Below are 72,089 nucleotides of genomic sequence, written 5' to 3'. Positions count from 1 at the left end.
CGATCGTGATGATCTAAGACACTCGCACTCGATCTAACCTTGTAACGGGAACCGACGATTTGTTTTTCATTGTATAATCCATTATCAATCCAAAAGCATTTGCTATATACTTAGAATCAATGTGAATGAATTGACCAGAAGATAGGATTGGATCCCTATGGTTGTGGTTTGTTCTCGATTTGAATACAAACGGCATTGGAATAGAAAATTGAACGAGTTACTGATAAACAATCAGTTCGAGTTGACAAGTTTATCAAATTTCCAATCTAATAGGGTAGGTAGATATCTAAATTTCATATCTACCATAGCTTGAAGGGACGGTATGCATTCTTCACGAATTTTTATGACTCAAAGTATTGAGATACCTATAGTAGAGATCTTGTCTACGACCAGGTTCATTAAAGCAGAATTACCTATAGTCATATTGAAATAAGGAATTTAGGATTTGGATTTGGAGGAGGGTTTTGAGGTCGTTTGATCGACTAGAAGATGACCTAGGGTGTTTGTGAGACATGACTTAGGAAATCGGAATAGAACGGATAACCTGCAATTTGAAATCACATGTATGCAAATATCATTCCAAAACTCAAATGAGTCCTCAATATTTCAAGGTTCTCTAAAACAATCCTAATGGGAAAAGTTTTGAAAAATATTAAATAATGTTTGAGAATCATAATACGTATAGTTTTTCATGAAAACAACATAATTGAATCAAAACATCAATTAAAACCATGTTTTTTTATTTCGAAATTTTGAAAAAAAATTGTATTTTTGATGAAATTAGTTGTAGTATCTAGTTTAGAAATAACATATGATCAATGCCGATAATTATTTCAACCTAGAACTAATCTAAACTAGTCCTAAGTTCAAAATTTGATAAAATATAGATTTTTGGAAAAATACTTAAAAATTTTGGATTGAGTGGAATTTGGTGTTGTTTGCACAAATTAATGATTGAGGCAGGATTGGGAGATGAGATGCAAACGAATTCCGGCTAAAATCGATGTTTTGAAGTAATATAGGGATTTATGGAGATAGAGGAGAGCACGATGACAAAGAGAGATAATAGAGGGTTTGAGAGAATGAGGTTTATTTGGGGTGTTTATTAACAGACCCCGTGGAGGGTATCGTACCATCAGGGGTATCGATACCCATTCAAAGATGGTTATCCATACCTATTGCAGGGGTATCGATACTATTCAAGGGGGTATCGATACCAGTCTTAGGGTATCGATACTCTATGCACAAAATGACAAAAATATGTATTTAAACACTGAAAATGCTAAATAAACTACTCCGTGGTATTGGCAACTATAACAAAAATTAATCATTTAATCAATCAATTTAATCTTTAAACTTCATTTGAACATATAATCAATCATAAACTCCCCCTAACTAAAAGCAAAGAATGCAATAAAAAATTATTATTATAAGCATTTTCATTTATCTTAAAAGTGCTAAAATGATTTAAACACTAAGTGAAGATAGGTCAGTTAAACCTAATTCTCTCCTACGTGTCCAAATCTTCTTTGTCTAAAGGTTTTGTAAATATCTGCTAATTGGTGCAAAGTATCAACAAATTCTAGAACTACATCTTCCTTAGCGACATGGTCTCTAATGAAGTGATGTCTAATTCAATATGCTTAGTTCTAGAGTGTTGGATGGGATTTTTAGTGAGACAAATAGCACTATTATTGTCACACTTGATAGGAATGGTACCTACTTCAATTCCATAATCAAAAGTTGTTGTTTCATCCGTAAAACATGTGCAACAACTACCGGCTGAAATGTATTCCGCTTCAGTGGTAGATAATGCAACACAATTTTGTTTCTTTGAAAACCAAGAAATCAACATATTTCCAAGGAATTGGCAAGTACCGGAGGTGATTTTCCTATCTAATTTGTATCCTACATAATCCACATCAGAGAAGGCATGCAAGCTAAAGATAGAGTCTCTAGGATACCAAAGTCCTAAACTAGGAGTGTCCTTAAGGTATCTAAAGATTCTCTTAACAGCTAGTAATGTGATTCCTTAGGGCATGATTGAAATCAAGCACATAAGCAAACACTAAAATAATGTTCGATCTACTTGCGGTTAGATAAAGCAATGAGATATGTACTTTGCTAGATTGATGAGATGCCATCTTTTCTTTGCTTGATTTGGAGTCACAAGAAAATGAGAGCTCCCCCATCAGCTCATCTCGAATTCACTTTGCATTAGCTTAGAAATTCTTGGCAAAGAACATCATTAGTAGAACCAAATATTATTTCATCACATAAATTTGAACTACTAATAAATCTTTACCTTTATGCTTTAAAAACAATGTAGTGCCAACATTCCCTTTTGAAAAAACCTTTTTCAATTAAAAAGTTTGACAATCTTTCATACCAAGCTCTAGGAGCTTGTTTTAAACCATAAAGTGCTTTTGTCAATTTAAGAACATGACCTGGAAATTTTGAATCTTCAAAACCAGGAGGTTGTTCAACATACACTTCTTCTTTTATAAAACCATTTAAAAATGCACTTTTAACATCCATTTGATATAATTTAAATTCATTGAAACATGCAAATGCTAATAACATTCTAATTGCTTCCATCCTAGCTACGGGAGCGTATGTTTCATCATAATCTATGCCCTCTTCTTGAGTATACCCTTGAGCAACAAGTCTAGCCTTGTTTCTCACTATTACCACTCTCATCAAGCTTATTCCTAAATACTCATCTAGTACCTATAATACATTTATTACTAGGCCTTTCAACTAATGTCCATACTTTACTTATCTCAAATTAATTTAACTCTTCTTGCATAGCCATAATCCAATGTTCATCATTTAATGCTTCTTTAATATTCTTAGGATCTATGCATGAGATAAATGCAACATAATTACAAATATTTCTAAGAGAAGATCGAGTTGTTACCCCTTTGGATGGATCACCTATTATTTCACCATCCTTGACATAGTTGTATTCCCTTGGGTAAAAGACTTCATTTTCTTCAATGGTTGGATTCTCGAGAGGATCTTGAGTTTCCTCATCTTTCGTTTATTCCTTTAATGATGGTTCTCCAATGTCATGTCCAACGTCATTTATATTTATAATGCCTACATCATCATTCACACAAGAATCCTTCATCGGAAGGGGATTATCATAGAAAACAACATGTATAGACTCTTCCACAACTAAAGTTCTTTTATTAAATACTCGATAAGATTTATTTAAGGAATAACCTAGAAAAAATTCCTTCATCACTTTTAGCATCAAATTTGCCAAGATTGTCCTTACCGTTGTTTAAAACAAAATATTTACATCCAAAAGGATGAAAATAGCTAATGTTTGGCTTTTTATTTTTAAAAGTTCATATGAAGTTTTCTTCAAAATAGGCCTAATCATTACTCGATTAATAACATAACAAGCGTATTTGGCTTCCGCCCAAAAATATTTTGGCAAATTATTTTCACAGAGCATGGTTCTAGCCATTTCTTCTAAAGTTCGATTTTTCCTCTCAACAACTCCATGATCACTCCTAACACTAGTTATAGAGTAACCTTTTTCGTTTTGGATTACTTTTGAAAACGTGATAAATTTTTCTAATGCTTCATCTTTAGTACTTAAGAATAGAACCCCAAGTAATCTAGAATAGTCATCTACCAATAAAATGCATATTGTTTTCCACCCAAGCTAGTAGTTCTAGATGGCCCAAAAAGATCTAAATGGATCAATTGTAATACTCTACTAGTGGATACGTCGTTAATGTATTTAAAAGAAACTCGCTTTTGTTTTCCTTTAGCACAAGCATCACAGATTTTATCATTATCAAATTTTAGTTTAGGAAACCCTCGAACTAAATCTCCTTGAATTAACCGTTGCAAAACACTCATACTAGCATGTCCTAGCCTCCTATGCCATAACCAACTATCATGCTCATCTTTAGCAACTAGGCATAAATTAGTCATATCTATGGAATCTAAAGGCACCATGTAAATGTTTCCTATTCTATGACCAACAAGCATAATCCGATTAGATGCAATGTCAATGACTTTACAACCATTAATATCAACATGACATTGAATCTTTTATCGTACAATTGACTAATACTCAATAGATTAGCTTTAATCCATTCACATATAAAACATTCTTAATTTGTATAGAAGAGGTATTACCTATAGTTCCTATACCTTCAATGTGACCTTTAGAGTTATCACCAAAAGTCACCTCTTCTCCATTTTTGGCGTTGAGCTCTATGAACTGGCTTTTGTCTCCGGTCATGTGTCTTGAGCATCCACTATCAAGGTACTATGAGTTTGAGTTTGTTTCTCGTGCCTTGTAGCAATGCTCATTTTCCTACAAACATAGATTAATTTTTTATTTTTGGTACCCAAATTCTTTTGGGTCCATACTCATTAGTTTCCAAAATCCTAGTCCCCTTAGCTATCTATTTGTGTAGGATATCCTTATCTTTAGTAGTAATGAGTTCTTTAGGAACCCATATACTTCTAACGATTTTTCCATTAGAGGTTCTTCAGGGACCTCTATGATTGTAGTTTCTAAAACTTTTTCTAACAAGTTGGTTTTTGAATTTTCTCTCTTTTCTAAACGTTTTGATCCAACTTTATCAAAAGAAGGTTTAAGATCATTAATTTCCTTTTGATGATCACAATTGACTCTTGAAAGTAAATTTTGCAAATCAATAATTTTCTTTTCAAACTCTTCTAGTTTGATTTGTAAATCTTTGATTTTACTTTCAAGATCATTGTTGGTCTTGGATATGAGATTATTTTCATTTTTCAATTTTGAAATATCTTTTTTTTGTTTTAAAAACAATTTCTCATAATCCGAAGCCAACCCATTATATTCCTCTAATAACTCATCATAAGATAAATCATCTAAATCGAATGAGTTAGAGGTTACCTTAGAATCTTCCCCCAATACCATCAAGCACAAGTTTGCTACTTCTTGTTCCTCTTCATCAGATACTTCTTCATCGCTCCATGTAGCCACGTGAGCCTTGTGCTTATTCTTTGATTGACCATTTCCCTTCAATTGTGGGCAATCATATTTGACATGCCCCGGTTTTTTTGCATTCATAGAAAATGATCGGGTCCTTTTCTTTTGGTTCATTCTTGAAGCCTTCATTTCGTTTGAATTTTCTTCCTCGGTTTAGCCTCATCATTTTTCTAAACCATTTGGCAAATAATGCTATCTCCTCGTTATCGTCATTTTCATCCGAATCACTCTCATCTTTTGTTGATTTGAGAGCAACTCCCACGTTCTTCTTCTTCTCCGTCTCTTTCTTTGGCTCGTTTCTTTTCTCAAGATCTTCCTCGTCTTTAAGTATCATTTCTTGCGTGAGGAGAGAGCCAAAAAGTCATCAAGGGTCAAGGATTTTAAGTTCTTAACCTCGATGATCGCTGTCTTCTTTGATTGCCAAGCTTTTGGAAGAGAGTAAACTAACTTCCTTACAGGCTTGTCATTTGGAATGATTTCTCCATATGATTTGAGACTATTGACAATCGTAGAGAATTTATCGTCATAGCTTTGACATCTTCATCCAGTTTCATCCTGAAATTTTCATAGCTATGAGTTAGAAGACTAATTTAGATTCTTTTACCTCGTTTGTGCCTTCATGAGTGACTTGTAATTTGTCCCATATCTCCTTGGTGATTGTACAAGATGAAACTATCCCGTATTCATCCGGTTCAAGTGCACAAAAGATAATATGGATAGCTTTGGAGTTGAGCTGGAACATTCTTGTCTCTCATTCACTCCATAATCTTGGGTGAGTGGAGGGTTTGATGTATCCATCTTCTATAATATTCCAAGCTCCCATGTCACTTGCTTGAATGAAATACATCATCCTAATCTTCAAAAAAGCATAATTAGCTCCATTTAAGAATGAGGTTTGTTGACAGGCAATAAATCAAGACCGAAGTCGAAGTTTAAAGTAGAGCAATTGATGACTTGATATCGATGTACTCTTCCGAATCGAATCAAGAGTTGATTAAGCATTCATATGAGTGAGGCTGATACCATAGATGAGTTAAACAATCGATGGAATCGGCCAAGAGGGGGGGTGAATTAGCAATTAAATTTTGGTGGAAGCTTTTGTAGAAAATTGAAAGTAATTTGCAACGACTATAGTGGTTCAACTTTCTCAATCAAAGTCTACGTCCACTACCTTAGCTATCCACACTAAGGATTTTCCAACAAATTCACTAATTTGTTCTTTCTTTTAAGGACAAAGAGTAACCTTACAACTCCCTCAAGAATTATACCCCAATTCTTGAGCACACTCTCCCAAAGAGAAATACACAAATTTGCAAACTTATAAGAAAACCTCACAAGGTAAGATGTTTGCACAATTCTAGAACAAGAAAAGAACACTAAAAAATGATTACAAATGAGCACAATGTGAGTTCTTGAAAGCAAAATGAATATTGAAAGGAAAATTGGCTTGAATTGCACAAACTTAGTATTTGATGCTTTCTCTCTTGTTTCTCAATGATTTGTTATTGATCAATGGCTTCAGAACTTGTTTAAATACTCCTTCAATTGATTCTGAACATTGGGATAATAAGTGGAGTCAATGGAGCCGTTTAAGTTTGAAAACAATTAATAAAACAGCTTGGAAGGTGAGGGGTATCGGTACCCCTTCGTAGGGTATCGGTATCTGCATTGTAAAATTCAAATATTTCGACCATTATATGCCTTAGGGTATCAGTACCACCTGAGGGGTATCGATACCATTGCATGGGGGTATCGATACCTGGGGGGTATCGATACCTATGGGGGTAGGTACCATTCAAGTATTCTGTTATTTCTCGGAACCAAAATGTTCACAGGGGTATGGTACCCTTATTGGTATCGATGCCATACTAAATAATTTTTATTTTTGGCTCGATATGGCTCGAAATACTTTGTAAAATTGTTTCAAAAAATATTTTAAGATTGAAACATAATTTTACACTTGAGTAAGGATTGAAATAGACTTTTGAAAATTAAGTAATAATTTTCATATTCGAATAATTTAATCTAATATATAATTCAATATAAAATCTTAAAATTAATTAACACTTAATTTGTTATATCGAAATATCAAAATGTTTTCAACAAATATATTGGAGTTCTGGCTATACCATAATCATCCTTGTTAAATTTCTCAACGATCTTGTCCACATAGTGTGACTGAGTCAGTATTAGGCCTTCAGATGAGCTTTTAATTAGGTGCCCAAAATCGTGTCAGTCAATACCATATCTTTCATGTCAAATCTTGAATTTAACATATCTTTGGTAGATTTAAACATTTCATTGTTACTTCAACAATGAGTATGTCATCAACATATAAACATAGAATCACATATCCTAAGTCTGTGTTTTTGACATATACACACTTGTCACACTCACTTATCTTGAAGTTGTTTGTCATCATGACATTATCGAACTTCTCATTACATTGTTTTGGTGCTTGTTTAAGTCTATAAAAAGACTTTACCAATCGACATGATTTTCTTTCTTATTTTTGACATATATACACTTGTCACACTCATTATCTTGAAGTCATTTGTCATCATGACATTATCGAACTTCTCATGACATTGTTTTGGTGCTTGTTTAATTTTATACAAAGACTTCACCAATCGACATATTTTTCTTTCTTGTTCTGAAACTACATGACCATCAGGTTGTTCTATGTATATTTCTTCATCAATATCTCTATTTAGAAAAACAGTTTTAACATCCATTTGATGTACTTCTAGCTTTCACAAAGAAACAATTGTAAGTATCATTCTTATGGATGTTATTCTTGATACAAGAAAGTATGTATCAAAATAATCAAGGCATTGTTTTTGTCGGCAACCTTTTTATTACCAATCTAGCCTTATACTTATCAATTGTTCCATTCACTTTCATTTTTCGTTTGAAAATCTATTTTGAACTTAGTGTTTTTATTCCTGAAGGAAGATTCACTAATTCTCATGTGTGATTTTGCACGATGGAATCGATCTCACTTTTAATATATTCCTTCCATAAGGTACATTCTGAAGATCGTATAATATCGCTATATGTTTTAGGTTTAGCCTCTAACATATAAATTAGGAAATCTGATCCAACGAATCTTTCCACTCTTGCTTGTTTGCTCCTTCTTGGCTCTAATCATATGGACTATCTTCATTATTAGTCTCTAAGATTCATTTTATTGAACTATGATCAACCACCCTAGACTTGTAAGGGAAGACATCTTCAAAGAATGATGCATTCTTTAATTTCATTATTGTGTTCTTATAAATCTCAGGATTATTTGATTCATACACAAGAAACCGATATGCATTTCTATGTTTGTCACTTAAAATTTATACATAACCCTATTATTTGTTGTACAAGGCAACAGGATATCAACAAATATACATAACCCTGTAAAACCACAAACAATCTCTATACAACAAATATCTATACCACCCCCAAGCTTTACACAAATTAAAATTAACCAATCCATCTCTATTAAAAAAATCCCCCACAATCTACTTTGCACTGCATCCCTAATATAATGAATCAAATCCTGCTCAGTAGGATGTATATGTTGAAAATTTCTCCAGTTCCTCTCTCCACACAACATAGACATAAGCATTCCAATCCCGCCTCAAAATAGTAGTAAGAGACTTAACTTTCAGTCTAAAGGATGCCATCCACAAACTTGCCTTCTTAAGTCGCACATCCCCAAAACAACACTTCAAACCTCCATGGAAAAGCTACAATCGAAAAAAATATGATCTCGAGATTCAACCTCTCAATAACAAAACACAATTGCATTCTCCACCTGTAAACCAAATCTAAGTAGCCTATCCCTAGTAGGGAGACGATTCAAAACATTTATCCAGGCCACTATCGGATAACTAGGAATATGAAATGGGTGCAAAACTAACCTTTTCCAATGAACCTTCCCTCCTCTTAGTCTAGCCTCCTCCCAAACATCCCTCAAAGTGATCCGAGGCCTCATAATCCAGACAACATTCATAGCATCCCTCAACTTAAATAATCTTTTCCACAAATAGATATGGGATGGTTTGCCCTACAGTTGTAAGAACCCCATCCCTCGTAAAACATTAGCCTAGCACTAAGCCACCCAAATGGACCCTTGACTCAACAAGATATCTCGTATGAGCATAGTCAAGCAGACATTATTCCAAGTCCTCAAATCCTTAATCCCCAAGCCCTCTTCCGACTTATGGTGACAAATAATCCCCCACCCAACACGAGCTCCCTTTGTCGGAGTGTCCCTATTCCTCTAGAAAAACCTTGAACACAACTGCTTAATACGAAGCAAGACAACTTTAGGAATAACTAGCTGCTTGCACTAATAATTTTTTATATTAAAGATCATCGTCTGAACAAGTTGGGCCTTCCCGGTATAAGACAAATTCTTAGCAGCCCACATATGAAACCGAGCCTCCACCTTATCCAAAAAAAGGCTTGCAATCATCAGCCGTGAACTTTGAGCAATTTTTAAAAAGGGCCGGACATTGAACCGGTGAAGGTACTGGTTCAATCGGGTTCAACCGCGGTTGAACCGGATTTTATATAAAATAATATTTTTTTTAATTTACATAATATTCAAAGCAATATTAATATATATGTAACAGTTTTTTAAGTTTACAATATTAAAAGGTATAAAAATATCACAAGTCATAACATATATAAATTAAAAACCATAAAATCAAGTGAAACAAAATGATTCAAATCAAGTGAAACAAAATGATTCAAATCAATTACAACATAATATTAAGGTAAAACATATTAAATAATAAATATAATTATATAACTATAATCAAAAAAATAAAATTGGGGCTTAAAAAAATCATAACAAATGATGTCATTTGGTTTAATTTTTTTTTAAAAAAAACAATCTCACATGACTAAGAAATATAGAAGAACATCCCAAAAGTTTAAAGAGTAAAAATATGAGGACAAAACAATCTCACTTGGCTAAGAAACATAGAAGAGCATCTCAACTTACTTATATAAATAATAGAGATAATTTGGCATTCAAAATCATGGAGCCTTCTGGTGAGCACAGAGCGAATTATTCTTTCGCTTCAATTGAGCTCAAATTTTAGGCTTCAATCGAACTTCTAAATTTTTTTTGAGTTCGAGCCTTTTCAAGTTCAAGTTTTAATATTATATTTCGAGTTCGAGTTGAACTTGATAAATTTTAGCTCGTGAGTTTTTTAGTCGAGTTGAGCTTACTTTTAAAGTTTTCGAGTTCGAGTCGAGCTCAACAATACTCGAATTTGACTTGGCTCGTTGAACAAACGACGTTGTTTGGTTTAATTTTTTTAAATAAAAAAAGTGAACCGGCGGTTCAAACCGGTTTTGCCAGTTTTTAGCCGGTTTTACCGATTTTCAGCCGGTTCATTGCCAGATCGGTTTTGTGAGGTAATCGGACCAAACAGGCCACCGGTTCACGGTTCAACCGGTTGAACCGACCGGTCCAGTCCGGTTTTGATAACCATGCTTTTGAGTGACAAGAGGGACCCATAGATACTGCACAGAGAGTCTCCCAATGCTAAACCCTGTGTCCTCCAAAATAGACTGCACCTCATAATCATGCATCCCAACCGAGTATAATTCACTCTTGGAAGGATTAAACTTAAGCCCTAAGAATTCATAGAACTACTTCAAAACCACCAAACACCCATAAACGAACCATACCTCCCCTTAGTAAAAATTAACATATTGTCTGCAAAACATAAATGAGTGAGCTGGATCCTATGACACTTAAGGTGGTACTAAAATACCCAACAGCAGCAGCAGCTGCATCCAACATACGAGAGAACATATTCATTATCAAAAAAAACAAGTGGGGGAAAGAAGATCCCCCTGCCTAAGCCTTTTTGCACCCTCAAAATTTCCAAATAACTCTCCATTTAACACCACTGAATACTTAGGTTGAGTAACACAATTCCGAATCCACCCAATAGCAACACTAGGAACCTTAAGAGTTTCCATAATCTCAAACAGGGAATCTCAGTGACAGAATCAAACGCTTTCCTAATATCCACATTCAACACACACTTAGGGAAGAAGCAGCTCGACTATAACCCCTTACCAACTCTTGAGCCACCAAACTATTATCTACAATATTTCGACCTTTAACAAATGCACTTTGACTCGGGGAGATAACCTCTGCTAGAAATCCATACAACCTCTCTGCAACTACCTTCGTAATACATTTATAGACAACACAGTAATAGGAAATGGGCTTGAAGTCTGCCATTAAGCTGGTATTAAGAACTTTAGGTACTAACACTACCGCAGTGCTATTGAAAGCATGATGAAGATAACAGTATAAAAACGTAGCTAACATCATTCAACACATCCTCCCCGACCATAGCCCAAGCCCTCTTGAAGAAACATGAAGTATACACATCCGACCCATGGGCCTTATCCCTATTAATCCCCCACATTGCTAGCCTTATCTCTTACCCTGTCACTTGACAACTCATAGCCACCTTCACCTCCTCAGAAAAAGAACCCCTAAGAATATCCTGCAATAACACCCTAGAACACCCCAACACTTCAGCATCAGGACACCCTAGCAAACTCTTATAAAAGTCCATAGCCTCCTCAGTAATATCATCTAGATCGTTCAAGATCTGACCATCCCTAGCTCCAATATTTTGAATAGCTTGCGGCTGATGGTGAACCGTAACATAGTATGAAAATTTTGGTATTTTGGTCCCCCTCTTGGATCCAAGTGAACCTCCATTTTTGCTTGTTAAATCCCTCCTCAACTGCCTGTAACTCTCCAACTCTCCTAAATAACCTCAACTCAAATTCTGCAATTGAACCCTCTCCAATTCCCCCAACTTCTCTTTCATCCTACGAGAAATGACACCATAATTAGTGAGATTAAACTGTCTCAGATGCTGCTTAAGCTTCAAAAATAACACCCCGTAGGATTTAACCCACCAACACTCTGATTCCAAGACTACTCCACCACATTCAAGAAACCCGAGTGGAAAGTCCAGAAGTTAAAGAAACGAAAAGGTTTCGGAACAGACTGCACCTTCTTATACAACTGAACCACCATCGAACAATGATCCGACACCCTAGGAGCTAACATTTCCACCAATGAGTTGGGAAAAACCATAAACCAAGAAGCACTCACAATTACCCTATCCAACTTCCTTCTAAGAGGTCTTCCAGATTGGTGATTAAACCAAGTGAAGAGGGGCCCCAAAAAAGGAGAATCCACAATCCCAACCGCATCAACACAGGTCTTAAACTCAGCCATATCTCTAGAGAAAAGCCCTCATGTAGAAGATTCCTCAAACCCTAAGAGAAATATTAAAATCCCTCATAAGGATCTAGGCTCTTCCCCCACCAAAGGCTGCAATGACACCAAGTGATCCCACAAGCATCTCCTATCAATTCCCACATTACTAGCATACACTACCGAAAGAACAAACTCCTCATTCCCTACTCAAACCAGCCCAATAATACATTGATATATGGAAACAAGCATGACAAAAGAAACAACCCCCTTCTAGAGCACCCAGATCCATCCATTAATTGCCTTATCATAGTTATGAGCCCCTTGCCATTGCACAAACTACTTTCCCCAAATACCACCCCTACGAGCTTCCTTAACCCTAGTTTCCAACAAGCAAACTTCTTGTTAATTTTTCCTCAACACATTTCATATTTATGTTTATAATTGATGTGAAGCGAAGGGATGTGTTCCAAATTAATTAATCTACGCAAGGTATTATAATTAACATGTCCAAATTTTAAAGATATTGCATTTAGTTTTCACATATATTTAGATACAAACCCTCTACCCACAAACATTACCCCTTATACAGAATCAACTTTTGGGATTCAAACATCATCCTAAAACCGTGAAAACTTAAGAGTATCCCATGTACAATATCCTTTCATATGTCAGGAACATACAATACATTATGCAGCTTGAGTTCTTTACCAAAAGCCATATTCAAGACCACAATATCCTTCTCTTTGATCTTGAAAGTCGCAGCATTGCCCAGGTAGAGCTTCTCCCTATTGTCGCAAGATATTAACTCCAAAAAGAATCTTTGTCGCAACAAATATGACGTTTGGCTCCAGTATCGAGCCACCATTCTCTTAGGTTAAAGTCAACCAAGTTGACTTCAGAGATCACATCACATAGATCCAAGTCCTCCACATTTTTGACAATTTCTTCCACAACGTTTACCTCGTGAGCTTTGACTTTCTTTGGTTGTCTGTATTTAGTAGACTTGTACCCTATTTTTTCACAGTTGTAGTATTTTCCATGGATCTTTTGCTTCTTGGAAATTCCACTTTTAGGTCCCATCTTTGACCTATTCTTGGGATTTTTCCCTTTTTGAAGTCCTTGACTTCAATCACGTTTGTCTTAATCTCATTGAATGATTCTTTGTTGATCTTTTCCTCCACTTGCTTTACAACTAGTTTAGAATCAACCATATGATACATCAAGAATTTGACAACTAAGAACTTCTTAGCCCCAACATCTTCGGATTGATATTTATGGTCCAATGCCTCCCACACTTTCTTTGTCGTTTGATACGTAGGATACACTAGATACAATGAATCATTTAAACAATTCAGGATATAATTTCAACATATGAAGTCTGAGTGCTTTCAAGCTTCAACCATATTAAAGGTAGTGATATTATCCACCTTTCATTCTCCTTCTTTAAAGATAAGAGGATATTCCTTTAGGAACTTAGCATAGTTTACAGTGGTTAGATAGAACCACATCTTTTACTACCATATCTTGAAATTTTCCCCACAAAATTTCGATGGCGAAACGTTGTGGTTAACTGTCACTGTTGATTGATTTGCATTCATATTTTGAACTGGAACCATCATTCTAGTGTCCAAGTTGGGCAACCCATTGGAATATGTTACTTCCATTCTTATGTAAAAGAAACATAAAAAAATTAGTAAACAATGTTACTACACCGATAATTTCTATTAAAACAGATATGTCCACTCTAAGCAAACCCGTTAAAACGACAGGATAATTCTTGAAAACGAATTAATTTGCTTTAATTTTCACAAGTTTTCCGACTAGTCTAGGATTTGTTTTCAGAAAGGTAGAAGAAGATATATCTTAAGATTGTTACATAATTTGAGACAAATAAAAATAAAAAAATCGAATTTTTATTAATAAAGGATAATGAATAGTTTAGAGTAAAGAACCCGAATAATAAAACAATATCGAACTTGAAACTGGTTGAGTTTTATAACTACGTAGTTTTTTTAAGACTTATTTTTTGCCACTCATTGGTGCTCGAGATGTCTTGGTCGTTTGTCTCCCAAGATACAACAATGATATGATCAGTATCACAATTTGTGAGATCACAAATCAAATCTTGTTAGAGATTATCACTAAAAATAAGAGAGGAATAATTTTTTTTTCTGATTTGTGTTTAACCTAGTAGGTTAGCACGATATTTATAGCGTTTCACATAGGAGACGAATTGGAAATAATATATTTTTGTTATTAATTAGTATCCGAATAAAATAAAAATAATCAATTAATACCTCTGAAATATATTTTGACTGTTAATTAGTATCCGAATAAAATAAAAAATAATCAATTAACACTGTATTATATCAAATTACAAGTCATTTCATATTTAATATTTAAATTAAAAGGAAGTTACATAATATTCTTTTTAATTCAGAATACTAAAAAAATCACTTAAGGAAAATATTTAATTTGTAGTGGGTAAAAATATTCACAAGCCCTATGAGGGCTCGCTTTGTCTAAATATTCATGTCATACACGTCAAGCAAGTGCACCCCTAACCCCAATGGGTTTGGTAGGCTCAGATTTGCACCCCATGTGCTTACTAGTGAGGCATAATTTCAACTCAAGTCATTTAATAATTAGTAAGTTGGTTTGTGTATATAAACAATTTTTTTGCTTGATATCCCACCAATGTGGGATATTGGTGTTCCCATTTCCTAACAAACACAATTCACATGTATCTTACTTTCAGCATCAATTTTTCATTCATCACAACTGTTTTGAGCATATGAGATACCGTTGTAAGATCTCACGTAATCTAATATGAATAAGTAATTCATTATTCGATTCTTCATTTTGACACTTATAAAATATGCTTCAAAGTTTTCAATTTATCACATTTTTTCAATTCTTAGCTTCATGGACTGACGACACGGTACGTTGGCATGTGCAATCAGATCGTAAATTTTCCATATGATCCACGTACACTATTCGGTATGGGCGTATGTTGCTTCTAATGATTCGTTGTGGAAAGTTATTCATGGGTTTAAGGGCATTCGAAGAATTAAATTTTTCTTGTGGACTATAGGAAGTAATAGACTCATGACAAATGCGTATAGAGTGTTCCGACATATCACCGCTGATGCTCACTGTTCGGTGTACAATGCTGCCACTGAAGATATTGATCATGTGTTCTGAAGATGTCCAAGGACGGTGTTGGTTTGGGCTAAACTTTTGCGTTCTGAGCGTTTGCATGAATTCCTCACAATGGAGTTTAAGTTGTGGCTCATGCGAAATCTCACTACTGCTGTTATGGTTATTGATAACGTACAGGATTGGGCAGTTTTGTTTGGTTCACTTTTATGGTTTATATGGCTCGATAGAGTTTTTTACAATCCTTTGGACGAGTATGATACCATCGTTGAGTGGAGTAAACGACTGTATTTCTGTGTAGAGAAGCTCGAAGAGCAGTACTGTTATGTAGGAATATAACTTAAGTTGTTGCTGGCCGAGGCGAGAATATTGTGCTATGGCAGAGACTGTTGAGATATATTAAAGTAACTCATGCACGTGAGTTAAAGCATTTTTGCATATCATGCATGTAAGTTTAGAGATGATGATGGATGTGGTTAGCCGTCATATAGAAGTTGTTAGGAAACGGCACTACAGCAAAAATGGTTTTTGCGGCCTTTTTTTTACCTATAGCGACGTTTTTAAGCGCCGCAAAAAATACATGCGGCATTATGAAAAACGCCGCAAAATGCGCCGCTGAAAATAGCGCCGCTAAAGTTCGCGGCGTTTGTTAACCAAAAACGCCACAATAGGTAACGATATGTAGCGGCGTTTGTTAAACAAATGCCGCAATAGGTACCGATATTTAGCGGCGTTTGTCTTAAAAACGCCGCAATTGGTGTCAATATTTAGCGGCGTTTTTATCACAAACGTCACAATAAATGTTGATATTTCGTGGCATTTTTTATGAAAACGGCGCAATAGGTCTGGTATTTAACGGTGTTTTTAGGGTACAAATGCCGCGATAGGTCTTATATATAGCGACGTTTTTTTGATACAAACGCCGCTAAATAACACATAATTTAACCAATTAAAAAATTATTGTCGATTACCCCCAAATCTATTTTTTCAACCTATTTCATTATCCAACAAACATAACAGCTATAACATCAAACTTTATATCAATAACAAGCAACACAAATCTAATATAATAAATAAAAATTTTCATTAACGTAATATAAGTTCAGTTAAACACGGTTCAATAACATTAACAGAATGCTGATAACATAAATGAGACTATGATGGTGGATTTTGAGGTTGATTTTTTTGTAGCATCTACATCATATCATTGAGTCGTTTTTCAAATTCTTCACATCTCTGCTGATATGTTGCTTCTCTCTATGCTGCCGCTGCTTCCCTTGCTTCATTTTCTGCTTTTATGTTAGCCATTTGTTGATCCATATTAGCCAACTTTTGTTTTAAATGACTAACTTCTAATTGAGAAGATTGAGACTGTGATGACTTGTACTGTGATGAACTGGATCCAAAATATTTGCTAGGAGTAACAAATGATCCTTGACAGTGCACCCGACTACATCACAGGCAGCCAAACACTCCTTGTTGGACAGTAATTTCTTAACTCCATCTTCTGGTATCTCTTGTAAAATAAGGGTCTTCTGAGAACCCTGTAATGTCAACAGGATCACAAAGATTGCCACATTAAATCTGAAACTCATCAGAAATGAGCAGCCACGTTTTCAATACACAAGAATCTTATAAACCAAAGAAAATAAATTTATTTTCCCAAGGACATTGTAGTAACTAATAACCTAGTCTTTTTTAACTAATATTTTACACCCCACCATCATGGTCAATGATCTCACAGGGAAAAGATAGGGTGGTAAAAAAGAAAGAGGAAACAAGTGAATTACAAGAAAATTCCAGGTCATATGGCATATCAACAGTTATTACTCACCCCAATCTGTTCAACAACATTCGATACATAACGTACATCATTTGTTGGAGTGTAGTTACTTGAGAAAGACCTGCAGTACAAATGTTATTCTCATCGATGAACCATAGTACCAAGAATAGGAAGACAAATAAATAGTATAATTTTAGTAGATGAACAAAAGAAGCTAAAGAACTAGCAAGATCGGTAAACTGATTAGTGGTTGATAGTCAACACCTTCCTATAATTGAATTCAACAAAGTGGACTTCCCGGATTTTTTAAGACCAAAAACAAAGCAGTGAAAAACATTTTTTCCGTCTGTTTCTTCTTACAATCTACAAATCGTCGCCTACTGACACGAAGGGCTGAAGTTGGATCTCCACCATATCCAATGCAAATCAAATTAGCCAAACTCAATGCTGGCTCCAGACTTGTCATCCAGGCCCACTGCAGACCACGTATATAATGAGAGTTAGAGTTAAGAAGTAGATTGACTAGAATAAAATTGTTAAAATATCAATCAATACCAACAAGATAAGACCTGCATTTTTTAACAAACCCAAGAAATAAATCTGATCTCAGAACCATGAATTCCCCATACTAAAAGAGCACAGAGAAGAGAACAGATAAACCCAAAATACTAACGGAGGTGGGAGGCAATCATATTTTTCTACATGTAGATAAAGCATTAGTATAGCCAGTGATGTTTAGTTGACAATAAACATGGTGAAATGGTAAAGTACTTCCATAGAGAATTTAATTAAAGAAATTATGAAACTATCCAGCAATATTAGCCACTTAATAAGACCATGCACTGCAAGTAAGTGGAACTTCAGATCAACAGCATCCCGATGGTCAATACTTATTGCCATATGGTTTACAAATGCAAATTAGAAAATGCATAAAAATCTTGTGAAATCCATAAACGCTTCTAGTGCCACGAGTAGGATCCTTAAGACACTGTGCTGTGCAGAAAATTTAGGATATGGACAAAACTCATAACAGAAATAAATGGCCCAAGATAGCCACTAAGATGATATCACATGTTATAACAAGAGTAAGAAATCAAGGAATGAGTAGTAAGCACAACAACCCTCAGATAAAAACCAATTAAGTGTTAAATTTCCTTGAGGCGTTATCTCTGCAACCTCTATGTAAGGCTCTGTAGTCCATGGGCTGAATTAAGGACAACAAATATGTTAATAGAAATATATTCTAAAAATCAAATAGGATAATGGGTAAACAACAGCAGAGGCCAAGTCTAAAAGTTAATTTCTTATACGAGAAAAAAAATGATCAGTAGATGAAAGCAGTAGAAGTAGATTGACAAGGCTAAAAGTTAATTTCTCATACAATCGGAAGATCCCACGCAAAAAGTCCATAGCTTCATTTGCCAGCTCCACATTCTACAGGATATTTAGAAGTATAACACTATCCCCATAAAAGAAGTTATCATGGAATAAATTAAAATAAAATTATAGGCAGTACAACTAATCAACAAACAAACGAATTTGATATTGGGAGAACAAATAGCGATGCTGTAAAAGTAGCTAAAACTTCAGAATTATTGATATATATTTAACAGAAAGCTCCATATTTCCTTCATATTGAGATCCATGAAGCATGACAGAGCTGATTAATATTCTTGAGAAAATTACCAACCTAATTCTAGGCTCGGACCGAACATATTACCATATATATGATTAATCAAGTGCTTTGGAATTTAAACCAAATATATACAAGGAAAAAACAAGACAATAGCATCAATGTCAGTTTGAACAAATAATAGTTATGTCCACTATCAAAACTAAGAGTCACCTAGTCAGGGGAATGCTTGGTTGGAACTGGAAGTATGTCATCCCGAAGCTTTAATTCATCATTATATCCAAACTTCCTCAAGACAGCCCAAGTTGTCTCAAGGTGCCCCTTTTCTATAAAAGAGCATGAATAAATAGGAACCCTTCAAGTGCAAGACCAAGGTCACTGACTCCTCCTTTTATCCTCTCTTGAACCACCCTCTTACACCCATAATCTTAGTAGGTTGTAATGGACCATTAAAGCATTTAACATGTTTATATATTGTGCAACATGTCAAACCTTCCAAGTTTCTAGGAGAGAAGTAGTTGTGGTTAAGAAAAAAAAAAGCAACAAAAGAGAAAAAATACCTGAAACTCATTCAACTCTGCATCACTAAGGGCTCCGTCCATATCATGATCACAAAGCATAAATATTTGTTTCAATGCCCTGATACATCGTGGCTTCAAGGTTTGTTTCTCTTGATCAAATAGTGGAGCTGTTGGATGCAGAACTGCCTTTTGAGCATAATAGAATACATCAGGGACCTGGAGATATAAAAATGTAACACTTATATTTTGACCTTCAAATATCTTTACCTACTAAACAGGCAAAAAAAGGTAAATGGATTTAACAAACATAAAGGTAGCATTTACCAATTGCTCAAAAGAAATATAAAACAGGAAGTATATTACATCAAATAACAAAACAACGATGGAAGCTTAAGTCTTGATTCTCACTATAGCCGACAGCCAACATTTAAAAGGTGAACTGCTAATCCTAATGCCATAACATCATAAAGATAGATGTAGTACAAACTACAAAATGAGTGTGATGTAAACCTAAAAAACGTACAAAAGAAAATTGAAACATGAATTATAGTATCTGCGGAACATTTTATATAGGTTTCGATCTCCCTGAACTGTTGCATGATTGGTGCCATGACTTGTTCCAAGTTCATGGGCTGATGTTCATCTCATAAATCAAGTTTCAACCAACCACAATCACTGGGGCCTTGATCTATTCAGATATTTTAAACAATGGACAAATTGTAGAAAATACAAAGACCCAATTTGCACGGTGCATCAATTAAATCAAATTATTCAACTTTTCGTGACATGGGTTCTAGCAAATGCATTAAAGGAACAATGCCCATTGAATCAAAATGAAGAAACAAGCAGAAAATCGGAATAGAAATTTAGTGCTATCAAAATGAATCAAAACGAAATGCTTCGAAGAAATCAAACCAAAGGAGGAATAAAGCGGAGAAATAAAGAAATAAGAGTCAAAAGGTCGATGGTGGAGGAAGATGTTCTTACCTTTGTGACTATCGCCGATGGTGGAGAACCGATGCGAGGGTTGATGGAGGAAACTGAGCAACTGATTGGGCAATAATACGATGAAGAGAATAGGGCTAGGGCTCAGTCACAAAATTTGGGGGGTTTTATAGAAATTTGCGGCATTTGTAATCCAAACGCTGCTATAGTTTCACTCTATCACTGCGTTTACTTAAAAAACGCCACTACTGTCCAAATGTTGAGTGGCGTTTGTGTTTCAAAACGCCACTAACTTAAGCCTCTATAGCGGCATTTTCTGAAAAACGCTGCTAAAGTTATATTATATTGCGGCGTTGATTAAAAAACGCCACTAAATATTAAATTTATTGCTGCATTTGTATAAAAACGCCACTAATGTCCAAATATTTTACGGCGTTTTTGTTTAAAAACGACACTAAAGTAACACTTTATAGCGGCGTTTTAATAACAACGCCGTTAAAGTTCTATTATTTTGCGGCGTTTATATAAAAACGCCGCTAAATCATTATCCTTAAAACGGCGTTTATTGGAAAAAAAAGCCACTATGGATGAACATATTTCGGCGTTTTTTGATACAAACACCGCTAAAGTATCATTTTGTGGCGTTTGAATAGTAAACGCCGTGATATGCTTAAATTTTGTGGCGTTTGCCCTTAAAACGCCGCTAAAAACATCGCTACAGAACACTTTTGTTGTAATGCGGTTTTAGGGTTGTTAAGTTGTTAGAGATTGTTGTAAGTGAGCTATAAGTAACAAGTATAGGTGATGTGAATAGAAAGTTGATTCAATGAAATGTTTTCTTGATTCTTTTTAGTTATTGCTATTTTGTGCATTCCTTGCAATGCTTAACATGGTATCATTTGCCGGATGTTCCTGAGGTCTCTCTCTTGCGTGTTGTGCCATACTCTTGTTCATGGAATTTTCTGCTGGCAAGACCTTCACAAACAAGAAGGTTAACATCATTCTTGATGAGGCTAATTTTCTACTATGGAAGCAGTAAGTCTTGCTGACTGTTCGTAGTCATCAACTGGAGCGATTGCTAACCGGAGCGGCGTGTCCACCTCCTGCAATAGTGGAGGATGAGAATGGTGTCACGGTGGCAAATGAATTGCATGAGGAGTTTTTTGCACAAGACAGTGCACTAGCTTCTTGGTTACTGACCACGATCAGTTCTCATTTGTTGTCCCAGTTTGTTGGAGCGGAGACAGCAGCGGCGGTCTGGAGTAAAGTGTTGCAATTCTTTGCGAACCGATCTACCACGGCGGTCATCAGCCTTCACTACAAACTTCAGTCTCTCAAGAAATGAAGTGATAGCATGTGTACGTATCTTACTCCTATCAATGAAGTTTGTGATGCATTAGATTCGTGTGACAGTGCAATTCCTTAGGTCGAACATGTTGCAAACATTTTAAAAGGTCTTCCTTGAGGGTATCAACCGTATATTGCGTTCATAACCACCATGAAAGATGTTTTGTCCCTTGATAAGATCTGCTCGATGCTGATCGATGAAGAAACTCAACTTGCTGGATTTGATTCCCAAGAAGAGTCTATGCCGATGAGTGCTCATTTTGCTCAATCTGGTCCTAGTTTGAAGAATGCTAATCATAATTTTAATGATCGTCCTTCTGGAAGGTCAGGAGTTAGTACTGGAGGTTGAACTGAAGGTTGGGGTCGGGGTCGACCACGCGTTCAATGCCAGTTGTGTGAGAAAAATGGTCATCTCGTTGTTGATTGTTGGTACAGGTTCGATCAATCGTTTACTGGTCGATCGACTGATCATGCTATGAGTCGTAGTGGTTCAGAATCTGTAAACTACTCTTGTTTGGAGTCAGCCCCTGTTGATGTGGATAAGTGTGCATGTTGTATAAAAGCTAAGGCTGAAGCGCAGGTCTGTTACTCTTCACAGCCGCAAATTCATATTGCTACTAGCACGAGGGATCAATGGGTGCTAGATCCTTGACCTACACATCATGTAACCTCTGATTCGGCTAAGGTTCTTAATCAAAAAGAATTCTCAGGAACATGTAAATTAGTGGTTGGTAATGGTGGTTTACTTCCTATTTGAACTATTGGTAAATTAGTTTTGTGTTCTTCTTCTCGAGTATTAGTGTTAAACGATCTTCTTCATGTACCTAAGATAACTAAAAATCTTCTCTCGGTCTCGAAGCTTGCTAGGGACAATGAGGTATATTTCAAATTCTATGCATCACGTTGTTGTGTTCGTGATGAAGACACTAGTGAGGTATTGCTACAGTGATAGGAGAATAATGAACTATACTTGTTTCAAGTCAATGATAGTAGTAATAAAAGTGCTTGTTTTGCAACTAATAGTGTTGTTACTTCAAATCGTTTGTATGATCTGTGGCATAGGCTCCTTACGCATCCTGTTCATGGAACCCTTGAGCAAATATGAAAGTTACTTGATGTAAACATTGAACAAAAAGTTAATGAAATTTGTGTTGCTTGTCACGTGGGAAAGAGTCATAAACTTCCCTTCCCTAATTCAACTATTGTGTATGAATCTCCCTTCCAGCTTGTTTTTACTGATCTATGGGGGTCATCGCCTATTGTTTCGAATGGTTTTAGGTATTATGTTAGTTTTGTTGATGCCTGTACTCGACACATATAGTTATATCTACTTAAGGATAAGTCTCAAGCTACTCAGCCTTTTCAATTATTTCAGCAGCTTGTGGTAACACAATTTGGGTTAAAAATTTTGAATGTTCAAAGTAAATGGGGTGGTGAGTATCGTCGGTTGTCTCGTATTCTCACTGAAGCTGATATTTCTCACCGTGTTACCTGTCCACACACGTCAGAACAGAACGATGTAGTGTAGCGTAAACACATGCATGTGGTTGAGCTGGCTTTAGTGCTGCTTGCACAGGCTTCCATGACAATCATTTACTGGTCCTATGCAGTGGTTATGGTTGTTCACTTAATAAACAGGTTACCTTCGAAGGTACTAGCTGGGAGGTCTCCCTTTGAATGTGTGTTCAACAAGAAACCTGACTATGGCTCACTTAAGGTATTTGGGTGTCGATATTTCCCTCATCTAAGACTTTTCAACAGCCATAAGCTTGATTTTCGGTCTCATCTATGCACATTCTTGGGTACAAGCCCTCAACACAAAGGGTTTTTATGTCTAACACCTGATAAACGTGTAGTTGTGTCTCGACATGTGAAATTTGATGAGTGGTGTTTTCCATTTACTCAGGATAGTCATGTCAGACAATCGGGAGTCCGTTCGCAGTTGAGTAGGCCTATTGACATAGTGGTGGATGTTAATAAACTGCGTACTGGTGTTGTTCAAGAGCCAAAGGCTGTTGACTTATCTATAGATACTCCTAAACACAGTTCTACATGATCTGGTGTAGACAATGGATTTGCTGCAATGCCTGAGGAGCCTGGTGTCACTGAAGTTACTATGGAAGTTCAGCCACCATCTAGTGATAGAACAGGGACTGCAGTTGCTAATAGTCACCCCATGTTAACTAGGAGTAAGTGTGGGGTGTTTAAACCAAAGTGTACACTACATTTTTTGATGATGTTATACCATCAACTGTTGAAGAAGCTCTTCAGTCAGCTTCATGGACAGATGCAGTTCATGCAGAATATTCAACATTAATTCAAAATGGCACGTGGGTTTTTGCTCCCCTACCTGGTGACAGGAATGTGGTGGGATATAAGTAGTTGTTTAAGATTAAAAGAAATTCGGATGGGTCTTTGCATAGCTACAAGGCACGGTTGGTTGCAAAAGGGTTCACACAAGTCCCTAGGTTCGATTTCAAGAACACGTTTAGTACAGTTGTAAAGTTCTCAACTGTTTATGTTCTTTTAACCATGGCTATTGCAAGTGGTTGGGTCTTGAGACAGGTTGATGTCAATAATGCGTTCTTGAATGGTGACTTGAGTGAGGTGGTGTACATGTAACAGCCACCAGGATTTAAATATTTTGTTGCATATGGTACTCCACTAGTGTGTAAGTTGCAGAAGGCTTTCTACGGCCTCCGCCAAGCACCACGTAACTGGAATGACAAGCTTAAAGCTTGTTTTTTGGAGTTAGGGTTTGTTGAGTCGAAAGTAAATGTGTCGTTGTTTGTCAGAATTCAAGACGACTGTTGTACATATGCTGTGGTATATGTATATGATATCGTCATCACAGGAACTTCGGTAACAACCGTTGATCAGGTCGTTCATTTGCTTAGTACTCGGTTCTTGCTTAAAGATCTAGGTGAGTTGTCATACTTTATGGGAATTGAAGTTAGTACTGGCTTGTTGTTAAGTCAGTGTGCTTATATATGTGAACTGTTAAAAAAACTAACATGAGTCAAGCAACACTTGTTTGTACTCCTATAGTTGCTACAAAGGTTGCTGATCAGACTAGTGACCTAATGACAAACGCTCGAGAATATCAGAGTATTGTGGGAGCTCTCTTGTATGTCTGCCATACTCGACCAGATATAGAGCTTGCAGTTAATGAAGCAACTTAGTTCATGCAGTCTCCACGAACGGTCCATTTTGTGGCAGTCAAACGTATCCTATGTTACCTGGCAAGTTCACTTTATTATGGGTTGGTATTTTCGAAAGGTGATGCTCGGTTATGTGTCAAAGTCTTCTCGGATGCTGACTGGGCTGGTGATGCTAGTGATCACAGGTGGTGATGCTAGTGATCACAGGTCTATGTCTGGATTTTGTGTTTTCCTTGGAGATTGTTTGGTTGCATGGAATTCAAAGAAGCATAAATTGTTTCTCGTTCAATAATGGAAGTTGAGTATAGGAGTGTTGCTGATTCTGCTGCAGAAGTGACCTGGCTTACCTGTGTGATCTTGGGTTGTCCTTGCAGGATGCACCTGTTATTTGGTGTGACAACACAAATGTTGTTGCCTTGAGCGTGAATCCAGTTTGTCATGCTCAGTCCAAGCATGTTGAACTGGATGTGCATTTTGTTCGTGAGAAGATTCCAGTCGGTGCACTTCGAGTTAGTTATGTTCCTGCTGGGTTCCAGGTAGTAGATAGACTAACCAAGCCACTAACCAAGCCCGCATTTGAGCAGTTTCGAGAAAAACTGCTGCTACTTTGTTAGAGAAGAGAAAAAAAAGAAGTGGAGAGAATGTTGAGATATATTAAAGTAACTCATGCACATGAGTTAAAGCACTTCATGCATATCATGCATGTAAGTTGAGAGATGATGATGGATGTGGTTAGCCATCATATAGAAGCTGTTAGGAAATGATTTTAGGGTTGTTAAGTTCTTTGAGGTTGTTGTAAGTGAGCTATAAGTAACAAGTATAGGTGATGTGTATAGCAAGTTGATTCAATGAAATGCTTTCTTGATTCTTTTCTGTTATTGCTAATCTGTGCATTCCTTGCAATGCTTAATAGAGACCGAGTTAGGGTTGGGTTAAACTTAATTTAGATAGAGGTTGAGATCCTGACAATGGTATCTCCACATGTGGTGGAGTCATCCGCGGTAGTGATGTACGATGGTTAACTGGGGTTTTTTAAGTTTATTGGTATATGCTCGATTCTTGAAGCAAAGTTATGGGGTGCTTTTGTCAGGCTTTGGTGTGTGTGAGAAAGGATTTCGACAAGTGGTTGAGTCGGGTTGCTTGAGGGTATGAGGTATTAAATCATTTTTTTAATTTTTTTGCGACAATTATATTGAATGCATGGACTTATATATATATAATATATATATATATATATATATATATATATATATATATATTGTGACTTATAAAATCTTTAAATATATAATAATTCTTATAAAATCTTTAAATATAAAAATTAAAAGAATAATATTTTTTATAAATTCTAAATCTAATATTAATCTTATTTAGAGGAAAAAAAAAGAGATTATATAAGCACGAAAGAATATGTTCATATTGAATCTAAAATCTATAACCCAAAAAAATAAGATAAAATAAAAATCAACAACATAATCAACCAATATATTTCCTCTATTATTCATTAATTAATCCAAGCTAGATTTAGTAAATACATTCTTATATAAAGTGAAATAAAATATTTAGCATGCTTGAGAAACAAACATTATTATAGTTAATGCATTTGTTTAATTTAGTTTTAAAGGATAATATCTTATCGTTTTGAGGACGTTTTCTTAAAATTAAAAAGTATAACTACATTTTTATTCTTATTATTTACCTATTTTGTAATATTACCCTTATTGTTTGGGGGCTCAATTGGACCTTGTGGATAAAAAGTATATTTCTTTATTCTTTCATGTTTCCTAATAAACGTACCAAAAAAGAAAGTGTGTATATATATATATTCCTTTTATATATATTTTTGTTCTATAAATTTATTTTTGTCTCTAATTATTTATTTGAATAGTTATCTCTTCATTATTACGTTTGCATTGTAAAATGAAATCCTTAGCGTTGATGTTTTCAACGTTTCCCATTAAACTAAAGGGAAGTGGCAGGCCATGTATGTGACATACAGTATGTCTACAGGCTCATAACGTCAACCAAGGCATTGAAACTTAAGCTGGCGTCATTAATATTTCTTCTAAATTACTAAACTTTTTTACTGGTTAATAAGACAATAAATGCTTTAAAATATATTAAAAAAATCGATATATATAATTATATAAAGGTAATTTGAAATGTATGATATATTTCAATCTTTTCGAAAAACTAATATCAATCTTTTCGAAAAATTTATAATTACAAATGATATTGCATATAGGGATAGACATTGGATCCGAATCGTCGGTTTTTATTTGATTCGACTCTATCGGATTTAAATTTTTAAAAAAAATTAGGTTCGGGTCGAGTTTAAGTTTAGAGTGAAAAATACCTGACCCGACCCGAAAAATTATAAGTTTACTTTATATATTTAGGGATAATTGCATTATATATTATTTTTTTCAATTAACTCTATATTTTTATTGAATAAAAGTAATATTTTTAATAAATATATTATTTCAGATTAAGTCGAGTTTGGATTTTTATCTCAAAAGGATAAGTCGGGTTTTGTTCGGAGAGAAGGTATAAACTTTTTGAATCTAGTTGGAGTCAGATAAAAGATATATAATTTTTCAGATCGAGTTTGATTGACAAAAAAATCCGACTGAATCCATGCGAGTCCTAATTACACACTTTTAGAATTGCATAGTAATTACAAATGGTATTGCACACTTTTATAATTTAAAAATAAAATTCTTGTAATTGATTTTTAATAATTTTAAATTATTTTTGAAAATATTGATTTTTATTTTTAACTAATCCAATTTATTTACTAATTTACTACGCACCCCGAGGCTTTATATATACCATCCTTTATATTCATCACAATACTAATCAAACAAATAAGTTTTCTTTCTAGTCCTTTTTATTTTTATTTGAATTCTTTCATTATTCCCCCTTTTTGTGTAAAAAGATCGTAAATAAAGGAGAGATTGGGAGAAAAACAGAAAACTGAAACTTGATACAGTTAAACAGAAACCAGTTACCGGCGATACTCCCATTTTCAACTAAACCCTTCAAAGATGATAGCTTGTTTGGGAAGAATCGTACACGACACTGACGCCGAATCCATCCCCGACGACGACGTTTCCACCATATCTCAATCCCTCGACCTCCAAGGCACCATCGAAAGCGGCGGAATTGCTGGCTTAGCCGGTAAAGATTTCGGCGGTATTTACTCTGTTAATCCCTTAGTTTTGATTAAACCGTCTGGGAGCGAGGATATAGCTCGGGTTGTCAAGGCTGCGTCGCGGACTTCCCATGTGACGGTTGCGGCGAGGGGTAACGGCCACTCCATCAACGGTCAGGCGATGGCGGACGGTGGACTCGTGATAGACATGCGGTCGACAGAGGATAACCATTTCAAGCTGTTGACAATTGACGGCTCTCCTTATATCGACATCTCCGGCGGGGCATTATGGGAAGACGTCTTGAAAAGATGCGTTTCGATGTTCCGTCTGGCTCCTCAGTCGTGGACGGATTATCTCAGCTTGACGGTGGGCGGGACGTTATCTAACGCCGGCGTTAGTGGACAAGCGTTCCGTTATGGCCCCCAGACATCAAATGTAACGGAATTAGAAATCGTAACTGGTAAAGGCGAAATAACCGTTTGCTCAGAAACCCAAAACTCCGAACTATTTTTCGGAGCCCTTGGCGGGCTCGGTCAGTTCGGTATTATAACCCGAGCAAGGGTCAAGCTACAACCCGCACCGGATATGGTGTGTTATTCTAGTAGTACATTTTCAAGTACTTGACTGGCACGATTACGCTGTGATTTAGGGTTTATTTTAAGTTTGTTTTATTTGAATAGGTAAGGTGGATACGGCTAGTGTATTCTGAGTTTGAAGAGTTCACTCGGGATGCCGAGTTTCTGGTGACTCGGGAAGAGGGTGAGTCGTTCGATTACGTGGAAGGGTTCGTGCTTTCCAACTGTCACGACCCAATCAACGGTTGGCCATCCGTACCATTGGACCCAGACCACGAGTTCAACCCGGCTCATATCCCTCAAACCGCCGGTTCAGTCCTCTACTGCCTCGAAGCTGCTCTCCATTACCGCCACAACGATCACCCTTCAACAGTAGATGCGGTAACAAACAATTCATTTCGTTTAATAATCCCCTGCATCACGTTTTAACATATCAAGACAGAACCTTGTTTACATAGCTGTGGATGACATTTTAGATTAAAAAAATGAGTCTTTAACTGCGGGTCTCCCACCGTAACTGTCAAGAAGTCAAAGCAACCGTCAGCGGCGGAGCACGGGGTTATTGTCAGTCTCCGCCGTAACGAGAACTAAAAAGAGTTCCATTAGTGAAACGTCAATATCGATAGTTAAATTGTTTGAAAGTTGAAAACCGACCATACAGTAGATATCTTCTATTGGATTTTCTGACACAAAAATAAAAGCTGTTGAAAGTGCCCATTCTATTGGGTTTTAATTACGAGACTATGACGCCACTGTCCTTTCTCCCGTATTTTCCGGGGTTAAAATGGTAACGTTCAGCAGTATATCTTATATCCCTGCTTATCGTTCTGAAAATTTGGTCCCCGTTGTTCCGCAAAAGCCATCCATCTTCTGGAATCTGTAATTTTGTTAAATTACTTGATTGTCACTGATTTGTTTTTTAACATCAATCGGTGCAGGCCGTGAATGGACTGCTAGAACGGCTAGAATTCATCCGACGGTTGAAGTTCCAGGTGAATGTTAGTTACATAGAATTTTTATTGCGTGTGAAACGAGTAGAGGAACACGCAAAGGCCAATGGCATATGGGACAGCCCTCACCCTTGGTTGAACATCTTTGTATCCCAATCAAGCATCGTGGACTTTGATCGGACGGTGTTTAGGAAGATGTTGAAAGATGGAGTCGGTGGCCCCATGTTGATCTACCCTCTCTTGCGAAGTAAGTAAGTCAACCTTCCCTCGTCTCGTGTGTGATTATAAGGATCTCAGCACGAGCTACTTGTAGTACCACCTTATTCTGAGATCAATTGTGCTGGATCATGTCGTTTTTCCAGGAATAGTGTTAAACGTCATGTTAGGTGTTTGGTGAAGGGGTGGTACGTTAGCGTATAAGCAAACGTAGAGTTAAAAAAATAGGTACTTTGTGGACAAAGATACGGGGTGGGACCCAGTACTGCTAAAAAAGAATTCACTGTGAATGAGTAGGGTAATTTGGTCATCACCCCTTTTATGGGAAATGGGATTTTCCAAGTGAGGTAACTTTCAGAGTCAGTCTTTTGCAATTTTAGAAAACGACAAACAAATTTATTCGCCAACTAAGCTATAATAACACCATAATTTGTCTGGGCTCCAGCAACGAACCTTTTTTCTGGACTAATTTACCCCGATATAGTTAGTCAATCCGAATTCAGCTCTTTTGAATCATTCTAATTTGAGTATAAATGTTTAGTTTACAGTTCTCCATATATTTGTTGTAACTAATTTGTGAAAGATGGGTTTTAAAATGTGTTGTTTAGGTGGGATGACCGGACATCGGTGGTGCTACCGAAAGGCGAAATATTCTACATCGTGGCATTGCTCCGGTTTGTTCCACAGGGATCATCGGTCGAAAAATTGGTGGCACAAAACCTTGAGATCGTCAAGAGGTGCAACGATGAGGGTTTGGATTTCAAGCTGTACCTCCCTAACTACCATTCAAAAGATGATTGGAAACGACATTTTGGGAATGAATGGTCCAGATTTATGGAGAGGAAGTTCAGTTTTGATCCAATGGCTATCCTAGCACCTGGACAAAGAATTTTTAATAGGACCCATATCAACCTTAGTTTGTAGTCTCAATTCGTGATTTTCTCCCCTTTTTTTTTCAGCATATGGAATATTATCATTCCCATTAATTTGGTTGGCCGACTCAAGCTTATCTGCATTTGGTTGATAATCAATGCTTGAAGGGAAATATGTTTATTATAATATCTATAATTTATAATTGGTTTCTTTCAAATGCCAAAAAGGAAATGAAGGGTTGGCATTTTTCAACTGGCGAATGATTTGACTAACAAGGTCTTACACTGATTACCGTCGACAATAAGTTGTCATTGGCTAAGTCCAAACAAATGTAATGATTACATTAGTTTTTTTTTTTGAAAATATAATAATAATAATAATAATAATAATAATAATAATAATAATAATAAATTAGTCCTTCTTTCTCTCTCGTATCACATTTTTTTTCTTTACCACATTAGTTCTAAATTAATATTTTTCTATTCTCACTTCTTACTTGTCTCTTATCTGCCGATAAGCTAATTAAAATGGACCATTAGATTTATGCGATATATAAGATAAATCATAGATCTAAAGTGGGGTTGGTGACTCAACTTGCCAAAAATTATGAAGAACGTTAGGAGTAAAAAAAAGTGAACAGCTCAAAAAGATGTGCAATTCAAAAATGGCATAGGCTTGGAATTATAGTGTTAGGCATCAGATTCTCTATTTTCAAACACAAGTATCAAAACTCTCTCCAATAACATCTTTTTAGGGTTTCTTTAACCGGCGTTTTATGAGCACGTCTCGAAGATTATTCTCAATTTACCACTCGTGATGTTCTCTGTTTTTGCCATTGTACTAAAATTATATCATTCTCAAAATTTTTTTTAAAGAATTAGGGGTGACATTTGCTCCTGTAATAGACTTAATTTATCACTTTTGCCCCTATCGAGTTTTCGCATCAATTTAGCTCTCCAAGTTGCTCAATTGCAGCATTCTATATCTCACCCCTGACTTAAAACCGTAAATTATAAACCCTAAGTTATTATTTATGGTTTAAGGTTTATGGTTTAGAGGTTGTGAGGTTGTGATTTAGGGTTCAATCTTTATAATTTAGGGTTTAGGGTATGGTATAAGATGATGTAATTAAGCAAATTTGAGGGCTAAATTGACGTGAAAATACGATAAGGAAGAAAGTGATAAATTGAGTCTACACAGGGACAAAAGTTACCCTTTTGCCAAAAACAATCAATTAAAAATATTCTTTCTATATTTATCAGTGTAATCCATTTCTCAATATTGGATAATCGTATTAAACCCAGGGATGGACCTAGGTGGGACGGGTGGGGGTAGTCGCTCCTCCTAAAAATCTAAAATTACTATATATTTTAGATTTTTTATGTATTTTCTATTGAAAATTTGTTTTCACTGTCCTAAAATTTTATAAGTTCAATTTCGGCCCCAACTTAAAATCTTGCGTCCGTCCCCGATTAAACACATCAATGTAATCAATTTCTTACTTAAGGATCTTGAACTCGTTAACCTGAATCTTCTTTCTTTTAGCTCTTTCCCATTGTTTTTGGCTTAAGCACTCAGGGTTTCGTTGTTGTTTGATTGTTTGAAAGTTGATGTAATAAAATCTACATCGTTATTTTCTCCAAATCTTACTTTTCTTCCACTTTCCTTTCTTTCCAATTCCGTCCCCGTTGTTAAAAGTGAAGAAAAGTTGAAAGTCTTAAGGAGTTCCATAGCAGCTTTAAAGTTTCAATTATAAGAACATGGTTTCTCGTAAAATGAACCAAACCAATAAGCAATGGTTTAATAGTCTAAACAAGTGTTTTGAAAATCGGACAGGACCGGCCGATTCAACTGGTTCAATTGGGAATCGCTGCTTAGTCCGGTTCAATCTACACCGGTTGAATCGTTACTAGTGAACCGGCCAGAACCGTTGAACCGTTCGAACCAGACAAGCTAAAAACCTGGAAAAATGGAAAAAAACCATCAATTTTATTTTTTAAAAAAAATTAAACCAAACGACGTGTTTGTTAAACGAGCCAAGTCGAACTCGAGTATTGCTGAGCTCGACTCGAACTTGAAAACTTTAAAAGCAAGCTCAACTCAACTCAAACTCACGAGCTAAAAATTATCAAGTTCAACTCGAACTCGAAATATAATATTGAAACTTGAACTCGAAAAGGCTTGAACTCAAAAAAAATTTAGTAGTTCGATTGAACCCTAAAATTCGAGTTTGATTGAAGTGAAAGAATAGTTCACTCAATGCTCACCAAAAGGTTCCATGATTTTGAATGTCAAATTACCTCTATTATTTATAGAAGTTAGTTGGGATGCTCTTCTATGTTTCTTAGCCATGTGGGATTGTTTTGTTCTCATATTTTTACTCTTTAGACTTTTGGGATGCTCTTCTATGTTTCTTTGCCATGTGAGATTGTTTTTTTAAAAAAAATTAAACCAAACAATATCATTTTGTTATGATATTTTTAGCCTCAAATTTATTTTTTAATTATAGTTATATAATTATATTTATTATTTAATATGTTTTACCTTAAATATTATGTTGTAGTTAATTTGAATCATTTTGTTTCATTTGATTTTATGGTTTTTAATTTATATATGTTATGACTTGCTTTGAATATGACTTGTGATATAAAAAATTATTTTTTATTTAATATTTTTGGTATTTTTATTTAATTTTTTAAATAATTATGACGTCGTCCGGTTCTTCCAACCGATCGAACCGGTTCGATCAGTTGAACTAATGAACTGATAGCATGACTGATTTACTAACTGATTCGGTTCTAAAAACCATGGTCTAAACCCCATGCAGAGCATCCTATACGTTCTTTGGATATCGTGTCATGCATGGACGTATTCTTCCCCCCTCCCCCCAACTTTTTTCATTACGCAACTTGATAAATAAAGCCGCTATTTATCTATTAAAAAATTCAGTTCATAGAAAATAAATTTATTTCATACCTAATCCTTTTATCAGTTTATGTCATTCCCCATGACCTTAAGGTAATCTAAACATGTGAAATGTTTAATAATATTGATCCAAGGTTGGAGACTCGAACCAAACGAATCAAATAATGAAGCTTCAAATGATTTAACGATACTGAACGAAAGTGAATAAATTATCGACAAACATGCGTACGGATTCTAGGTATACTATCTTTGACTTTTCAGGTATCAAGGAAGATTGCTTGCATAATTGATCTCACTTTAATTCAATGCATCTACAAATTATAATCTTGAATGTGGTATACTGCTATATGAGTGCGTCTATATATAATATAATATTATATATGTAGTTTTCCAGATGATTTTTTCTCGAACATTTAAGCATCGATATTGGTCCTCTACGAGACACGTGCTTGGGATGCTGTATAGCGTGTAAATTGTTCGCTTTATCAAAAGAATAAATCCCAACAGACAACAGTACGTTTCCCTCTAATATAAAACATATATATTGGTCCTCTACGAGACACGTGCTTGGGATGCTGTATAGCGTGTAAATTGTTCGCTTTATCAAAAGAATAAATCCCAACAGACAACAGTACGTTTCCCTCTAATATAAAACATATATATTGGTAGAAAGTAATAGTCCAAATTCAGTAAATTTATCCAGAGATTAAGTTACATGTTCGAGTTGTGTAAATAAGAAATTCTAGCATTTTTTTTTCTAAATTGACCCGGCTCAAATTATTTAATAGTAAACTTTATTTATATTTTATTATTAGTAAATAATTGTTCAGTTGGATATTGAATTTAATCCATATTTAATTTTATTATGTGCTAGAAATTTAAGTCTTTATCAAAAATTCATTTCAAGTATTCAATTTAGATTGGTGTTTTCGTACTTATAAATAATTTATTAAAATTTATGATTTGAATTTCAAGTATGAAAAGTTCATGGTATAACCCATTTATTGAAAAATTTGAGCACTAGTGACTATAGTAAGATGATTGAGCGTTCATTGTCAAATGATTGAGAGTATTTATAGAACATATACTACTTTATAATCACCTTAATTTAATAAAAAAAAAACTGAGAGAATAGTAAGGATACATGATAGACATGGAGACTATACTTCTTGTATTAACTTTAGATCAAAGAAAGTTATATTAGTACACATTTATGTAGTTTCGAGATGATTTCTTCTCAAATATATTAGTACCAATATTGATCCATGTCGCGGCCATCTTTCGGGTGGGTTCGGAATTGATCTTTGACTTGAATAATTGGGTTAGAGTCGCCACCGATCATTTTAAAAAACCCGATTCAAATTACTTACCTTTGATTGGTTTGAATTCCTCTAAAAAAAGTCAAAAATGTTAGAAAAATAAATAAATACTAAAATAATAAATCAAAGGAAAAAAAGAAAATAAATATAAATAAATAAAAATAAGTCAAAAGGAAAAAATGAATTGAATACAAATTAAAGAGAGGGAAAAAATAAAAATATAAGAAAAAAAAGAATAAGTCAAAAGAAAAATAAATAAAAATATAAAATATAAAAATATAATAAAAATAAAAATAAATAAATAGAGATAAATAAAATTTTAAAAAATAATAATAGTGAAAATAAAAAAACCAAAATAAAAAGAGTGAAAAAGAAAAGGGTTAAATATTGAAAATAAAAAAAATGAAAAAAAAATGTTATGAAAATAAATCTTAACAAAAAAATAATAATAATAAATAAAAAATAAAAAAGGACCAAAATGCAAAAAATAATAAATTCAAAACCCGAATTAAAGCATTGGAAATTAAATTCAATGGTTAAAATATAAAAGATATAACTTACTGGGACCACAAGTGTAATTTGCCTGTAAATGAAAAATACAGAACCCCTCTTCAAAACGATGTCGCATTGAGGGTATTTATACCCACAAAACCGTCATTCTAAGGCCATCTACCCTCATTTTCTCAAATTCTCTCTCTCTAAGAAATAGAAACAAAAGTTTCTCTCTACAAATTCCCATCGGTGGGAAACCCGATCACCAGGCCGCCGCCGACCAGAAAAAATTCCGAACTCACCAAAATGTTCCCTACGACTCCCTCAACCTAACCCCGAAGCCTATTTCTCAAAACAAAACATCTATAGGCGTAGATCTACGCCTAAAGGTTTGATTTTTTTACCTTGAAGCTGGTACATTTTCTCCTTCCGACGACTCTCTTCTCGGTTCTGACGAGCCTCTTGCTTTGCTTTGATTTTTTTACTTATTTGCTTGGATTTTCTGCTGTGGGGCTTCGGCATTTGGTTTATGTGTTTGATACTGCTTGTGTTTTGTTCCCGGTTATGTTTGGGTTTTCGTTGGTATTATTCGATGTTGGTTGTTCTTTGTTGTTTGTTTTGGTTCTGTCGTTGTGTTCAATGTTGGTTGATGTCTCCCTTTGGCCTCACCAGTATGGTATTTATATGGCCCCCAATGGGGCTGTTCAGTATTTGGCGGGGGTAGTTCCCCTCGTTTGTTTGTTGACTGGCTGAAATCTCGGGATGGGCCAGTCCCGAGATCTTTGACCGGACGCCTTGGCCGGCCGTTTCGCGTGACTCTTAGCCTCCTTGACTGTGCGGCGCTGTTGACTTGTTATGTTAGGGTTTTACAAACCCTAATGGACCTAGGATGGTTCAGGCCCGTTTAGCCGATGCTGGACCCGAATAGATTTGGGCTCTTACCCATTTTGGACATATTGGACCCTGGACATAAAACAAAAAAAAATAATAATAATAAATAATATATTATATATAAAAAAGTATTTTAAAAAACCATATAATTTTCAAAATGTTTTTTTAAAAAACTATATATTATATATATGTTTACAAAATGTTTTAAAAAAACTATATAATATATATATTTTCAAAAATGTTTTAAAAACTATATATTATAAATAAGTTTTCAAAAATGTTTTAAAACTATATAATATATATAAGTTTTCAAAAATGTTTTAAAAACTATATAATATATATAAGTTTTCAAAAATGTTTTAAAAACTATATTATATATATATATATATTCAAAAATGTTTTAAAAACTATATATTATATATAAGTGTTTAAAAATGATTTAAAAACTATATATTATATATATTTTTAAAATGTTTTAAAAACTATATATTATATATACATTTTCAAAAAATCATTTTCAAAGCTATTTAAACAATATACTTTATGTTTTCAAAAACCGTTTTCTAAAAAATTATATATTATATTTTTCAAAAATATTTTCAAAAACTACGCTATATTAATATAATATAATAAAAGAAAGAAAGAAAAAAAATTCGGACGAAAATGAGTGCTTACAGTTGCCCCTCTTTGACCTTTTTCGTGAAACAAAAAATATGACAAAGATAAAAGGACACAAATATTCGTTCGCTGGAGTTGAAAATTGACTATGATATTTCAATTAAGAATAACTCCCTGTCGAATTGAGTTGCGGATGGCTCCTCCGTCGCGAAGCTGAGTCCATCTTGAAATAATATGGAATTAAAGCCACAGTTCAGAATTTGAATCAGAATGCGACTCCTTATTGCCAAATTGCAGTCCAGTTCAGTCTTCTTCTCGATTTAAAGACATTGGCTTAGAAATTCGACTAGAAAATAGTTCCTTGACTCTATCATGTGGTTGGTAGGCCCTCAAGCTAAGCGAAGTTGAATTCGAAAGTTTCTGTTGACAAATAACCCTTATCGTCTTGAGTTATGTTGTACTAGGCTAAGAGATTACCCCATATCTTTTTCTTGACTTAAAGACCTCGACTTCAACCAAAAAGTGGTTTTTTGTTGCCACCATGTGTTGGATGTGTCATCGAGCTGAATGGAATCGAACTCGTCAGTTTTTGTTGACAGATAACTTTTCTCGACTTAAGAAATACTGTAAATTTGACATGCCCTTTAGCTGAGTGTAATCGAACTCGAAGGTCTTTTAATGAAAGATAGCCCTTCTCGCCTTGAGCTATGCTGTAAATTTAATGTGCCTCGGAGTTGAGTGTAATCGAACTCGAGGGTCTTGGTTAACAGATAACCCTTCTCCCATTGAGTTATGCTGCAAATTTGATATGCCTTTGAGCTGAGTGTAATCGAACTCGAAGGTCTTTTAATGATAGATAACCCTTCTCGTCTTGAGCTATGCTTTAAATTTGGTGTGTCTTTGAGCTGAGTGTAATCGAACTCGAAGGTATTAGTTGACAGATATCCCTTCTCGCCTTGAGTTATGCTATAAATTGATATGCCTTTGAGCTGAGTGCAATCGAACTCGAAGGTCTTTTGTAACAGATAACCCTTCTCGCCTTGAGATATGCTGTAAATTTGATGTGCCTTTGAGCTGAGTGTAATCGAACTCGAAGGTCTTGGTTGTCAGATAACCCTTCTCGCCTTGAGTTATGCTGTAAATTGATATGCATGTGAGCTGAGTGTAATCGAACTCGAAGGTCTTTTGTTAATATATAACCTTTCTCGCCTTGAGCTATGCTGTAAATTTGATGTGCCTTTGACCTGAGTGTAATCGAACTCGAAGGTCTTGGTTGACAGATAACCCTTATCGCCTTGAGTTATATTGTAAATTGATATGCCTTTGAGCTGAGTGTAATCGAACTCGAAGGTCTTTGTCGACAGATAGCCCTTTTCGCCTTGATCTATGCTACGAATTGGATATGCCTTTGAGCTGAGTGTAATCGAACTCGAAGGTATTTTGTTGACAGATAACCCTTCTCGCCTTGAGCTATGCTGTAAATATAAAAAATGGCTTCCCTTCATAGGTCTAAGCTGGTCATAATTCTCAGGTGGTTCTTATGAGCGGGTCTGAATCAGGTGAGATGATCTTTGAATGACTCCCCTTTACGGGAAAACCCACTGATAAATTTTGTTAGCCGGATATCTTCCGTTGTGGAATTGAAATCTGGCTTGAAAACGTTAACTGGAAACCTGCTACTCATTGTTGAGTTGAGCCGAACTGGATTCATTCTGAATTGGTTGTCGAACCCATCTGAAATTGATTATGAGATCTTGTCAATATTTTAATATGTCAAGTCGGTTGAGGTCTAGCTTCTCACTACTGAGTTAAGAAACTACCATCGATCTTTAAAGTTGCTTTTGAATCGAGTATCCTTCATCATGAAGTTGAAACTTGACTCTAAAAGCTATAAAATTATGTATGCGAAAAATGATAAATGTGATGCTCTTAAGTATGCCTAAGACGTATGCTATATGAATCAATTTTGTTTTATGTTCTGGATGGAGTCTTGTGCTTTGTCTGTCGATCTAGTCCCGGGAATCAATTGTACCCCATTTTCTTCTCGGGTTTCAGGTTCAAGGACTTTTCATATTTGAGACTGTCATGTTTGAAAATATTTTTATCATTTCTTTTATTTTAGGAGGGAAAATGATATGAGTATATAAAAATTCTATAAAATATTACTCCTTAATTCAGGCTCGTAATCGAATCAAATCATAAACATGAGTTCAAATAATATCAAAGGAAGTAATAGCTCTTTTAATGCTTTCAGAGTTATAGCTCTTTGATAAATATTCAAGTTGATGAGTTGGTTTTAGGTTGGCTTCCTATTTTCTAAGGTTTCAGCCATCAAGAAATGTCATTTGGTTATTACAGCATGCCTTTTTCTCGGCTTGGCATTTTAATTGGATGCGGACAAAATGACGCAACTAGCATAATCAATTACTAGACCTTGTATTTCGATCCTCTGAAATCTTTCATTTGTTCAAGCTTTGTAAACTCCTCTAACAAAGGCAGTGCAAAAATATCAATCTAAAAATGAAATTATTGAGTGCTTGTGTGAAATTGACTATAACAGGTGTTCCTTAACTCCCTTAGTCCATCATTACCGAAAATTTATTGTTTAGATAAATTTGATTTAATTTTCCATTGTCTGGCTAACCGAATCCATAAAGCCTGGACGTTTAACCAATTGCTTTAGAGGGATAGCTTAATACTATAATCACTTTTATCAGGTTTAACTGAAGGTTTCATCTCATCACAAAGTCTTTGGCCTGACAATAGTAGTGAAGCAAACACCGAGTTGCCAAATGTCTGAGTAATGTCATGGTTTGAACGCAACCTATTCATAAAGCCAGGACTTTTGAGTTTCCTCTATAACCAATTGCCTTAGTGGAATAGCTCAGCTTTTACAGATTTAATTTCTTAAGATTGTCAAGAAGAACCTGTTATAGTCTAGGTGTTTATTGAAAGTAAAATTTTTTATCTTTTAGAGTTCAATTTCCAAGCAACTAACCTAAACTAGATTCACCTACTCGACTATTCCATCTGTAAAGATCATCATAATCATTGAACGTCTTAAACAAAAAGTAGAGTAATGTCATATGCAAAAGATGCCCCATGTTGTCTGCACTAATGCACACCTAAATACCAAGCCTCTTTTTCGTTTCCTTATGAAAGGAAAAGGCTATATCGGTTATTTGCAAGAGAAGGGTACAGTGTTTGAGCGTATCTTTCTAGGTAAGGTCAAAGTCCTTGTTTTACCACTTTTTAATCATGTTACTTTGTTAAAGATCTATAAATTTAATCATTTACAGAGTTTTTAATTCAGTTGATATTCAACGAATTCCAAGTCTGCAAATTTGATTCATGGCTCACCATATTTAAAGTAGCATAAAATCATTTAAATCTCCTAAAAAAGAACTGAGAAAAGAAGAAAAACAAATTCAAACAAAGTACGACAAATGATGAAATTATCTTTTTCCTTATTTGGATGCCCCCGAGTTACTGAAGTCGATATAATTCTTGCTACGCATTTTCTGCACGATTCTCTTGAATGCGGAGTAGTTCTCAATAGTGTGATCTGGGACACCACTATGATATTCGCAATGAGTGTTCTCATCATACCACAGGGGTATGGGGGCTTCAGGGGGTTTCACTGGGTATGATGATACTACGTGAGTGTCAAAAGTTGTTGGTAAAGTTCCTTGTAAGTCATGGGAATATGATCAAAATGTTCTTATTTTTTATGATACATGTGAAGGTAATAAAAAAAGAGAAAAATAATGTGAAATATGCATAAATGTATGATGCATAAAATGTTTGAGGCATTGATCCAAAAATGTGTCTGTTATTATAAATAATCCTTATTGGGGACAAAAGTGTTATTTCTTAAGAGAATTTTTTTTTAAATGTATATTCTTCTAGACCCCGAACAACTTTTGACAGGTTGATTCATCTTTCGCCTTCTTCTGTCATCAATTGAATACCCTGTCGAACTGTTCCGGCCTCTTTGAGCTACTTTTTGTATTTGTCCCACTAAATCTCGAATGGATGCATCTCTGGTTTTCACTCTCTGCTGAGTCTGTTCCCTAATGAAAACATCATTCGAGCCCTCTATCGATAGGAACTATTCGAAGTTCATCTGCTTGTTTCTTGAATTCGTCAACAAGAACATCCAATTTCAGCTATTGCTTTTTCATCTTGTTTTTGTTACCTTTGAAGGAACTTTCCAGGTCATTAACCTTTTACTCATCTTGCCCCTGCAACCTTTGCCAACCTGTTTTGGAAAAGTTGACTTTTGACGTGCTTGGTGTAAGCCTAGTCCATTCTGAGTCCTTTCTAACCATAGCCGGGCTTCTGAGCTTTTCATCTCTTGTATTATAAACCCTTTATCCATTAATGCAAATTATTTACGTTTAATGAACACGTCCTAACCACATATCTTTCTAGTTCGCATGCTTCAAATAAAAAATAAAGCAGGAAATAATCTCAAAAATAGCATAGGGTTTTAAAATGAGGTTTTGGGTGGGCTCTAATTCCCTGTAGTCTCTTGGTTTAGGTTCTAAAGAAGGTACCTGAGTTCTCCTTGCTAGTGTCCCTTTGGGCTTGCCAGACCCTTAATCCTAAGCCTGTTACAAGCTTATGTGGTACATACCCTTAGTCCTAATCCCGTTACAATCTTATGAAAACTAGGTTAAACTCAAGATGATACATTCCTTTATGCCCGTACGGAGAATAAATTTTCACGAAGGTGTCGCTTTCACCCCCACTTAAAAAGGGTTCAGAGTTCGGTTATAGAGTTAGAAATGAAAGCTTTTCAAAAATATGAAATCATTAAAAAACGTCAGTACAACTATTTATTTAAAAAATAATCAAAGATAAATAATAAAAATTGAAGAATTAAATTAAAATTTAAACTTATAATTTTCGCTTAAAAAGACAACCGAAAATTAATTCGGCCTGACTCACTTACCTGTCCCCAGCAGAGTTGCCAAGCTATCGCGGCCGTCTTTCGGGTGGGCCCGGAATTGGGCTTCGACTTGAATAATTGGGTTAGAGTCGCCACCGATCATTTTAAAAAATATTTAGGTAGATCGGACACCATCTTACCTAATATGTGTTTTACAAGAAATGTGTCGGGTTCGGGAGTCAGTTACGGTCAAAGAAGGATTAACACCCTTGAACCGCCCTTTCGGTACCAATTAATTTGTCGGTTGTCTTTAATTGCAAAAATTAAAAATTAAAATTTAAAAACCCGATTCAAATTACTTACATTTGATTGGTTGAAATTCCTCTTAAAAAGTCACAAATGTTAGGAAAAAATAAATAATAAAATAATAAATCAAAGGAAATAAAATAAAATAAATAAAAAAAGTCAAAAGGAAAAAAGAATTGAATAAAAATAAAGAGAGGGAAAAGTAAAAAAAAGTAAAAAAAAGAATAAGTTAAAAGAAAAATAAAAAATATAAAAAAAATATAAAAAAATAATAATAAAAAAATAAATAAATAGATATAAATAAAATTAATAATAATAATAATAATAGTGAAAATAAAAAAACCAAAATAAAAAGAGTGAAAAAGAAAAGGGTTAAATATTGAAAAATAAAAAAATGAAAGAATGTTATGAAAATAAATCTTAACAAAAAGAAAAAAAAAATAAAAATAAAAAAGGACCAAAATGCAAAAAATAATAAATTTGAAACCCCAATTAAAACATTGGAAATTAAATTCAATGGTTAAAATATAAAAGATATAACTTACAGGACCACAGGTGTAATTTTCCCGTAAATGAAAAATGCAGAACCTCCTATTCAAAACGACGTCGCATGGGGGTATTTATACCCACAAAACCGGCCTTCCAAGGCCATTTGCCCTCATTTTCTCAAATTCTTTCTCTCTCTAAGAGGGAGAAACAAAAGTTTCTCTATGCCTTTTCTCTACAAATTCCCACCAGTGGGAAACCCAACCATCGGGCCGCCGCTCCGCCCACCGAAAAAAATTCCAAACTCACCAAAATGTTCCCTATGACTCCCTCAACATAACCCCAAAGCCTATCTCTCCAAACAAAACCCCTATAGGCATAAATCTACGCCTAAAAGTTCAATTTTTACCTTGAAGTCGGTGCCTTTTCGCCTTCCGACGACTCTCCTCTCGGTTCCGACGAGCCTTTTGCTTTGCTTTGATTTTTTTTTACTTATTTGCTTGGATTTTCTGATGTGGGGCTTCAGCCTTTGGTTTATGTGTTTTATATTGTTTGTGTTTTGTTCCCGGTTATGTTTGGGTTTTTGTTGGTATTCTTCGATGTTGGTAGTTGTTTGTTTTGGTTATGCCGTTGTGTTCGATGTTGGCTGATGTCTCCTTTTGGCCTCATCGGGGTGGTATTTATATGCCCCCTCGATGGGGCTGTTCCGAATTTGGTGGGGGTGGTTCCCCTCGTTTGGAGTTTGTTTGTTGACCGGCTGAAATCTCATGATGGGTTAGTCCCAAGATCTTTGGCCAGACGCCTTGGCTGGCCGTTTCGCGTGACTCTTGGCCTCCTTGACTGTGTGACGTTGTTGACTTGTTGAGTTTTTATGTTAGGGTTTTACAAACCCTAATGGACCTGGGCTAGTTCAGGCCTATTTAGCTTATGCTGGACCCGAACAGATTTGGGCTCTTGCTCATTTTTGACATATTAGACCCTGGACAGAAAACAAAAATAAATAATAAATAATAATAATAATAATAAATAATATATTATATATATAAAAGTATTTTCAAAAACCATTTAATTTTCAAAATGTTTTTTTAAAAACTATATATTATATATATGTTTTCAAAATGTTTTAAAAAAACTATATAATATATATATTTTCAAAAATATTTTAAAAACTATATATTATATATAAGTTTTCAAAAATGTTTTAAAAACTATATAATATATATAAGTTTTTAATTTTTTTTAAAAAAACTATATATTATATATATTTTTTCAAAAATGTTTTAAAAACTATATATTATATATAAATTTTCAAAAATGATTTAAAAACTATATATTATATACATTTTCAAAATGTTTTAAAAACTATATAATATATATACATTTTCAAAAATCATTTTCAAAGCTATATAATATATATATTTTAAAAACCGATTTTTTAAACATTATACTTTATGTTTTCAAAAACTGTTTTCTAAAAAATTATATATATTATATTTTTCAAAAATATTTTTAAAAATTACGCTATATTAATATATATATATATATATATATATATATAATAAATAATATAATATAATAAAAAAGAAAGAAAAAAATCTGAACGAAAATGAGTGTTTATAATACCAGTACATTTCCCTCCAATATAAAGCATATATATTAATAGCAGCTGCCCTTTCTACAAATGGTTGTTCCTTGTTCCCATATGTAATGGGGTAGGGGGAGGTAAGATAGTAGGCTGCCCCCAACACCAGGTTGAGAGCAGCTTCCGTAGAAGACCTCCGAATTATGAAATGCCCTCCGTGAGACTCGATCTCACGACCTCAAGGTTAAGAACCTTGTGCTCTACCAACTGAGCATATATGACATTATTAGATTAAAAAATGATTATGCTATGGGGAAAAATTGGACCGACTGACCGACTGCTCAGCACTTTGGCTGTTATCATGTAGCTCAATACAACTGGCTTTGAGCGAGGGCCATGGAAATTTAGTGGTTCATATGAATCGGTTTTAGCATGGAAATTTTGATTATCGGTTTTTAGCATTTTCGTTGCTGTAAAAGGGTTAAGCCCAATAAGGTAATATCTATCAAGCCCAAATAAAGAGGAATAGGGAATGTTTGAAGAGAGTGAAGATGATTAATATCAATTTTTTGTTATAATTTTATATAAAATATTTTTTGTTTATTCTAATAAATTTAAATCGATTTATTTTTTTTCGTATTATATTTTGGTATAGACTTTTTACTCTATTTTATAAAATAAATTTATTTCATACAATTTTACATCTATTTGATATTTTTTAAAATCATATTAAAAATGGATATTAAAAAATGTAAGAAATAAAATCAATTTACTTGTATGATGATGAAAACTAATACTGTAAATCAATATTAAGAAATATCAATGACTCGAATATGAATTTTTTGTATACAAACTAGGGGCGAGCAAAACTTGACTCGATTCAAAAAATCGAATTTTTCAACTTGACTCGACCCAAAAAAATTTCAAGTTCAAATTGAGTTGTAAAATGCAACTCGAATAACTCGAAATTTTTAGTAATTAGTGGATTTATTTTCAAGTTTGAGTCAAGTCTTTGGACTTTGTATGATATATGTATATCACATATGAAAAAAAATATGAAGAAATGTATTTGTATTATATATGGTTATAGAAAGTTATATAAATTGGAATAAAATAATATTATAATATTATAAATATATAACATTAAATTTAAACAGAAACTCAAAAGAATAACTCGACTCGAAAAAATTTCAAATCAAGTCCGAGTTGTAAAATATGACTCGACAACTACAAAAACTTAAAAAAAATTCGACTCGATTCGATTAAATGCTCACCCCTAATACAAGCAATGGCAAAACACAAGAGATGTTGGTGGGGGCCATTAAAAAAATTATAAATTAGACTCTTAAAATTAAAAAAAAATAATTTGGTCCCTTCAAAATTTTTAGAAATTAAGATTAAACTACAAATTTTTTAATATTCTTAATTAAACCCCTTCCTATAACTTTTAAATAAATAATAATAAAAATTTTAGTTCGACCCTATTTTTTTTTAAAAAATGTAAACTAAATCCTTTAAAAATTTAAAAAAATTTAAATTACCTTTAAACTTTTTAATTAAGTTGACCCCTCAAATTCTATCACAAGTTGTGTCACTACATATAAGGACTAGAACTTAAGATTTATTTAAACAATATCAAGTTACTTACCACCATTAATAAAAGTTGATCTCATTTTGATAAATATAATTGTAAAATAAACATTGTCTCTTAAATTATCATATCAAATGAAATATTGTAAAGTGAGTAGCCCCCATATTTTATTCCATGTTGACGAGATATGAACGTTCGATGGGATGGTTTTTAGACTTAGATATTTGGTGCCAAATTATATTTAATTTGACAAAAAACATTTCTTGGAGAGAAACGATTAATTCCATGATTAATTAAAGAAAGACTTGGATTAGCCGCCAACTCTTTCTGACGTGCACTCTTGGTATTGACCAATTGAGACAAGTGAAGGGACAATCAATCGACACTCAAAATCATTATTTTCAGACAATTCTTTCATCCTTAATAAGAAACTAATCTCCACTTTCCTTTAAACTTTCTTGGGTGTTATTAAAGAGTCCTGGAATTTCAAATCACTGCCCTGTTTGGATGGCCAATGCACAATTGCATGTCGATCGTAATCCCATTATTTTTCTTCACAAATTTCATGATTGAGTGGCAGATTTTTAAATAAAGAAAATGGGCATCGTATGAGTAAAAAGATTTTCAGTTAAGTTGGATTGAGTTTGTAAAAGAATAAACTGGATTTAATATTAGATTTTACAGTTAAATAATTAAACTTAGATTTGAGTTTAAATGATAATTTCTTAATATTTTAATTCAATTTATCTCGTTAATATTAAATTACTGAAATTCAACTTTACTTCGTGGCTCGAACTTGACTTAACGACAACTACATAAACTTATCTTCGATCTTTAATTATATATCCTTAAGCTTGAACTTAAGTTTATAAGAGACTGTTCAATAGTAATTAAACTAACATCACTAGTCTTTTGAACTACTCAAATCAATATTAAGTTACTTAAAATCTCTCCTAAACCTAATTTCAGTATAATAATGATAGGTTGAAATGGAAGTTTTATTTGCTCGAACAACTTACTCATAGGCTGGCCCCAATCTCCAAATATTTTCAAAGATGTTATCAGCACAAGTGAAATTTAACTATTAATCATCGTTTTTATCATTTGATTTTAAGTTCGAATCTCAACAACAATTTCTACAATTAAATAAGCCTAAAGAAGTTTAAGTTATCCAAGTTGAACATATTCAAACCCCAATATTTACTTCAACTTATTCCTTGTATGGATAACCTTAAAATCTCCGTTGTTTTTAACTTCTCCAAGCGTTGGATCCTTTGTTCTTCCTAGGAGAATCCAAACTTCTAAAAAGCAGATGCTTCATTGCAGTGATCAAATTCCCAGCAGGATTTTCCGGCGGGCTCGATGACTTGAACTGCTCACAGAATTTCGTGCGTCGAACTAATGCTTCGTTCGTTGTAATTACAGTCTCCGGTGCCGACCTCATCGTTTCGTATTTAACCGCCTCCGAACATAGGCCGCAAAGCCAATTCCCTTCGAACTTTTCACGCACGCGCGCAATGTAAGACGGCGTGCACTCCTCCGTTAACCCGCAACAATCACACTCGGCGAACTCAACTTCGTTTTGGTTGTTCTTTTGTTTAACAACTGCCGCCATCGAAGCTCGCCTGCAAACAAAAGTAAAAAAAAAAAAAACTTGTAATAATTAGGGAAAAGGATTTGAATTTTGATACAAACCCAGATCAGAAAAGTGTTTATCTTTCTTTTTCCCCTCCCTTTCTTGGAATTTCTCTTGAACAGCGACGAGAAAAAAAAGTGCAAATTTCCTATGCATTTGAGAGCCGAATTTGGCTCACTCGGGTTTTTGTCTATTTAAAAACAAAGACCAAAATCTCTGAAGGAATGGGGAAACAATTATGGATCTCAATTGCATTAATACAAAAAGATTTTGCGCGTATGTTTCTCCTCTGATTGATTTGTTTTTCCTTCACAAAACCATGGGGATTTTGTTTACAGAGAGAAAAAAAAAGATAACGCTACGCCTCAATCATTCAATGGTGGCAAAAAAATAATAAGACTTTTTCAGGTCGCCTTGCCCCATTAACCCGACACGTATACAAGAACAAGCGAATGCTATTTTTTCATAGCAGTAACTCAAATGCTGTCCTGTCCGTTAAGCACTTTAGCTAACATCAAGCAGCCATGAGCGAAGATAAATTAGTAGACCAGGTTAACCGGGTTGTAAAAAGCTGACTAGACTTGTAAAATTGACTGAAATTGATTCGAAATAAAATTGTTTATGACTTGAGAGATAGTGATCTGAAATTGACTCGTGTCCGAACTGGTGTTCACCTGAACCCGAGTTGGACCTAGAAATTATTGACCTGAACCCGAATTAAATCGATAATATGATAACCGAACCCGACCTGCATCTGACTGATATGAATCCGAACCCGAGATTAAATTGAAAAATAATTGGTATTACTCGACTTGTTATCAACCTTACCTGTAATTGACTCAACCTGTAAATAATCCGACTTGTTATTGACATGAGATGACATTTATATGACTTGATATTTACATGACTTATAAGTTACAATTGATGAAGTTGTGAGATTTTTTTATTAAAAGGACCGTCAAGTTTATTAATTAAATAGGATAACAACGAAAACATAACGTCTTGGAAACGGAACAACCAACTAAAGCACATTAACTGTCCTAAAAAAACAACAAGGAATAAATGAAGCTAATAAACAAAACAAGTAAACAAGAAGAAACACCAGCCATCCATTTCCCGTGCAACAAGACAAATGAAAAAACAATGAAGAAACAGATTGTAGAGAGACCAAACCAGCAGATAAAACCAAAAGCTAGACAACTTCAACACTGAACATACACTGGCTACGGGGGATCCAACCAACTTTTGTCCATAGCCGATTGAAGAACCACTGAACGAGGGGCGTCCTCAACCCAAAAGAAATCAAATGATCCCTCCAAGGAATCCGAGACGAAGAGGTGAGCCACCATATTACCATCCTTTGGAGTGAACCTAAAAGTACAAGAGCGAAAAGCCTTTGTATGTGACCAATCATCCCAAATGAAAGCCCCAATTTCAGAGAAGTTAGTCGTTTCCTCATTTAGTTTTTGGATCACTATTTTTGCGTCTCCTTCTACCACCACTCGAGTGAAACCTAAGTTCGCCGCAAAATGGAGAGCACGAATCATGGCTATCGCTTCCGCAACAAACGCCAAGGTAATCCATTATGCTTTCTTCGGCATGCACCCATAATTAGTCCTTGATCATTTCGAATGAGAACCCTGAACAAGAATGTTTTTCTGCATGTACAAACCAAGCGTCAATATTCACTTTGACAAATCCCCGATGAGGAGGAGACCAATGCCCTAGTTGGGACCTAGCCGAAGCAGAGGGCTGGAGAGTAGCCTCCAAAAAGTCCGAACAGTGGGATTTAACAAAGGTAAAGCTTTTTTCACTGTCGTGTTCCTCCTATCGTGTATGAGTTTATTCCTGAAGAACCATATGGCCCAGATAGCAACTAGATAATAACATGCTTACCGGAAGGATTATTAGTAAATAACCAATGTCACCAATCAGAGAAATCTAATTATGTAATCTCCAGTGGCCAAATAAAACAGAGCATGGGCCAAAGGAGACTAGCTAAGCGGCAGTCTCTCACAACATGCACAATCGATTCTACATATCCCGAACAAATGGGACAATATGGATCTTGAAAGATATATCCCACAAAGATAACTTGTTTCATTTATACAAAATTATGAGTAAACTTCCAATTTTTCAATTTGATTTTCCTTTGACATTGACCATCCCAAATCTGCTTATATGAAGCCTTTGTAGCCGATGGGACCTCAATAATTGATATTAACATTATATAGTCAATTCTCACACTGAAATACCCGATCGTTCACCTCTCCATACCAGAAAATCGTTCTATTTAAAATTCGAGAGAGAAATGTGAAAAATGAGTTGAGGTTCAGTTTCCATAAAAATTGAATTCATAAGGGATTCATTATACTCCATCGTCTCCTCTAAGATGAGGTCAGAGACACCCAATTAATCGAATCTACGCAGTTTGATTGAACCAGAGTCGGGGACTCATAAGGGAGCCATAAATATTCCACACTAAGATAGATACACCAGATCCAACCCTCAATCTCAATCATTTCTCTAAAAGGCATCGGGCACACCAAATACTCCTCCAAACATACGACGGGGATGAACCCAAGCGAGCATTTAAAAATTTAGATCCCGAAAAATATATTAGCCTTAACAAACGACTGACCAGTGAGTGAGGATACACAATAAACCTCTAGTCCTGTTTAGCAAGAAGGACTATATTGATCTTCCTCAGATTTTGGAAGCCAAGACCACCATTAGATTTCAACGAGCACAAAGCCTCCCAACAATACCAATGAATTCAACCTCTATTAGTTGTCTTCTACCACCAGAATTTCGCCATCACACTTTCCAATTTACCACACAAACTACTAGGTAACAAAAAACAATTCATTGCATAAACTGGAATGGCTTGAAGAATAGACTTCAAAAACACCTCATTACCTTCCTGAGATAACAATTTAACACTCTAAGACTGGATCCTAGATAACAATTTCTCACACATATCCGCAAAGGCACCACGCTTATTACGCCCCACCAGAGCAGGTAACCCAAGATATCTTTCCAGATTTGATGAATTAGAAACATTTAATATCCTCTGAACATCACTTCAATTTTTCTGGCCATAACTTTTGCCATAAATATCCAAAACTGATTTAAGATCCAAAACAGTAAGGACAATAACTTCCCCAAATATCAAGATATCATCGGCAAACAATAGATGTGTTATAGTCGGGGCATAACGATTAATTCTAAATCCTTTAAATCTTCTCGTGCAATTAGAATGGCGTAAAAGAGAGGAAATTCTCTCACTGCATATCAAGAATAAATACGGACTCAATGGATCGCCTTGACGTAAGCCACGTGGGGGATAAATTTTTCACTGGGTAAGCCATTTATCACGATTGAGAATGAAGCTGAACAGACACAACGGTGCAACATTTTGATCCATTTTAAAGAAAAACCCATCATTTCCATAATATCCCACAAAAATTGCCACTCGACCTGATCATGGGCCTTTACTAATATCTAGTTTCAAAGAGAAAAAATCAACCCTTCTCATTTTCGAGTAAATAAGTGTAGCAATTCATAAGCCGCTATAACATTGTCAGTTATGAGACGACCAGGAACAAAGGTGCTTTGTACCTCATCAAAACACGACTGAAGAGTATTTTACATCCGGAGCACCAACATTTTCGACATAATCTTGTAAAGGATGTTACACAAACTACTAGGTCGAAATTGAGTAATACGAGTGGGCTCATGAACCTTCAGAAGTAGAACAATATAGGTATGGTTCACCATAGTAATATATGCTTTACCCCGAGATAGTTTAATGCAAAAATCTACTACTTCACTTCCGATAATATGCCAGAAATGCTGAAAAATTGCCCCTAAACCATACTCCCCATCGCCTTCAGAGGTCCCATGGATTTTACTGCCTGCCAAACCTCCTTGGCCGAAAAGTCATGCAACAGATCAACATTCAACGTCTTTATTATACATGGTCTTATGCCTTCAATAATTCTTTCATCCACTCCATCGAATTGGGAAGCAAATAGAGACTGAAAATAGTCACGAGCAAGTGACTCTAATGCAACTTCACCCTCCATTTGCTCACCATTATCATCCCGTAAAGATTGGATCCTATTACGATGTTTCCTAAACGATGCAAAATGATAGAAAAAGGTTGTATTATTGTCCCTAAATTTCAACCAGGTTACTTTTGCACTGTTCCCAGTAAATCTCCGATTTATCCACTTCAAAATTTAGTTGCATCTTAGTGTCTACAATGTCCCCAACACATCATCAGTGGGCTGGTTATTGAGTAATTCTGCTAGTCTCATTTTTAGCATGGACTCCGATAACTTATTTTCTTTGTGAATACGACTGAACCAAGCATCCAAACCACCACGAACAGTAGCCATCTTGTCAACAATGGAACCATTGGTAATTCTCCACAAATATTGAACTCCTAGCTCATAAGTCTCTCTAGGAGCCAGGAGGATTCAAATTTGAAATGCCAATATCTTCCTTCACTTAGGGGCCTAACATTGTACATTAACAGTGGGAAATGATCTGATAATGAGCTGACCAAATGGGTCAACATAAAATTGGGAAAAAGAGACTCCCAAGATAAATTGGCTACACCTCTGTCCAAGCGTTTGCGGATATTATTATCCACTCGATGACCTCTTCCCACGTGAAAGATGATCCCATATAACCCACATCAGCCAAATTACAATCACCTAACACAATCCTGAAAGATTCCATTTGCCTCTTATTCCGAATCAAACCACCTGTTTTTCATGTAGTATAAGATCTCATTAAAGTCCATGATATCCAACCACAGAACATCAGGACTATCATTTAATTGGTGCAACAGCTCCCATGGTTCATGTCAATATTGCTCTTCAGGGATCCCATAGAAACTAATATCTCCAGTATAAACCTTTCGAATCATGATTGAACAATACATCAATATGGTTATTAGAAAACGACCACACAGTAACATCACATGTATTTTTCCAGGCTAAGAAAAGACCACCACCACTACCTCTAGCATCAGCTTCAAAACCAAACAAAAAACCAAGAGACCAACGAATTTTAATCATATACGAACTCTACAACTTAGTTTCCATGAAGAAAACTACAATGGGCATGATATCCTTCAGTATATACCGAACATGGCGAACTACCCGAGGCTGCCCAAGACCTCAGGCATTCCAACTCAAGATTTTCATTGTGACCGTCCAACTTGAGATATACCAGAAACAAGTCCACTGTTCCACCTAACCCGTGTTCCATGGATAAACTCTGTCGTGGCCTTTTCGAACCATCTGTCTTGAGAATCAGATCATTCTCCTCCTCAGGTGTCATATCCACATCTAAACCCCTATCTATGACATTTTCATTCCAAATAGAGGAACTAGCCAAATTCGAGCTTGCCCAAATCCAACCCCTAGTAACACCATAAAGCCCACGATAACCAACCTATTGACCAACCCCAATCCTCATGCCACTAGTGCCCTCACTCAGTGATAATTTTGTCTTCCCAGATCCCTGATCATTATCCCACAACCACGAACTTTACATATTAGCTCGAAATTTAGGAGGTGCCCGTAACGATAAGTCCCACATCGGAGTGAGTTGATGTTGCTCCTTAAGAACTCATTGAGGACAAAAACTTTCACCATAACCCAGAAGCCCACACATGAAACAAAATAACCTCAATTTTTCATATTGAAAGAGGGCATAAGCATTTTCCCATCCGATAATAGAAACTTTTTTTCCTCTTGAGAGGGTTATGTGTGTCCATTTGCACACGCACCCTAATACGCCCCTATATCCCAACGAAACAGCCTTGTCATCGTATTCAACAAATTTGCCAATAAAGTTTCCTAACTGTTGTACAATTGGTTCCCACACAAAACCCACTGGAAGGTCTAAAATTTGAACCTAAAAATTCACAAAATTCAATGGGACAGTCATCAGATCATCCCCAATAACAAGATGATGCAACATCAAGAGATGAGAATTAAAGTACCACGGTCCATCAATAAGAATCCTCTCAAGGTCCACTGTATGATATAATCGAAAAAAGAAACGATCATCCCCCAAATCAAAAATCAAAATCCCACCAATCAGGTGCCAGACATTTGCCAAGTCGAGCACAACGCCTGGAAATTTACCATTCCAGAAGTAAGGAAGGAGCCCACTAAATAATTATCAAAAGAAATTGTATTCCCCTCTTCGTTTGGACTAACGGCAACGCCTCCTCCTCCACCTCATCATGGCGTAAACCAATCATCACTTGTTCTATGTCACCCATCACCGAAACTACGAAAACCACACTAAAAATCTAGAACAAAAAAACAAATCAAGGATCACAACCGTAGAAACCATGAAGAACCCTAGAGAACGTGTCAAAAGACAAAGAAAAACTTTAATTAGTTTTATACATTCAATAAATAAATTATATTCATTATTATTTAATGATAATATATACGTTGAAGTTGTGAGATTTTGAATTTATAATAAACTATAATAATTAATATGATTACTTTTAAACGTTACAAAAAATTGTTAGTTATGATAATTAAATTAATAAATTTATTTCTATATTAATTAGAATCTTTATATTATAAATTTTAATTATAATCATCAAATTAATTTCATTAAATAATTTATTTATTCAACATGATTTTATTAGATTATATAAAATTAATTTAAATAATTATAAGTTAATTTATTTTTCATGTAATAATTAATTAATAATTTAATATAATTTAACATAAACTTTTAAAATATAATATATATATATATATATATATTTAAAGTGACCGATGGAAGAAAGCTTTTTTTATGTGTAAAAAATTTTGATTTTATTTGAGAATTTAGAGGGAAAGTGGGGATTTAGAGAGAAATTGAGAAATTTTGGGAACAGAGAGAAATTGAGAAGTTGACACCAAGTGAGATGAGATAAGTGTCCAATAAGAATTTTTGTGTTAATTAGGCCCGCACTCCAACAATTATTGTTTTCTACTTTATAAATTGACTTTTAATTTCTTTCATTTTAGTCACGGTTTAATTGTAAATCTCTTCTTGAATTTTTAATTCTATGCAACTTAATTTTGTATACATTCTAATTACTATTAATTTTCTCTTCTTCCTTTAATGTGCATAATTATTAAATATAAATGTTAATTTTAGAATATTTTATTTTAGTCACTAATGTTTAATTATAGACTTATATATGCTTATGTGTGTATACACACACTTATGTACATACATCATATATATATATATACACACATACATGCATCATACATACATGTATCATTGATCATACATAATTACATATATACTTTTATGTATAATATATATATATAAGTATATACATGCATCATACATATGTACATACATGCATATATATACTTATGTCATATAGTTTACATACTTATATTATACTTATATATATATATATATATATATATATATATATATATATATATATATATATATATATTATAATTTATACGCTTTATATTTATATACTATATATACTATATAGTTTATATACTTCTACTTCTACTTTATAGTTTATATATATACTTATATATATTATATACATATATAAGTATATATCTATAGTATATACTTATATAAGTATATACTTATATTGTATGCATAAGTAAATGTACATTATAATATATAAACATGTATTATATTATCATAACATTCACCAACATATTATATTATTATATAATATATACATTAATATATATTATAATTGTTTCAATTTTTCTCTCAACTTTTGAAATGAATGCAATTCAGTTTATTTTACAAATTTTCTTCACATTTTACGATTATTTCGATTTGACCCTCCTGTGCTGTTTAATTTATTTAAATTTTAATTTGTAATTTCTTAGTTGATCAATTTTAGTCCTTAAAATTATATTTGTATATGAAATTGGCAGATATTTATTTATATATTTTTTAATTTACTCCATACTCTATAAATCACATAATGAACTTTCTTTCAAAATTTTATAAATTATATTATAATCTCCAAACCCTATAAACTTTTGTTCACCAACTTTTTAAATGGATACAATTTAGACCAATTTTATATTAATTTCAACTTCACATTTTAAAATTATTTTGATTTGATCCCTCATCAAAGCATGTTGTTTAATTGATTTAAAATTTTATTTGTAATTTCATGTTTGTTCAAATTATTCCTTCAAATTATATTTTTATCAAAATTGATCCATAATTATTTATATATTTTTTAATTCACTCTCTAAATCATATACAGTTATAAATTGCAGTTCAACTTTCATGAAAGCCAAAAAATAATTAATCCAAAAATAAAAAGTGAGTCAACCTGAAGTCAATCCCATATCTGGTAAGATCTGACCTGAATTTTGTCTGTCAATGATGTGACTCAATCTGAATGAGATCCGGCTGAAGTCCATCCAAACCTGAATTAACCTGGTATTTAACTGCTTCAGACCTGAATAGTTTTTACCTGAACTGACATCGATCCGAACTGAAATTTACCCGGCCTGAACTCAAACTGAATCTGATGTCAATCAACCTAAAAATGACCTGAACTGATTTGACCTGGACCAGACCTGATCCGAGCCAGTCGAACCATCAAATTGACCTGACACGACATGTATACGATTTTACCTAACCTGATAGGATATGACTGAAACATGAACGATTACTTGATTTTACATCCCTAACCCTAGGGGTGGTACCAATCAGAGTGGTACATTAGATTATATGGATTTTGAACAAGATAGATTTCTGTTTTTTTTATTAATTCGGTGAATTCGGTGGAGAGTGGTGATAAGTGAGAGAATGATTATTGATCAATATTTCTTTAAAAGCAAGTGTTGAGCATAAGGGAGAAGATAGAAAGCTAGAGACTATAAAAGTTAGAATCTCCCTCTCGATTATAATTATTGGGTATTTATAATGATTATAACTAATGATACCATACATAAAATCATTATAGCTATCTATAAGTTAGCAAACTATGGTGGTTAAATATTAGATTTCACTTTGATAGGTTTTATTTACCTGTCAAATGTATCAACTTTACACTTTAGTTGGTTCGAAAGCCTGCACCCAAAAGATATGAGCCACATGAAGAATTCGATGAGCGAAACAACTAATTGAAGATCTTGACTGACGAGATTCGGATGATTTCAAATCATCTATAAAGATATAACATAAATGAAAAATAATCTAAATATAATTTTTTATTTTACTCTATTAATATCGTTAAAGTAATTAAATCTAATTGCAATTAGCAATTCATTCTTGCAAACCTTGAATATATTACAAAGATGACAGCTAAATAAATCTAAAAAAAAAAGTTATCCGAATTCCGAAGTTAAACTTTGCCCGAAAGAATATTCAAATTTCCCCCGAACTAAGACAATATACAACCTTAAAACGTCCATTCTTTAACTTCGCCAAGCGTTGGATCCTTTGTTCTGCCTCGGAGAATCCAACTTCTTAAAAGCAACTTATCCCAAAAAAAAAAAAACTTCTTAAAAGCAGATGTTTCATTGCAGTGATCAAATTCCAGTAGGATTTTCCGGCGGACTCGATGACTTGAACTGCTCACAGAACTTCATGTGTCGAACCAATGCTTCGTTCGTTGTAAAAACATTCTCCGGCGCCGAATCGTCTCGTATTTAACCACCTCCGAACATAGGCCGCAAAGCCAATACCCTTCGAACTTTTTCACGCGCACACGCAATGTAAGCTGGCGTGCACTCCTCATTTAAGCCACAACATAACACTCAGCAACTCAACTTCGTTTTGTGTGTTTTTAACAGCCACCGCCATTAAAGCTCGTCTGAAAATAAAATAAAGCATTTATAAAGAACTTATAGAGAAAAGGGTTTTGATTCGATACAAACCCAAATCAGAAGAAGTGTTGTCTCTCACACTTTCTTGAATTCTACTTGAGCTGCGACGAATATGAGAAGAGAGTATAAATTTCATTTGCATTTCGGAGCCGAAATTGTGTCAGTCGGTTTGCCAATTATTTCTCTGTGTATTTAAGATCAAAATCTCCCAAGGAATGGGGAAACAGTTATGGATCTGAATTGAGATTTTGGGCGTGTTTTTTCCTCTAATTGATTTGTCTTCCCTTTAAAAGTCGTGGGAATTAATTTGTTTATATAATATAAATTTCATATAATTCATATGATATAATTTTCAATATAATGGAGTTGTTTCCGTATTTAATTTTGGTTGATTAATTTTTTTATGGTTATGTTTAAAAATGTTTATTTTTAATTTGTGTTTTTATTATCATGTTGTAATAGTAAATCCTATTATAATATTATGGTGTTGTAATGATGAATCAGAGGCAGAGCCTCAACTTAGTGAGGAAATATCCACAAATTCAAATTTTTCGATCAGTTACTTATTTATCGATGGGCCTACCATGAAATTTTTGTACCCACTTAGAAATGTAAGTTCATCGACGAGTTACTAATTTTACGGATGATACTCATCATGAAATTTTATTTGTACTCATCCTATTTAAAATTCTTATATTATTAACATATATATGTCTACTCTAAAAATATTTAGATCCACCCCCATCGTATTGATCATACCACCATCACATCGTAATAATAAATATATTATATTATTATTATTATTATTAACTGTAATGACGAAACACTCTACATACGATCGTATATAGTCTCTGTAACATATTATTATCCTATAATATTTACAAATTTACAAATCAAAATTATCACTTAATCGTAATATTATATTTAAATCCATATAATTTTCTACTCAAATAGCACTAATTCAAACATAAAAACAATATTTTATACCATACATATAAATCATATGTTTGTTTCACCAATAACAAAATCTCATCATATCACATTTCATACCATCATAACATAATTTTCATACCCATTAAGATAATTTTCTATCTTTCTTAATCTCGTTATAAACTTATAATGTAAAATCCCTTCGTTATAATATTTTTATAACTTTTGATAATCAAATGATATAAAGAAAATATATTAGTCAAATATTTTATGTAATTTTATTTTAAATTTATGTTTTTATAATCACCGGTGTTAATCTATTGTTTGACTACACCGAATCGGATTACAGAGGCAAAGACAACTCTCCTAACCCATTTTTCTATTTGCAATTGTTTAGAATTAAATCTCTTACCTTGCTTAAGAGAACTAATGTCTCATCCCACTACACCACTTTTTGATAATCAATGATATAAAGAAATATTATTAGTCAAACCGGTGTCCAATCTATTGATTGACTACACCGAATCGGATATTACAGAGGCAAAGACAACTCTCCTAACCCATTTACTCTATTCGCAATTGTTAGAATTTAAATCTCTTACCTTGCTTAAAGGAACTAGTGCCTCTCACTACACCAACTAGTTATTCTTTAAATTTATTTAATGAAACTATTTAATTTGATGTTGTATTAATTTAATTTTGAGTTCTTAATTAATATTTGATGGTGAATTAAAACATATAATATAAAGTTCTTCGTCCATACGTGTTATATTTAAATTTTATTGATTTCATATTTTGATTAATTGAATTACAAGTGTAGACATCCGTTTTTATCCAGGTTGAAACCAATTTATATTATTATATAATAATTATTATTATTTAATATTTACATTTTGTATGCCAAAACCAAGCCCACACAATAAGCCCAAACAGGCTCAATTCAAAAAACCTTAATGGCCCACAACATAAACTAGTTTGGCTAACCCTAAGCCATCGACAGTCGTTGTCGTCACATACTGTCAAGGAGCCTCCAGTCGCCACCAATGAAGTCGCGCCGCAACCATTGCAGTCAAAGTCACTCTAGTTGTCGTCAACGCTGGTCACTGTGTTACCGTCATCCCTGCAACCAAATCTGACCAAATCAATTAAATAAAAAATATAACAACTCCCTACCAATCCCGTAAAATTTGAGACTTTCCCCACCAAACCCTTCACCATTACCACTCTGCCAACCATGACCAAACCACAACCAAACAAGCATGCAACAACCATATAAGAGAAAGAGAAGAGCATATCGAATGGAGGGAGTTCGAATCAGATCAGAAAAAAGGGGGAAATCAAAGCCACTGAACCAGGAGACAAAAAAATGAAGAAAAAAGAGAGAAGTTTACCCGTGGTGGAAACTCCGACAGTCGATTAATGAATCCAAGTGGTCAACTTAAAGAGAAGACTGAGGAGAGTAACATATTCCGAAACTGAACTGATCCAACGATCAGATGAAGAGATTGGAAGCGAGGAAGCCGAAATATGTATAAAATTTTTTAGTGATGTTTTCATTATGTTTTATTATATATTAAATGTAAATACATGGTAATATTCTATGTATATATTTTATAAAGCGTGTCCTTTTTTAAATTTATTATGCATATTTTTCATTTGTTTATAAATTTAGTTACGTAGCATAATGTGAATGTAATTTGGTGCATATAGGTCTATGGTTTAATTTTAATTTGTATGATACCCTCACTTGCATTACTGGACTCTATTAAAATAATTTGACTAAGGACACTACTCTTTTATTTTAAAATTATTGTGAAATGATTGTCTTAAGATATAAGAAGGTCATTTTCGATGATTTTAAAATAAGAGGGTATTCTATCAAGCAAAACTCTAAAATCTGATTTTACTTAAAATTTGAGAACGAAAGAAAAAGATCATGTTCTCTTAATTAAATTCATCGATAAAAGACTGTTAGTTGGATCTAAGGTCTGGTCTCGATGTCTTTAAATAATTGAACATCCTTATTATTTTTAAAGGTTGGTAAAATAATTAATTAGTTGTATTTATTTCATTGTATTTATTAGACTAAATTAAATTACATTCAAATTTATAAGTTTTATTGCAATGACAACTAATTAATTAAATATGTACCGATTTAGGGTATTTTGGGGTGCTAATCATTCCTTACGCGTAACCGACTCTCAAACTCAAATTTTTGATAACATAAATGATAACTCCGTAAAAAGGTCACTTTTTGAGACCTTTTTACTTAAGTTATTGAATGTTTAAGAGCTCATTTAGGACCATGTAGATGCATTTAGTTGCATGTGGAGGAATTCGGTTTGCCGCGACATTTTAATTTGTCATCAGTGCTACTTTATGGGGAAGGTGTTTGTCTAATGATGTGCAGGAATTGAGAGCAAGGAAAAGAGAAAAGGAAATGTCGTGACATAAGTAGACTGCTGAGCAGAATCAAAATGCTGAGTTTGATTGACATTTCGAAAGCAAGACAAGTGCAAGAAGATTTTTTTACCCAGTTGTCTCCTACTTTCCGTGATCTCTGCCCGAGAAATCTGCCTCGAAGATTCCCCTGGAGGGGTCGGCGTTGCTACAGCCGATCCTGCTGGCCACGCCACCTGCTCTGCAGATCTTGTCTGTCCTTGGGCGTCTGCAGCGGGATTATGCTGGGTACTCAGTCGACAACCCAGACTGGATCACTGCTATGCTCTGGCCGATACCCAAGTGATTTAAATATGGTTTGGGGTTTCCTAGGAATTTCAACACCAAGTCCCAGGGTAATTTCCCCTATAAATAGAGGATGAAGCCACAATGTTAGAGATTTTGGTTCTACCCAGATTTGAGCTTAAAAAGTTAGAGAGAGAAGGTCTCATATTTCTCCGTCAATCCTACTTGCTGTGGCATTTCTCCTTGACAAGCCTGAGGGAGTGGCATCCTGAGCATCCGAGATGAGCCAGTTCACTGGGAGCAGTTCTTGGTGGCCGAGGGAAGCATTGGGCATTGCATGTCGAAGGCTTTCTCTCCTACCTTTTGTTCTTTGCTTTCATATTTTGTTATTGGGTTGTAAGGACCAGGTGAAACTTGCTTTGTGCTTGTTCATTTCGAACCCCACCATGAACTAAACCTATTTGATGGGAGTTCATTTGGATGTTTAAGTTTTATTTCAATGAATGGTTGTTTATCTATGTTTCAATCTGTTTGTTTATGAGACTTAATACCTTAAGGTTGTAGGAGCTACGAGAGTAGCTTTTCCTTAGGAGGTTGAGGGTTCGAGAGAATGCCTTGGTAAAATATCCTTAGTATTCGAGAGAACTAGGAGGAACTACATAACAAGGGGTTCTAGGTAGTAACTAGGCATAATCCACCTTAGAGAATAAGGTTAGGATTTCATTCGACTAAAAGAAGCTGTGCAAGAACGATAGGTTAGATGTTAATGCTGCCGTAAAAAGGTATTGCGAGTCATATCCTGTTATCTGGACCAATAGGATCACTGCAGGGCTTTACGCTAATCAGTTTTGCCAGGGCATCTTTAATCTGTCGAGTCCCTTACTAGAGATAGCATATGGTACCTCAGAAGACTCTGTCGGACAGACTAGGAATAGAAAGAAGACCATTCAAAGAAATAGACTTAGATTTTCCTAGTGACTCCTATCACTCATTCCCATAGATTCTTGTCGTGTGAGAAAGACAAAGTCCTATTAATCAAATCGTATATTTACATTTCATTTTGCTTTTACATTTCAATCTGTTTGCACTAAACACAATCTATTTTGCAACGACATATCCATTTGCTACCATATTACCATCGTTCCATTTCCACATCAGTCATTCCATTTTGCCACAACATTATCATTTGTATATACCATCACTAACTTTACTTAGGTGACAGAGTAAAGTGCCTTGACAAACTTATTTGATTTCCTCCAATCCCTGTGGAGACGATACTTAACTTATCACTGTATTACTTGTTCGATTGTGTATACTTGCACATATATCCGCACTCATTTATAGTACTCATACCGAGCGGACAAGTTTTTGGTGCCGTTGTCGGGGATTGGCAACTAGAAGTTAATTTGTTTTGTGAAAGCATTTTTATTTTACTTGTTCATTTTTTGTATAGTTTTACTTGTTATTTTTCTTGTCTTTTCAGGTTTTTATTTTACGTACTCAACATACTCAAGCAAACATGTATCTGATCAGAAATCAAGAAATTGGTCAAGAGGAATATCAGAATATCGAGGCAATTCTGAATATTGGGAATGCAATTAGGCCTCTTAGTATTTGAGATCATTTAAACCCTATCATGGACGACCTAAATCCTGGAATTGTGGCACCCATGATTCAGGCAACCGACTTTGAGCTCAAACCGATTATGTTCGACATGTTGGTCTTTATTGGATAGTTTGGTGGTACTCTTCAGGAGGATGCAAGGCAACATGTTCGGGCATTTTTAGAGGTATGTGACTCCTTTCGAAAACAAGGTGTGCATGAAGATGTGCTAAAATTGAAGTTATTTCCATATTCTTTGAAAGATCACGCCAAGGCATGGCTCAATGGATTACCTTCCAGCTCGATAAAGTCTTGGGCTGACTTGTGCAAAAAACAATTCTACGACATAATCAACCCAATATGAACAACCATCTTAGAAATGCCATAGCATCTTTTCACCAAGGCGATGAAGAGTCTATGTATGAGTGTCGGGATTAATAAAAGTTTGCTTCACAAGTGCCCCTATCATGGATTCCAGGACTGGACTCAAGTTGTGATGTTCTACAATGGAGTCAATGCACCCACGAGGATGATGCTAGATGCCTCGGCAAATGGGACATTACTTGAAAAATCACCAGCAGAGGCATTTGAAATTCTGGATAGGATTGCCACCAACGATTACCAATTTTCATCTACAAGGCTTGGCCTTGGGCAAAAATCACATGGAGCTTTCGAGCTAGATTCTAAGGATTCGGTGTCCGGCCAACTTGCTTCTATCACTAATATGTTAAAGAATTTGTAAAGGCCAAGTGGGGTGAGAGAAGTAAAGGCATCCAATTCACCATGTTTATTATGCCATGGCAATCACAATGAGAGCGAGTGTCCGACCAATCTGGAATCCATCCACTATATAGATAACTATAATCGAGGCAACAACAAGCCCTATTCTAACAATCTTGGATGGTGTCTGCGTCCAAACTTCTCTTGGGGAAATCAAGGAACCAACAATGCTAGTCAGCCCGTTAGGCAACAAAACTTTAGTGACTCCCAGGGTTCCAAATGAATATGCCATGGTATAATTCTAACAAGGGAGTACCATCTTCATCTAATTGGAGGCCACAATGCTAGATTTTATAACAACCACGAAGTCCATGTTGCATGACCATACGACCTCTATAAAAACCAAGAAGCTTACTTCAAAGCCATAGCTTATCTTTGAGGCCTTGGAGGGTCAGGTTGGTCAAATTACCGCGACATTACATTTTTGCCCACATGACAATCTACCTAGTGATACTGAAGTCACTCAGGCTCAAGACATGGAGCATTGTGGTACATTCATCTTAAGGAGTACACCAAAATCTACAAAGATGCTAAGTTTAGGGGGGGATAACACTCAGAGAGCCCGGTCATGAGATTGTGCACGAAGATCAGAAGCTTCAAGAAGATTCACATTTGCTGGAAAACAATAATAAGGGTTCGAAGAGTGCAGCCAATGAAGACACAAAAATTTTGCCACGGCAAAAGAAAAGCCCCCATCAGTAGGAGTTGATGACCAAAAGAAAGCTACAGAATTTTGCCACAACAAATTTTTATGCACTGATAATCACTTGAAGCTTGATGAAGAAGATAAAGAGGAGCTCGAGGATATTCTAAAGGAGATGAGTCAGACTAGCTTACCCATAGCTAGACCATATATGAAATTTGAACCTTTGGGATTCTATTGAACTCGCTCATTCTAAACCCCAAGTGATTGATCATCTGTCTAGGGTAGAAATTATAAAAGAATTAAGGAATGAAATGAAGAATAAGGAAAAATTCCCTAATGAGAAATTATTATTTACAGCGGCAATTTTGTGGCATGCTAATATTGTCAATTTTCTCGTTAACGTTGTTTTGCTTTCTTACTTCAATAGCCTAGAAAAGAACAAGGTCATACACGATGGTGGCTACTATCATGGGGATGATCCTGACCTTTTCAACAAATTTGCTACCCAAATGATTTCAAGTTGCCATAGAAAAAAGGAGCAGAAAGAGATCTCATTCCTCTACCATTCATCTTCACGCAAATAATACTTTGAAGAAGAAATGACTACTGCAAGGTCCTACAATTCAGATGTGAAAGACCCAAAATGCCAGGGAAAAATATTTTGAAGGCAGAATTATTATATGTGTGTGGGGCATTTTGGTCTACATTGGTGCTCCAATCGAACGAGACAAAAATGACATAATAATTTGAGATGTTTCGAAAAACTCAGACTCCCAAACATGTGGACAAGGATAAAGACCCTACAGTAGCTGCACCCACTTAGAAAGAAGACTCAATTGGTGTTGGAACAAATGATGACATTGCTGATGATGTCCATCCATATGCACAAATACCACAGCAAATTGTAATGCGTCTAGCCAAACAGACCCAAGATCAAGTGGCGAATCTGACCAGCAACCTGATGATCATCTTTGCCTATAACAAACGACGGGATGAGGATGTGGCAATGACCTTCATGGAGCTCATTCCGCAGCCCACTGAGTTAACGGAGGAGACATAATCCGAGATGCCACGGTAAGCTCCTTTGCATAGGAGCTGACACCGCCTGAAGAAGGCATCTAAGCGCGAGGAGCCCCAGCTCTTAACCATCTCTGAAGGTCCTAATACTCCTCCAGTTACACCCGCTTCTGACTCCGAACACTCCAGCCCCACCCAACTACGTAAGCGCACACGACCGTCGCATCACTATACGCATGAAGTCAAGGTACCTTGCATTGCATTGCATTTCATAGCATGTAGTTTCATTTTCCTTCATTTTAGTAAGAATTGAGGACAATGCTTTTTTCAAGTTTGGGGGAGGAAAGGTTTTCAAATCATTGCATGATAGTATTAGTAAAATAAATATGTCATGACATTAGTAAGTGTTTGAATAGTTTTTTGGAATTAGTTAAGGATGCCCGATGATGATGAATTCTTGATGGCTAGGATAGAATGTACATGACTGGTTGAGGATGATAGAACCAACTCTAGGACTTGCTTATTTGAAATCCTTGAATACACGATTGTATGTTTTCCATGCTTGAGAAACTTAGAAATTTTTTATAAGAGAATTCTTAAAAGTTTGTGGCATAAAATTTTGAATGATGAAAAACCTACTAAAAAATGAAAAAAATTGAAAAAAAATTGAAAAAAATGAAATGAATGAAGTTATGAATAAATGCCTCGGCATATCTGTAGAGGGACACTCCGTACACATCATAAAAGTAGTCACGAGATGACTCTACCTGACTAGCTCGGGGTGGAAAGTATGCTCCCTTTCACCTAGAGTGTGGGATGGTAAAGTGATGGGATGACTCCCCTCATAGCAGAATTAAAGAAAAGAAACCAAGGTGGGAGTAAATTTTGTGAATGCCCTGGCAAATTAAGAAAGCTTGCTTAGAATTTTTTTAAATTTGTTAAGCATGGACTGGATACAAACACGCACACACCCACACAAAGAATCTTTCCCTAGGGGACAATACTAGATTTATCAACCTAGTTTAGCATGTTGAAGCCATATGTGCTGAGGGCTAAAATTTTATCCCATAAGACTATTATGTTTCTAAACTTGTCATGATATTTTTGTTTTGCTTATTACTATCCATTGCTTGAGGACAAGCAATAGCTTAAGTTTGGCGGTGTGATAACTCCGTAAAAAGGTCACATTTTGAGACCTTTTCACTTAAGTTATTGAATGTTTTAGAGCTCATTTAGGACCATGTAGATGCATTTAGAAGCATTTAGTTGCATGTGGAGGAATTCGGTTTGCCGCGGCATTTTAATTTTCATCAGTTCTACTTATGGGGAAGGTGTTTGTCTAATGATGTGCAGGAATTGAGAGCAAGAAAAAGAGAAAAGGAAATGTCATGTCATAAGGAGACTGCTGAGCAGAATGAAAATGCCGAGTTCGATTAGCATTTCGAAAGCGAGCCAAGTGCAAAAAGATATTTTTAGCCAGCTGTCTCATACTTTCCATGATCTATGCTCGAGAAATCTGCCTCGAAGATCCGCCTGGAGGGGTCGGCGCTGCTATAGCCGATCCTACTGACCACGCCGCCTGCTCTACAGATCCTGTCTGTCATTGGGCGTCTGCAGTGAGATTATGCCGGGTACTCAGTCGGCAACCCATACTAGATCACTACTATGCTCTACCCGATACCCACGTGATTTAAGCATGGTTTAGGGTTTCCTAGGAATTTCAACACCAAGTCCTAGGGTTAATTTTTCCCTATAAATAGAGAATGAAGCCACAATGTTAGAGACTTTGGTTCCACCCAGATTTGAGTTTAAAAAGTTAGAGAGAGAATGTCTCATCTTTCTCCTTCAATCATACTTGCCGTGGCATTTCTACTTGACAAGCCTGAGGGAGTGGCGTCCTGAGCATCCGAGAGGAGCCAGTTCGCTAGGAGTAGTTCTTGGTGGCCGAGGAAGCATTGGGCAGTGCACGTTGAAGGCTTTCTCTCCTCCCTTTTGTTTTTGCTTTCATATTTTGTTATTGGGTTGTAAGGAACGGATGAAACTTGCTTTGTGTTTGTTTATTTCGAACCCCACCATGAACTAAACCTATTTGGTGGGAGTTCATTTGGATGTTTAAGTTTTATTTCAATAAATGGTTGTTTATTTATGTTTCAATCTGTTTTGTTTATAAGACTTAATGCCTTAAGGTTGTAGAGCTACGAGAGTAGCCTTTCTTTAGGAGGTATTGAGGACTTGAGAGAATGCCTTGGTAAAATATCCTTAGTTTTCAAGAGAAACTAGGGAGGAACTACATAAACAAGGGGTTCTAGGTAGTAACTAGGCCTAATCCACCTTAGAGATAAGGTTAGGATTTCATTTGACTAAAAGGAGTTGTGCAAGAATGATAGGTTAGATGTTAATACTACCGCAAAAATGTATTGCCGATACATATCCTGTTATCTGGACCAATAGGATCACTGTAGGGGTTTACGCCAATCGGTTTTGCTAGGGCATCTTTAATCTGTCGAGTCCCTTACTAGAGATATCATAGGGCACCTCAGAAGACTCTGTCGGGCAGCTAGGCATAGAAAGAAGACCATTTAGAGAAATAGACTTAGATTTTCCTAGTGACTCCTATCACTCATTCCCATAGCTGCTTGTCGTGTGAGAAAGACAAAGTCTTATTAATCAAATTGTATATTTACATTTTATTTTTCCTTGACATTTCCATCTGTTTGCACTAAACACAATCTATTTTGCCACGACATATCCATTTGCTACCATATTACAATCGTTCCATTTTCACATCAGTCATTCCATTTTGCCACAACATTATCATTTGTATATACCATCACTAACTTTACTTAGGTGACAGAGTAAAGTGCCTTGGAAAACTTATTTGATTTCCTCCAATCCCTGTGGAGATGATACTCAACTTATCACTGTATTACTTGTTCGATTGTGTATACTTGCACATATATCCGCACTCATTTATAGTACTCATACCGAGCGAACAATAAACCTTAAAATTATTGTTTTAATTAAATTTAATATTTTATTAAAATGAAAAATATGTTTTTGGGTGTCCAATCACACCTTAATTAAAGATTGGTAGCGACTCTGCAAACTGATTTTATTATTTTGAAACTCGAGTCCCAAATTATTCGAGGCGAACATTTTTTAAAAAATCCCTATTTTTTAATTGACACAAGATTTTAAAAAGGAACGTATTGACAGCTTGACGACTCTGCTGGGGATATTCGAGAGTCGTATAATAAATTAATTAATTAGTTGTATTTGCAATAAAATTGTAAATTCACCCTAATTTAATTTAATGCTCCTTAAATGTTTTGATTAACCACTAAATAGTTGTACTATTTTGCTTGCTAATGTTTTCAGATTAAATAAGTATAAAGGATTTTAGAACCCCTTTTTTTGTGTTGCTTACTTATATTATTTTTTTCTCGCTTTTCCTCACATACCGAATAACTTGCATTTACATGACATCGAGCTAAAACCCAGTTCGTCCCGTTTAAGTGGGAGTAAGAAGGTACTCCCTCGTGTGGTTTTCACCTCTGTATGGGATAATGATTGCTTCCAAAGTACACACTTTATGGTTATCATGATAATAATCACCTTTATGTAGATATAAGGAGGTGTACCTCCTCGAATTGAACTAGATTTATATAAGCCTGTGATGGGCCAAGATTGAGGGTCTAGCATCCCAAGCGGGCACCAACAAAGACAATTCAAGTACATTTTACCCTAAAGACGAGCCCCATATATAGTGAACCCAAGACTATAGAGCTTTTTGACCTACTCTTAGAAATCCTGTGAGGAGTGTACACAAGGAAAAACTTCTACGTGTCTTTGGTAGAATGATTCAATGTTTTGAATAATGTCTGAGAACTAGTTATGACGCGGTTAGGTTTATTTTTCAAATAATCAAGTGAATTAGATATCATGCAGCTAAGTGTTTTTAAACAAATTATGTGGGTAAAAAACTTGTTCGGGTAGGATTTACTAAGCCATATATAGGTAGTCAACATGTGAGGGTAGATTTTTTTTATAGTTCTTACTATATTGTTGATTATCTGAGTGTTAACCTATTTTTGTTTCGTTTCTATTTCATTTTGATTTTATTTTCTTGCACTTGCATCTTCATGTCATCTAAAGGTGTTAATTCTCAAGTGGTTGACTAAATAGAAGGTTGATCATAATGAGATAGGAAATTTTTAGCCACATAGTCTAAACCAAAAGAACCAAGGATGATCTAATGATCCATAAAGAAAGGCATCCGATGAATGAAGAAATTTAAATTCGATTGAAGACTTCCATTAAAGGCACAAATACTAAGATGTTTTCTTAAGAGGTAGATGCAGTCAAATCAAAGACGAGAAGACCCTTCACAAAGGCATGAAGACCACTTTGCATGGAAGTAGAAATAGGGATCTCACGATTCAACCACAACAATCTAAAGACATCGAGTGTCATCAAATGTGATAAAGTGTAACGACGACTTTGGGTGTAATATTAGATCCCATGAATAATACGAATCAAGGAAATGAATAAATGAAGAATCACAAGTTTATTTTGACTACATGGTGAAATAAAACCTTGTCGCCTAAATGAAGGTTGTTCTATGATAGTCAATTATAGAATTAACACTGTTTTCATATGCAACTTGCATTTTACATTCACGTTCACATTTACATTGCATTTAGTAAAACAAATTTGTATGCTTTCAACCATTAAAAGATGGAATTAATTTGTGGAGGGTTTTATGTAGAGATCCTAAAAGTAAGTGAAGGTCGTTTTTATCATGCCTTAAGAAATGAAGAAAACCATGGATGAAAGATTAAATGAGTTTGAGCAAAATCAGAAGAATTTACAAGATCAGATGGCCAAGGCTCAACAAGAAATGATAGAAAGGTTCTTGAAGTCCCAAAATGAGATGATGGAGAAATTTATTCAATTAATGGGAGTAAAAATTGCTTACCCCGTTGTCAATTCAATGATTGAGAATCCTCTATGCTTACCTGTAGTCACTTCGACTTGCTCAAAGATACACATACATCAGGCCAGTTCTTCTTCTAAAGCCTTTGTAAGGTTATATCATGCCAAGAATACTTTCAACTGTGATAGAAATATTGAAGTTCAAAAGTCCGAGGAAGAGTTTGTGAAAGAGATGAAAGAAATGATTAAATGGCTTAAAATAATTAATGAATATCCTAAGATATATCCAAAAGAGTTAAACTTGATCCCTAACCTAGTGCTCCTATCTAAGTTTAAGATGCCAGAATTTGAGAAGTATAGTAGAACCAGTTGCCCTTTCGATCATCTCACGATGTTTTTCCGGAGGATGTATGGATATATTAATAATGATCAAATGTTGATTCACTACTTTCAAAATAGTTTTATTAGATATTCTTTCAGATGATACATCTAGCTAAGTGAGACTCATATCAAAGCATGGAAGGATTTAACCAAGTCTTTCCTAGAGCATTACAAGAATATGAAGCATACGAGACCTACTCGATTCACGTTGCAAGGCATGGAGAAGAAGTTCTACGAAATCTTCTGACAATATGCTCAGAGGTGAAGAGAGGTAGTGGTGCAAGTTCACCCTCCTATAGCTGAAGAATATATGATAATGCTCTTAATAAATACCTTAAGAGCTCATTTCATAGGATATTTGATCGAGAATGCCTCCAGGAGCTTTGCTGAGCTAGTTACGTTTGGGGAGATGATTAAAACGACTATCTAAAATGGAAAAATAGGGAGCATTAGAAACAACAATACTGAGAACAATATTGAAATCAATATGGTGGGATCTCATTCAATTGGACATCAGACCAAATATCCTCGGGTTATCCGAGAAAAGACTTATGTTGATTCTATTCCAATGAAATATGAAGAATTGCTCCCAATCTTGATTGAGAAAGACCTTGTGATTCAAGTTCATTACAAGCCCAAAGAACCCTTATATCCTGAAGGTTATGATGTTAATACTACTTTTAGCTACCACATAGGAAGCACGGGGCACACTACTAAGGATTGTGGGGGTATTGAAGCGCAATGTCCAAAATTTGATCAACTCAGGGGTATGAACCTTTAATGAGTAATAGGATATTTTGATGCGAATCAAGAAGAAATCATTCCATCTGCCATGAAGCATTGTTTTGTTTAAACTTTTTTTTTGTTCTTCCTTTCTTATTTTCTCAAATATTTGTAAATATTTAATGTTTAAACTTATTAAATAAAATCCTGCCTTCTGAGGTTATAAACAATGAACACATTTTAATCTTGAAATTCTTTAAATATTATTTGGATTAAAAACTCTCTTTAGAATCAATGTTATGGCATCTGGACAATTGGTAAGATTAAACACTCTTCAAACAAAAACTCTTGATCCTGCCTCAAAGGTTACACTCAAATATCACACCCTTCTTTTGCAGGGAACAAGCTAGCATTATCATCCTACAGAGAAATGATCAAAGGACTTGTCATTCAGGTATGTATAGGAGATGAAAAAATATGACATCTTGTATATGAGGTTACAAAACTGATTAGATCACACCTCTATTGAGGACGTTCAATAATGACCATAATCTTCTCCGATGAAATGGTGGAATATATGAAGTTAGTTTTAGTCAGCCTGCTTGGGAAACAAACTCTAAAGATGATTTTTTTTTACTTTCAACGACACATAGACTATAACAAGTTCTTCTCGATGAGCTTAAGAAATCTTGAAGCTGAATACTCAAAAGGTTAATGAAATGGTTATAAGTGAGTATAATAAAATAGGACCACTTCACTAATAGCATTAAGCTGATAACTTGAAGGTAATTTGAAGCATCTACTGAGGTAAGTCTAAGCTTCATAAAGTGGTTTTATTAAAACTATAACATTAATTGTGATGCGACGAATTCCCTGAGATAAGGGAAAGAAATGAGAGAAAATAAAAAGAAAAAAAGAAAAAAAAAAAGAAAAAGAAAAAAGAAAGAAAGAAAGAAAGAAAAAAATGAATGAAGATATACGAGTTTAGGCAATTCAATAAAGGTGTAATGCCTAAGGTTTAGATTAAGGAGTGTCAGTGGACAATGGAGTAAGGGAGTTGAGGAATACCTGTTATAGTCAACCTCACACAAGCACTCAGGAATTTCATTTTTAGACCGACATCTTAGGAAAACCTCTACTAAAGGAGTCTATAAAGCTTGAACAAATTAGAGATTTTTAGAGAACCAAAATGGA

General features: G+C 34.8%; 2 protein-coding genes and 1 pseudogene across 2 annotated transcripts; 1 reads left to right on the top strand and 2 right to left on the bottom strand.

The window, feature by feature from the left end:
- Positions 1-16,431: 16,431 nt before the first annotated feature.
- Positions 16,432-20,192, bottom strand: LOC120169352 (annotated as a pseudogene).
- Positions 20,193-27,766: 7,574 nt separating this feature from the next.
- On the top strand, positions 27,767-30,659 carry LOC120169288 (cytokinin dehydrogenase 7-like). The gene is made up of 4 exons (XM_039177471.1): positions 27,767-28,561; positions 28,654-28,929; positions 29,487-29,749; positions 30,323-30,659. Exons 1-4 carry the CDS (start codon positions 27,866-27,868, stop codon positions 30,636-30,638), a joined length of 1,551 nt encoding a protein of 516 aa, XP_039033402.1. The 5' UTR covers positions 27,767-27,865; the 3' UTR covers positions 30,639-30,659.
- Positions 30,660-46,732: 16,073 nt separating this feature from the next.
- On the bottom strand, positions 46,733-47,678 carry LOC120169270. Its single transcript, XM_039177462.1, has one exon. The coding sequence runs from the start codon at positions 47,304-47,306 to the stop codon at positions 46,941-46,943; it is 366 nt and encodes a 121-aa protein (XP_039033393.1). The 5' UTR covers positions 47,307-47,678; the 3' UTR covers positions 46,733-46,940.
- Positions 47,679-72,089: the final 24,411 nt, after the last annotated feature.

The sequence above is a fragment of the Hibiscus syriacus genome, unplaced genomic scaffold (assembly GCF_006381635.1).
Source record: "Hibiscus syriacus cultivar Baekdansim isolate YM2019G1 unplaced genomic scaffold, ASM638163v2 tig00111758_pilon, whole genome shotgun sequence".
Taxonomy (NCBI): domain Eukaryota; kingdom Viridiplantae; phylum Streptophyta; class Magnoliopsida; order Malvales; family Malvaceae; genus Hibiscus; species Hibiscus syriacus.
The sequence above is the reverse complement of the archived record's forward strand: the minus strand, read 5'-3'. Positions and strand labels throughout refer to the sequence as shown.

Coding starts and splice junctions, on each gene's coding strand:
- LOC120169288 (XM_039177471.1), top strand. CDS start 27,866: ATGATAGCTTGTTTGGGAAGAATCGTACACGACACTGACGCCGAATCC. Junction 28,930..29,486: donor ACCCTTCAACAGTAGATGCG/GTAACAAACAAT, acceptor CAATCGGTGCAG/GCCGTGAATGGACTGCTAGA. Junction 29,750..30,322: donor TACCCTCTCTTGCGAAGTAA/GTAAGTCAACCT, acceptor TGTGTTGTTTAG/GTGGGATGACCGGACATCGG.
- LOC120169270 (XM_039177462.1), bottom strand. CDS start 47,306: ATGGCGGCAGTTGTTAAACAAAAGAACAACCAAAACGAAGTTGAGTTC.